This window comes from Triplophysa dalaica, chromosome 7 (genome assembly GCF_015846415.1).
Source record: "Triplophysa dalaica isolate WHDGS20190420 chromosome 7, ASM1584641v1, whole genome shotgun sequence".
Taxonomy (NCBI): Eukaryota; Metazoa; Chordata; class Actinopteri; order Cypriniformes; family Nemacheilidae; genus Triplophysa; species Triplophysa dalaica.
This window is the reverse complement of record NC_079548.1, coordinates 17,928,014-17,998,348: the sequence shown is the minus strand read 5'-3', so window position 1 is coordinate 17,998,348 and position 70,335 is coordinate 17,928,014. Positions and strand designations below refer to the sequence as shown.

General features: G+C 40.9%; 1 protein-coding gene and 1 non-coding gene across 8 annotated transcripts; one reads left to right on the top strand and one right to left on the bottom strand.

The window, feature by feature from the left end:
* Nucleotides 1–3,936: 3,936 nt before the first annotated feature.
* Nucleotides 3,937–4,008, bottom strand: trnat-cgu (transfer RNA threonine (anticodon CGU)). Its single transcript has one exon. It is a non-coding gene; the product is annotated as a tRNA-Thr (tRNA).
* Nucleotides 4,009–10,977: 6,969 nt separating this feature from the next.
* Nucleotides 10,978–46,502, top strand: axin1 (axin 1). Of its 7 annotated transcripts, none has more exons than XM_056752692.1 (12): nt 10,978–11,191; nt 17,633–17,830; nt 21,720–22,694; nt 32,875–33,015; nt 34,545–34,641; nt 36,746–36,883; nt 39,838–40,382; nt 40,469–40,639; nt 40,715–40,963; nt 41,194–41,301; nt 42,557–42,706; nt 44,355–46,502. In XM_056752692.1, the coding sequence occupies exons 3-12, from the start codon at nt 21,799–21,801 to the stop codon at nt 44,479–44,481; spliced, it is 2,622 nt and encodes an 873-aa protein (XP_056608670.1). In that variant the 5' UTR covers nt 10,978–11,191; nt 17,633–17,830; nt 21,720–21,798; the 3' UTR covers nt 44,482–46,502. The 7 variants fall into 7 exon arrangements, with proteins under 7 accessions (XP_056608670.1, XP_056608672.1, XP_056608674.1 ...); XM_056752694.1 differs by lacking the exon at nt 10,978–11,191 and adding an exon at nt 14,660–14,797; XM_056752693.1 differs by lacking the exons at nt 10,978–11,191; nt 17,633–17,830 and adding exons at nt 21,138–21,427; nt 21,491–21,509.
* Nucleotides 46,503–70,335: the final 23,833 nt, after the last annotated feature.

Below are 70,335 nucleotides of genomic sequence, written 5' to 3'. Positions count from 1 at the left end.
ATTTTTAACCTGCATTCTTCATTAAGAGATAAAGTAAATGAAAATTTTGCTTTACAGCAGAATTTCTTTTGGTGCATGTCTGGCCCTCAAGGCCAGTGACAGGGGCCCATGTTTCGGCAGGAATGTGTATTAAAACTGTGTATTAAAATGGAGTTTGAATATTAGACAGTTTTGTTACCACCATAAGCTAAATAAAAAAAGCAGATCCTTTAGGCATTGAGTAACCTGCCTTCTGTACGACAGGACAATGCACAAGCGCAACATATCTGTGCACAAATAGCACAAATGTGATATTTCTAGTGGTGGGCATAGATTAATTTTTTTAATCTAGATTAATCTAGATTAATTCCAAGATTAATCTAGATTAATCTAGATTAAAATGGCTCATTTGAATTCTGCCGAAGGCATTCAGAATGTGTGCTACCCAAATAATGACTAAAAGTAAGTCTTTGAGAACGGGTGTCTAAAGCCAGGTGCCGCATTAGACCAGGGGCTCATCTCCTGTTTCCAAAATGCATCACAAACTGCTTGAGAAAGCTGTTCTACTATGATAATTGGTGATGAAAATTAAATTATGTTCAATAAAATGAACTTGTGACTCCTGAGATAGGCGCAGGCTCCCCGTGACCCGAGGTAGTTCGGATAAGCGGTAGAAAATGGATGGATGGAAAATGAACTTGTGTTTACTTCCGCATTAGCTAAGGGATTCTTTGCGTTTAGGTGGTACTTGAGACTGGAAAAGCTCCTACAGTACATTTACATTTAGTCATTTAGCAGACGCTTTTATCCAAAGCGACTTACAAAGAGTGAGGGAGCAACAAGCGATATGTCATACAGGAGCCATAATACATTAGATCTCAATACAAAGTTACTGATTTTAACTAAAGCTAGACCACTACCTGTTGAGAGAAAGTGTTTTTTCTAAACCAATTCCGCATTGCACAAGGTGCAAACAACCTTAGTCTTGTCGATGTTTCCATTGGGAAGCTTCTTAAAAATTAATATTCCCTGAAGCAAACCCGGCGGCTTCATAGCTGCATCCATGTTAGCACGTCACGTTTGATGCGGTAATTTCACAGTAACGTTATGTTGTGTTCAGACCAAACGCGAATGGCGCGTCAAGCGCGAGTGATTTATATGTTAATGCAAAGAGCCAATAGACCTACTTGCTGCGCGAATGAAGCCCTGGTTATGAGATGATGAGGCGGCTTCTGCTTCCGCTTCCGCGAATGACGCGAATCACGCGAGTTGAAAAATCTCGTTCTCGCTCCGTACAGTGCAGTTAAGCTGGTATACATCCGCGCTAAAATATCAAGGTGAAAGTCATCATAGCTTGCGTAGTATAGACCCAGCTCCCAACCCAACTTTGAGAATAGATTAACGGCGACAATTTTTTTAACGCGCGATAATAGTCTCACTGCGTTAACGCCGTTAACGGCCCACCACTAGATATTTCCAAAATATTTTTTACTCCAGTTAGACTTTGCATTGAAAGTCCTTCAGTTGTGGTGCCCTTAGCAACGTCTAATCATGTTTTATAGGAAGTGCATCTTTGTTCAAATCTGAACAAACAAATTCTGTCTGCATCAGATCTATAATGCTAATGGCTGTAAATAAAGAGCATTAACAGTCAATAGACACAACTGCACCAAACCAACGAGGTTTGTCTGTGAAAACAGCAGCCTACACGTTCACAACATTATCAAGTGGGAAAGAGCACGTTACCTTATGATCACTATGGTGATCAGTGCAAGAGCAATAAGGATTTTTAGGGGCATTATGATGGTGAAACTGAAACACAAGTGCCCCCAAAAGCCCCTCATTCTCCCTGCGGCGTAACATTTACATTTAATTGCGTGCCACTTCAGATCAGACACATTTGTGGGACAGGTTTACACTGAAAAACCTCCCTGACTGACATCAAGTAGAGGCGCGTGACATGGTCTAAATATACCCATTACATGTGGTTGATACAGATGCAGATATATGTACTTTTACTACTGTCATGCCGTGAGAGTGAATCCCAAAAGCGGGACTTTGCGGGCCAGTTGGACTGTGATCAACACTCATCTTGCCCCCAGAGTCCCGCCACTGAAATCACAATGATTGTTTGCAATACCAAAGCCTGCTTTCAGCATAAACCTAATAAACCTGCTTTCAGCATAAACCTAACTAATAATTTCCTATATTCGACATCCGACTCCTGAACATTTCTGTCCCATAGTTTTCTTAAAGAAATCACAAGATTGTTGATTTGATGTTTTTCAGCTTTGCTTCTCAGACATTTGCCGCACGGTCTCTTTGTTACTTTCTTCAGATCATAAATCATAGCAGGTGACCTTCTTCAGTCAAGGCTAACATGCATGCATATGGAATAATTACGGTGGCCACTTAAGCCATCACGCGAAGTTCAAACCTGCCGTCCAAGCGCGCGACCTGAAGAATCCATCAAATGCTTTTAAAAGCGAAGCCGCCCTAATAAACGCTTTTTTGATCAGCTGGGTCCCAGACAGTGTGTTCGGCTCCCCGGAGAGTTCAGGTACTCTCTCAGACACAATCAGTCTGCCTCTGTCGGGAAGCAACATTCGCGCAAAATATAACGTGGGGCATAACGCGCATTAAATATCAACGTTCCCTATAAAGACAAGTCACATAATTTCATTTAAATTACTATTTCATTTCCCACTCTAACGGGTAGATGTCTATTATGACATCATCAACAGAATTAATAAGTATTCTGCACGTTGGGCGAATTCTGATCACACCTGCCGACTGACTCGGATCAAGAAAACGCGCGAACGCATATCGATGTATCATCGCTTTAAACTTACCTCGACTGCGTTAAGCGCTGTGCGGTTATTAGAAACATCTGGTCGATTTGAATCAGACATCGCTTCTGTAAGTGCACGTTTTATATACGTGCTCCCGTTGGCGAGATCAGCAAGCGTCTGGAGGAGCAGACTGACTCAGTGCATTTTAAGATCTCTCTGCTCATGCATTGCTTCATGGTCACGCTACTGTGTAAGCGGGGGCCGTGCAGGGGGAGATCCCGTTTTCGGCAACGCACGCCAATTGCACGCTAAATTCCGCGCTGACGTTCTTGCGTCCATCAACGATCGTCGATGGGTGGCAATACGTCAAATCGCTCACGTCTGAATATGCTGGGGCGACGCTGACCAATGCTTCTCTTTTGCTTTAAAAGGGAGCAAAATTTAACACGTGGAACTGGATAGGGTAGCTGGCAGTTTCTGTTTTTTTCCTAGAAGTCATCTCCAAATATAGAAACTAGGAAGGGACGTTCTTAGAAACCCCGAGCTGAAATGACCGAGTTTATTTGGTCAGCTAAATATAACGGATCGTGTTGTAGCAGCCAAACATTTAGAATCAGTTCATCTGCCCAAATAATTTGACGTTGGTGTTATGTTGGTTTAAATGTAAAACTCTCATTTGTACGTATAAGAGCGAGTTTATTTGTTCGTAAATGTGACAGAGATGGTGTCAATCAAACGTATATAAATGCATTAAATTATGAAATATGAATCAAATCTGCAATCAAACCTGTAGCATTGCAGAACTGATTTGTTGCTCTTTGCCGCCCCCTGTTGGCGAGACTGCGGCAGTGCTTTTAAAACACTATTGTTTCTGGGGTGACAACGAATTTTGAGACATATAACATAACATGTAATACGTTCATGGTTTAATTGTGAAGTTTTGGGTGTCGTTTTACTGTATCGTCAATTATTACGGCAACATTCCACATCATTAATACATTTATATATAAGTCCAGCTATAGGGTACATGACTACGAGTGATATATGACCTCGACCAGTATAGATTGACTTTTTCTCAGTGTTCATTAAACTTGACTGCATACTTATATAAGTGGATGCTTTGGCGTTGTGTTTGGAGTGAACGTCATTGCGCAACGCTTTTAAAAGGCACGGACGGGGTTCGAACCCGCGATCTTCGGTTTACGAGACCGACGCCTTACCACTTGGCCACCGCGCCTGCGCTGTGGAATGCTTGATTTCAGTTTAAAAACATAGCTAGTAATGCGGTACTACGTGACGCGGTTCATTACAGGTACGTATTAGCAAACCGAGCTTGACGAAGTGTAAGTATCGAGTTATGACTATCCGTGGATGTTCACATTTGATGTAAATAATGGATCACTGGTTAGCACCGGATCAAACTGATTAACGTTACTTTTAGAGTAGGTTGTGTCTTCAGAGGTAATTTTAAGCTTGCTTTGCATATTTGGTCATTCGTATCATTATATTAAATACAAATATTACCCATCGCTTTAGATGAATATATAATCTAGCATCCCTTAGTCGCAATCTGTTTATTTTAAACAGACGATACTCTCACTGGGTCGGTGTGTCATATTCTTGTGAGCCACTAGAGGAGGCTGTCGACATCTGAAATTCTTGATCTTGTTGCGTTCTGTTCTTAAAGGGATTTCTCACAATTTACTCACCCTCGAGCCACCCAAGATGTATGATTATTTGTTGTGGTTATTAACCAAAAAATGTACTTAACCTTACAAATTATTCAAATGTCCCCCACAAAGATAGTAATACCAGTATTTTTTTTACCTTGGATCCCATGAAGAAAACTGCTTATTTTAAAACTAAATTTTGCTTATCTGAACACATAAAAATGCATTATTTGGTGAGGGTTGGATTGGGCATACCATAAAATATACCGTTTGTACAGTATAAAAATCATTATGTCTATGGAAAGTCCTCATAAAACTATCAAACCCAAAACAGGTTTGTGTTGACGCAGTGACCATTTAAAATCTCATTGGTTCTTGCGTGTCTTATCACATGACAACTAGTTCCTTAAGAAAGAAAAACACATCAGTCTGAGATGACATAAGAGTGAGAAGCTTATGAGAGAATTGTTATTTTTTGGTGAATTATGTCTTTAATTGTCTGACTTTAGGTCTGCAACTTATTGGAGAGCGTTATTAACCCTGAATAGCAATTCTAGGAAAACTATCAGTTAAAGGTTTGATTTGACTCAAAACCATTTCTCAGAATGTCTTCATTTGTGTTCCACAGAAGGAAGAGTCATGTTTTGAAAAACATGAATGTAAAGAAATGATGACGATTTATTATTTTTGGGTGAACTATCCCTTTAACAACTATGTGTTGTTCATCCGTTCCAATGGATTATATCGATGCTCAAAAACTACTTAAAGAGAGAGGTGACCTCTAACAATAAAGAATTTACCTTAATATTCATTATATTTTTGTGTATTATGATCCATATTCAATAATGTTGCCTCTTCCTATATTGTTTCCTATGCTGTGGTTCCTACACCTCTGCATTTTAGTGTAGGGTAAAAAATGGTTTTGAGTAGCACAGATGGTTTGGTCAGATGCACACCTTATATCTCTGTGTCCTTTAATCTTCCCTTGTTTTGTGTGCACTCTTTCATGGCAGGCCCGGGCTCCAATCTTACAGCCTGAGGGGAGGAATAAACAAGAGTCTCTGGGAGAGACAGCTAGAGGTGGGAGGGGGGAGAAGTACAAAGATGGGGGTGGGAGCGAGAAGAGCTCATTTTTGTTGCTGAAACCTGAGCAGGCCGAGCTCTTGACTGAGATTTGGGAAGTGAACAGGAAAGGCACTGTAGAGGCAGGGAGCATACTTTGAATAATGCTCTGTAGGTGATATTTTTTCAAAGCACACTGTCATATCTACTTTTATAGATATGTGTGGGTTACCTTAGCCCAGGCTTTTTAAAAGCGAAGAGAAAGTTTCATGTTAAAGTGGGAAATGTAAGATTTTAGGGATAATGGTTAAATATGGTAATGACACAAACCTGGGAATATTAAATATGTAACTTTTATGGCGGGATAAATAGTTTCATATTACAATAATGCATTAGCTATAAATCAGCATTGTGAGCACTTTATATGCATGACAAACGCAAATGTGAAAATTCAGAACAATGTATATGCAAACCAGAATCGTGCACGCTTAACAGAATATTTCTTTCTGATTCTTAGGACGCGTGAGGTGAATTTAGATTTTTAGTGTTTTTACAATCAACCTACAATGTTTTAGCTGTCTTCTCAATGCCAGAAGTCAGTTTGTGTCACTGGGGGGATGGAGAAAGCTTTGAGGTGTTGAGTTTTATTGTTATGCAGAATTGATTCGGTGTTCTGAACACCTTTGGTCTCCATTGATCCTAAATCAATGCAGCACCACAATCTCATGACCATCCCTGGGTCTCAACGCGCTCCTAATGAAGCGTTTTTATTCATGCAATAGTCGACTTAAAACGTCTGTTCGAACCCTCTTTGTGAGAACAGGGAATTCTGAGAATGTCTTCCAGCTGTGTATTATGGTAGGTGAAGCGGTTCGCTGTTTGAGGTGAGAAAAGTCTTTCTCGGTATAGCTCGTGTAAAAGCAACTCTGATAGATGATCCTGAGGATAAAATGACAGGCCGTCTGCATTACAAAGAAAAACTGATTTCATCTTGAGACATACGCTCCTCACTGCGGATAACAGAAGACCCAGAACTGATGATTCTGTCGATTTATCATGAACCGTCGTCCTTTTTGAGTGGAATTTAGGGGCTTGCTTTGTGGAAGCTGTTCAGTCGATCTAGCTATGATTTTGTTTAATGTAGTGCCAATGTGGGTATGATAAGGTTGGCTCTCTATTCTAGAGCTGTAACATTAAAGTCATATGAATTGCAAGGCGCCCTTTTTTTCAACAGCAAGAAACTGGATACTCTTTTGACACACCTTCAAACCCTGGGGATATTTCTCTCTGTTTTTGCTGAACGTTTCAAGCCCCTCCTCTTGACATTTCCAGTCAGTTTCAGTTTTTGAAATTGACACCTCAGTATACATTTACACCTTTGCATGCTTTTATCTATTTAATCAGTTACATAGTTGACTAAAATGTGAACTGGCAACAATTGTTTGAATAACTACGACTATACTGAACGCAAACATTTTGTCAAAGTTTTTCAAAGTTCAGTTTTCAATGTGCAATATTAATTCAATATTAAAATGATTAAAACTATTTCTAGTTAAGATGCAAGGGCCATTGGAGTACCTCAAGAGTGGAGGCGATGCCCATTTACCATATAATCAAGTCAGTGGAATTGATGCATTTAAAAATCGAGTAACTTATGCCGGGGCCTCACCCCAAGATAATCGGGACGATTTCTCCCCGACAATCCCAGGTACAGTCCCGATGATGTTAAACTGCTCTATAGATAAATTGATCAGATTTTCCTGTGGTGTGGTGTGTGTTAAGAGTGAATGAATCTGATCGGAAGAACATCGGAGCCGCCCCCGATAGCGAATCGAATATATTCAACATGTTGATCAGAAATCCTGATGTATGGGGGGAAACCCTGAGGACAAACGCACAAGAACTCTGTTGAAGTCTGAAAGCCGGCTGACAGTAGCATAACAATTCATCATTTTAAATTCAGGCTATGTGCAAGTGACGCGAGTGGTAGGAGTCCGATTCTGCTGATAGGTAGAACAGAAAACATAGGTCCAGTGGAGCCAGTAAACTCTTTCAGGGGAATGTCAGCAGCTATTTTTTTTACAAATAAATATTAATGTTATTTCTTATTTACTGTAAAGACATACAGTAAATACAACAATATTTGAAGTGCAATAAAATTATATCTAAATGCTTTAAGCCGAGCTGACACTATGGGACTGTGAGACTACTTGAATTGCTATCGCACAACAAGGTTTCTTGTTATCCTTTATCTTCTTTTTGTAGCAGCACGCAAGTACACAACACAATGCAGACAAAGTGCGCTAACAATAAGACTTTGGTCAAGGACCAACAGCGAAAACACCTCACACACGTTGTGAACACTTCTCCATCTACTCTCATAAGTGTTTTCTATATTTCATTATACAGACTTGTTGCTTTAGGATAGTTTAAAATAGCTTTATGTTTTTTATACTAGACATTTAACACCCTATGTATTGTTAATGAATACATGCCAGTAGTTCTTAATTCCTCAACGCAATAATTTGACGCAAACCTTCTGCGCTATGATTGGCTGGATTAGTTCCACAGTGTAACACACAACGAGATCACTTGGCGATTATATCAAACAGGTTTGAAAATGTCGTAGCGTCTGGGATAGCTCGAGACAGCTCCAGATCACGCTGCAAACCTCCTTATACTTGACAAACTTCGGCGATCGAACCTAGTACCGATTTGGTCGCTACCGCACAATCCAGCCAAAAATCACGTAGTGTGAGCTTGCCGTGACGCGCCCAGGGTAACGGTGGGTTTTTGCAGGGTGCACACAACGCATTTATTATTTGGGAGTTGAGTAGGCTATAGAGGAACGTCACGTGTATTAAATATACGTCACAATGTCCATCCAAACGCGCGCTGGCTTTCAATGCTGAGAACGGCAAATTCGTTTTTTTTTTTTTGCAAGTTCGGAAAGTCAAAAGATTTATTGCACTTTACACTCAGACAAGTTTAAATTAGCTTTAATTTAGAAAACGACATCTCGATCGCCACTTCCATTGTTAAAAAAGGTTCAGAGCATATAGTCACATCTGTGACACTTGAACACCGCTTTGGAGATATATTATTATACTTATTTAGCAATGAATGCAAAGAGTATTGCGTTTCAGGACATTTTAAGCTATTCTCGATCACTTTTGGATAACAACAACGACGACGATAAAGGATATTGTGAGCACGAAACAGCGGTAGGAAAAATGAGTTCTATTTATTCACGTCAAAAATACGATTTTGGGGCTGGCAAAGGCCACTAAGCCACGTGTAGGATGATTCCCCTGAAAACATTGCTGTGTTTATTGGAGTAACCCACCATATATTCACAGTCGCATTTGCTCAAGCACTGATGTGAGTTTGGGACATGACTTGTTTGTCCCACCAATGAGAGAGATGGGGAGTCTCCAGGAAACCTTTTTGGAAATGGTCGCAGTCTTTGCAATTACACATTTCAGCATTAATCAAATAGATTACACTCATTGTCACAATCAACATGATTTCGAGATCATATATTGGTGGCAGTGAAATGGTTGAATCTACTGTATTATTCAGAGGAGAATTCTCTATGAATAATACATCAGGCTGCTGTATAATGACCTATACATATGACCTTTGCAACAGTATGGAAGGTTTATCTTGTTTATGAGCTAAACAAAAGTATATTGAATTTCCTCTGGCATCTTGGCTTCTGAGCCACGTTCAGCAGAATTGCTCTGTAGGTGGTGCAGTGCTTCAATAATATTCTCGTTGTTTTTTCACACAAGACTAAAGAAAAAACAGCTATGTAATCTTTAATCATTTATGCCCAAACACAGAGGATGCCTACCCGACGAACCAGCGAAACCTCTGACCTCCTTTCCTCTATTCATATTCTTGACTGCTTCCCCCTGCGTAAGGTGTTGGAAATGTCCTATTTGTCCTATATATGAAATTGTGGGATTATAATAACTAGTCCTATAAAGCAAATCTTATCATTGATATTATGTCCGACTGCAACTATATCTATACTGCAGTGAAAATATTTGGTGTATTGATTTAATAATTCTACACATGTAGCCTATTTCAAGTGGGTATGGACATAACAAATGTTGTCTAATGTTGCTGCTTATTTGACTGAAATTCAGTCCAGTGAAAGGACTATACAGTGGGCAATATTTTGATGTCCAAAATAATTTTACTAAACAAAATCAAATTTAGTCAATGTACTAGATTCAATTACATAGTATTGCATTACTGTCTTAGTGTTACATTGTTTGCAAATTGTACCCCAAAACATCCTAAGGTAAGATAAAGATTGTAAGAATAACATAAGTTTGGATGTTAAAATATTAAAATAAACGGTAAGTAAGGACCTGAGATTCATTCACAACTATTCATATACACTTATATTTTGATGCACTTTTATTTTTTTATTTATATCTTTCTTTCTTTTTTACCTTTTGAAAGTTGCAAAAAATATTTATAATAAAAAGTATTTAACCATAAATTGCATCATAAACCAATCGGAAAGATAAATGTATTAAATGTTTTTAAATGCAACATAACGCAGGATTCCCTCCCTCGGTCAAGACCCCCCCACCCGAGTCCCCCCAACATATGAGTCTGTGCACTGTGCTCAGGGGCCACTGAGACTAATAGCCAGCTGCTATTTTGTTGTGACTTTCTTTTCTCAGTAGTCACATAGCTGTTCTTGAAGGCGCAGTATGCGGAATCAGAACTGTCTTTTCAATAACAGTCTGCTGCCGCCCGACGCGACCCCAAAGCCAGCACGATAGGAAGTCCTGAAAACAAGTCGAAGTGCGTGTGGTGAATTTGTTTGAGAGTGGCGGCGCCAATGCAAATGCAAGTGGCAGGCAATACCGAGGATCCTCGCCAGGATGATTTGAATGGAAAATCGGTCATTGTGGAAAGGGTTTGCTGGGTCTGACCCTGGCTGCTACTAGACAAGCAAGTGTGAAATCCAAATGAAAGGTAAGCAGCTGATAACATTACCCAACAAAGGCAATATCATCTTTCCCTGTCTTAACGTTTTCCTTTCCGCCACTCATCTGCCTACATCGTTTTTGTTTCTCATCTCGCTGTGTTTATTTCAGAGAAAAATTGATATTGCTTTTTTAACGTTGTTTTTTTTGTCATGAATTACATACATACAAAGATAATCCATCATGCACATTAAACACTGAAACTGTGTATAGCTGTTTGAAAGGGACGGCTACTCTATGGTCTTTGTGCTTCCCCTTTCATCCTGCTTCGAACGGGCAGCGTGTCGGACAGTGCTGAGCTTTGTTTTTGCCTTTTGAGCTTATAGTTTTTGTATTCGTCAACCCCAGGTTCGTCATGCTTTGTGATAATATTCAGTTCCATTACTCCTGTTTACTTTGCAATTAGGAGCAAATCACTCATGCCTGTGGGGTCTGTTGCCATAGCTACAATAGGGTTCCGAGGTCTATCATCTGGTCCTTGCGTCCACCAATCAGGTTGCAGAGCTGAAGCTGCAACATAAAGTAAAGATGCACATCTTTCAGCAACACAGTAGTAAGAAACAGAAAGAGATTCATGAGTATAAGAAAGTACTCTGGGTTGGCAAGCAGGCGACTGCGCCCAGTCATGGCGGACAGCAGAAATCACAGCGGAGGAGACACCCAGCAGGAGAGGCAGGTGAGAGCATCAACCATTTTGAGACTTCACTCACATTATTGTTCTTGTAGACTACTCCGTGAAATGTGTCGGAGATGGTGGTCAAGAAGATTACTGCGCCTAACGCGTAACAGTAAAAATAAACGCTGATAATTTTGGAGCCTGCTAAATCCAGGATGCTAGTCCAGGGCGTCGGGAAAATAAAAGCGAGAAAAAACAGCACGGCCGTTGTTTTCAATATCATTGTCGATGCCGCTTCAGATCAATTTTTCCAAACCGCGATCAAAGAACTCCAGCTGGGCTCTTGTTCAGTTTTCGTACGTTTTTCTGTTAATTTGAAAATGGGAGGAATTGGTCCGCAAAGTTCCTTCGATTGCTCCGAGTATGCATATGTCCGCATCTTTTGTGTTTGCATGTGTGTCTGTATGAAACTGGCCTAGATTAATCATAGCACTCTAAATCTCATTACTTGGAACATCTGAGGGAACGCTGTCTTTAAAGGGCTCTTTGGAGGGGGCTTTCAAATCGGGCCTTCATCAGATCAAAGGCCTCAGATCTGGGATGAATATTTGTCCTCGGCGGATATATTTTGAGCCAATCAAGTATGGTCAGAGAATCCACGATTTGGTGAAGCACAGCAGCACGGGCTCCACGTCCACGGCGAATCCCTACCAAGCGGTCCGTGAGCCTGTCGATATCACAGCATATGATGTCCAAAGAAGACCCCTGGTAACAGAGAGGGGGCTGGGTGGAAAGCGCGTGGATAAAGAAAGATCGACGGAGGACCATCGTCAACTAAACTCAATTGTACTTAAAGATGGCGGCCGGGCATGCCGCAGACTGCGTAACGCAAGACCCTATCCGTTGAGAGACGATCAGGATAGCCTGCATTTAGGAACAACTAAAAAGTTGTTCTTTCGCACGCTGAGGTAACCTTACGAGATGTGTGGCATAGAATGTTTAGCATCATTTGTGTTGCCAGTGGTTTCGTCTTCCTCCTCGTTGCATTGTTTGTCGGTGTCTTTATTGTTCGCGTCTCGTAGTCTCGCCTCCCTTACGGCCCTCTCGCTTTCAAAGACGGTGCATCAATTGTTACGACCGCTTGCTGTGCATTTCCAGCTCATAGTATTGGTGATAATAACAAGGTTTTAAGCTTCTCTGACTGTGCATTTGTTAGAGTTCGATCGTCGACAGACTACGGCTATGGCTAGTTGTAACCCCGTCATTAGCGCAACAATGTTTGCTGACTAAACAAGTAGCTAAATTTCACATTTTGTGCGTGTTTGCGAATGGAAACTTTAATCAGTAGTTCAACCCAAGCAACAAACTATTTAATCCTCTGTGCCTAATCCACTCTTGGCCTTGTTAGTCTCGATTTATTCAGCTATGACAAAAGCTATCAGCAGGACTCCAGAGTGCATTCTGACAGTCTTTAGATAACACCTTTCTCCCAAGACTTCCAAGCGCTAAAAAGAGCAGCTTATCAATACACCAAAGGCACTTTCTCTTTATGACGTCCCAATCATTCAAACATAAATCTGCTTTTCTTCAGCAGACCCTCGTTCTCTTTGTTTCATGGTGCTCCCAGCCCGACCGTTTCGGGCATGTGCTTCTTTGTCTATTGTGGGTTGTATCTTCAAAATCTCACTTTCCCTCATAACTCAAAGCCTTATTATTCCACTTTTTACAGAAGCGCTAAAAGGAACCTTGAAGTAACTTATTTGAAGGAATAATTATCTTTTGTAGAAATGAGAAGAGCAGCACTCAGCTTTAACATCTAAATGGGCTATTGTCAACTGATCAGGCCCCTCAAAGATAAGCCTATTTCAAGCACAGCCTACAAGGAGGGTAAATGTGCATTGGCAGCTGTAGCAAAAACCAACACAGAGGAATGCTCAGCAGAAATGTGTTTTCTTACTCCTGTCAAGATGACTTATATCATGACATCAGAATAAACCCTACATTTTTGGTCGTAATGGTGTGGCGGTTTGCTTTCTTGTTCAAAGGAACGGTTTACATCAACCAAACATTTGTGTGATGATATCTAGAATAATCCATTTTAAATATATATACCATATATATTTATTTGTATTTGTTAACAAAATATACATTTCACTTAAATCAAAGAAACAAACATCTCCCTCTAAACTGATAAGCAGCTAAAGGAACACCTGCTGGAGCAACTCGTTTTCTTCGAATTCTCATTCACCTAATATGGCTGTCATCGCCTTTTTATTGAAAGCTTGAGTTGCATATTAGTCTGTCACAGCCTCTGAAATGGTTAGACCACAGCGGTGCATACAAGAATTGGTGACATGCAGCTGAGAGATCGGAATGTTTTTGTGTCGTTTGGAGGCTTGTTGTTTTGTTATAGTCTTCAGGGACACTGCGGCCAATCGCAGATGCAATGAAGTTAGTGCCTATTGTTTTTAAAAGAAATAGCTATAATGGGAAGCAATGCAGAGCTATGATATCTATCTTACATCAATGAAAGAGTGTTTCTTCAACTCCGTATTTTTCCCTGTGGAGTTTAAGAAAAGCATGGATGTACTGTACATGCGTCACCAGCTGGGATATTTTGTTTCTAAAATACACAATTTAATAATAGGTTTACACTATTCGAAATAATTACAACTTGATTGAACGTAATATATAAAAATAAGCCATAATTACTTGAATTTACTTCATTTTCTTTTACATGTCTCATATTTCATCAAGTTTACTGTCATTTAATTGTATTTATTCTATTTTACACATTAAAGATTTGACTTTTAAAACAACTGTTGCAAAAATTGTCAATGGTAAGAACATTTTCTGACATTTCACTTTTGCTGAAAAGTAATTTAAAATGTGCCCACAGTTGAAGAAACACCTTTAAATATCCATAATATGTTTGACATTTTGTTACATTGTAATGAAAGATAGTTTACCCAACAATAAAAAAACTTCTCTCAACATTTTCTCAACCTCTTGTCATTTAAATTTTGTATGACTTTCATTCTTCCACAGAACACAAAATAAGATATTTTGAAGAAAGTTGGTAGCGAACAGCGCCAACACCCATTTACTTCCATTAAATGGACACAAAACCAATGCAAGTCAATGGGTGCCGGTTACCAACACTATTCAAAATATATTCTTTTGTCTTCTGTGGAAGACAGACAGTCATAAAACTTTGAAATGACAAGAGGACCAGTAATTGTTGGCATTATATATTTTTTTGAGTGAACTATCACTTTATCAAAGAGTCAAATGACTGTGAAAATTACATTCAGATGCCACCGAAAAGATGATGAAAATGTAGTCAACAAGCGTAATAATTAATTTCTTGACAACTTGAGCAAATTAAAACTGTGTATTCTGAGACGCATCTCATTTTTTGGTTGAAGAGGGGTATTGATTTGGTTCTTCTAATGAAACATTCCTTCTGTGATGTTACAGCAGGGGTCCCTGTGGAAGCCCACTCATCTGCTCCTGCGCTTGATACTTGCGAATCTGAGCAGATGGGCCGTCACAAACAATAGGTCTCACGAAAGACTGCCGTGGGCTTGACTTAGCTTATCCCGCTTAGCTCACCAGATGTGAGATTCAGCAAACGGATGGGTGCCGCTGCATGTTTAGTCAGAGGTGATTACAAAATGAAAATAAATGTACCTCAGGCCAAGAATTTATCTGTTTCCTACCATATTTAAAGCATGTTTCATTTTCGCATTCTGTACACCTGCCGGCTTAATGAGAATTTCATACATTTGGGTCCATGTTGCATGTTGTTTTGTTTCTTGCTACACATCATGGTCTGTGCTGTTCATCGTGAGAAGTTTGAATTAATGCAATATGTGTTTCAAGACAGTCAAAATGAGAGCCTTGCATCTTAGTCTTTTTAGAATACTGAGTATTGCATATTTCTTTTTTAATAAGTTTAAATAATTTTAATCAGTAACATGAAAGCAAAGCAGTTTGCTGTATTTAGTTATCTTTGATCAAATATGATTCATCAGACTACACTAGGTCACAGTTACGCTTGAACACAAAGTTTGTGATGACATTGCAAATGAGTAAAAAAAATAGGCACTTTTATGGGCCCGCTATCATGCCATGTGTCACGTACCACAAAGCTCTCATTTGCGTTTATGGTGCGGGATGTCCTTGAAGCTGGAAATTACTCTTGCTGATATAGACAAAGTATAGTGATCCCATGGCAATCCCATTAGTCAGACCTGAAAACCTTTGGAATTTAAAATTATGAGCTGTAAGCATCTGACTAAATATCCCGTATGATTGGTTCATTCAGTCCTTGTTCAATATGATTCAATCCCATGATTCAAACTGCAGTTTCCACGAATGCAATGTCACACTGTATAATATTCAAAAAATATAAGCAAGGGTATTTTGTTATTGCTAGTAGAGAGAATCAGGGAATATTGTAAATGATTAGCCTAAAGCTTTGATATTCTTCGACCTTTGCCAATAACATTTGTATCTTAAAAGAGTCAATTATATTTGAAATTGCATAAACACTGATCTAACTTTCATAAAATTCTGTAAAAGTGTAACAGGAGGTTGAAATTCCATATAAGACGTTTTCAACAGCAACAACATAAACTTTGTGTGGCCCAAACTTAACTTATATAATATTTTTTTTATAAATAAAATCAATAACTGTTGAGTAGTTTAATGTGATTTAAAACAATTAATATACAATTAAAAATGAATATAAATGAATTTTTATATAAATTAAATATAAAAACCAAACACAGACCGTATATGAAACCTTCTATAATGTGATCATAATGTAGGCATTGTGAAAGAAGCATTTTTAAAAAAATATATAAAAGCATATAAAAAATATGACATGTACAGTGACTGCACAGTGAACCCTTTACTGCCTTTAAACTTTAACAGTTGAAACAAATACATGTGGTTTACAGTGTATTTCTCATATGGAGCTTGGGTAACAGCTGCATCGGATCCACAGAGAAAGCCTGTATATTGCTAAAGACAGGAACCTGAAAACACTGAGACATTTATAACTATTAAAAGATAATGTAACTTATAACTGTAAAATGATGCAATTTGATTTATCATAAAAAATGTAAACCCCAAAACCAGGAAGACAATGAGGAAGACAAGCTCACATCATTAGATCAGTAGATTGAGGACTAAATTGTGCATTTACATTAAATTCCATCCATTCAAGCTCATCCTCTCCAGGATCACTGACGGCTGAAACCTATTCCAGCATCTTGAGCCACAGACAGGGTACACTCTGGATAGTATATTATTAAATGTTACATTGTATGTTACAAATTTTACCTTGTCAGCCATAATTTTGTCATACATCTAATTTGACCACATTGCATATCAAATAATACATTAAAACACATGCCGCAGTTGAAAAAAATGCTAAGAATCTGTTCTTGCAGCTGTAAGTGACTCCTGGGTCTTCATTTGAGCCCTCTTTAAAATATAATTTCTTTATCGGACAGCTATTGACAAACTGTTATTTATGCTGGCGAGGAAAGCACTGGACACCATGAGCAAACTTAGTATAAATCAGAGAAGACCTGCTGTCTATTTCTTCATCCTACCAGCTGCTTTGTATAGGAGCAGGTACTTAAGCCGAAAGTGCACCTGTCATGTCATTTGTCTAAGAGTTCCAAGGCCACTCAACAGGTAGCAGAATGGCAGCTACAGCTGCCTGTCACAACGTACATCAAACTTCACGCAGCAGGCCTGCCGAACACAGCTGTCAAATGATTCCAATAGTTTCCTCTGGGACTGTGACTTTCACTTGTATGTAAAAGAACAATTATAGAACAATCTGACACTCATCCATACGACATTAACCTCTGGTTGCAGTTTTCCTAATGGCTTTCTGCTCGCCTCCTCGGTCCTCTCGTGAATGTCTTTGAGCAATTACTAAATGCACTCCCAATCCGTACAATCTCTCCAAACCGTTTCCAAACACCTCTATTTCATGCTATTTACCCCTTGATTGTTTCCAAGTGGTTGCTCAGAGGTTGTGCACTGAGCTGGTATGCACCCATGGCCATGTGTTGGCTCGTGGTGGGGGGCCCAGTAATCAAAGCCAGGTCTCAGGAAGGGCAAGGATAGATCTGAGTTTGCAGCTGCTGATGCCATCTGATTTGAACACTGGCCCAGCAGTCCTTATGCTATTCACTAGCCCATACACGGAGGAATATACATAGTCATTTGACTGTAAAACTTTATTTAAAATACAAATCCTCCCTGTATACCAACAAATACAAGGGAACCAACCATTGATTGAAATGGTGAGGGAATCAATGTCACTATGAAGTAATGTAGCCAAAACCTGTATCGGTATGTTTCGTAAACAAGGAATGTTTAAAACGTGCATTTCTTAAACAAATAAGAAACCTCTGTATTGTTAAACGATAATATTCAAGAGTGATGTTATAGATTTTCCAACCTGTGTTTCAGATTCGGATGGACGCAGTAAGTAACCTGGAATGGACAGATTTGTTGAGGACACCCAGCTTGGTTTCTGTGAAAAAACAGAGGATGCAGTTTTTACTGGAACTTGATTTATTTAATGATACTGAAATGGAATCTTCTGTCGATGGATGGAGAGTTGGGGGATGCCAGAAAACGCAAGACAGAAAAATACGATTTCGCCAGGTAATGCATTTTACTTTTCATTCTTAAAGACTTAATTAAATTGGGTAATATACCTTTGAGTGATGTTACTAAAAGTGTTCTTGTTCGTGAATAGATGTGCATGTACGTTACTAACCGAAGCAGATTACGCATTGTAATGTAAAATTATATGAGAAAATTGTGTTATTTCATGTAATTGTCGATATTGTTGCCTTTTAAATGTCCAGTGTGCTATTTTTTGGAGGATCTTTTGAAAGAAATGCAATATAACATACATAACTATGTCTTCAGAGGTCTATAAAGACCTTACATAATGAAGCGTTATGTTTTTATTACCTTAGAATGAGTTATTTCTATCTACATTCACCGAGGGTTTCCTTACATGGAAATCACCATGTTGTTTCTACAGTAGCCCTAAACGGACAAACTGCTCTACAGAGGGTGTTTTGTAAATACGTTATCTTCTTGGCAAAGAAGCGAAAAGGTGACGACATTTTAGTACTGTGTCAGCCTCCGTAGTGCTTCATAAAGGAGGTGTGAGTGATGGAGAGAGAAGTAGGTTCGGAACCTCACCACTAGATGCCGCTAAATTTCACACACTGGACCTTTAAAGACAGAAATGTCTTTTTGTTGTATTATAGCAAAGATATAGTTTTGAGAGCCTTCCAAGCATTTATTTAGCCCATAAATATGACAGCTCGGACATGTAAATAATTTGAAATTCTCTTTTGCTGTACCCAAAAACATACAGCACATACACTCGCCACGTCACCAAGCTTTTTGGTGTGTCAGGTTTTAAGATGAAGTCATTTGGACAAGGCCCCATCTTGATCTTGAACAATTTGTTATATGCCATAAAATTCACGGTTCCACACAAACGGCTCTTTCATTTTCAGATGAGCTAATCAAATCAAGTCATAAAAAGGAGGAACGGGACTGTACATTCCAAAGGCCTTTGATCTTTTCACAATGAATCCACGAGATTACATGCCTGATTATATCCAGGTGTTGAGTCATAACTTCAGAGGATTGGAGCATACAAAGTAATATTCGTCTTTAAGGCCTGCTAATTTTTTCAAAGCAAGCTCCTTTTAACACTATATGACCTGCAGTCATAAGACACGATTGCCCTCGTTGAACTTTCCCATAAATCTGGAACTACCTTCGACATATCATCTGCATAGGCTTTTGATACTCTCGCACAACAATTCAGACATATCTCTTAACTCAATACTCTATTCTTAACTTTCCTTTCTAAACTCAACTTCAGTCTTTGTTCCTGCGGGGTGAACAAGGGGCTAAAAAAGGAAGCGGGAACAAAAACCTTTTTTTCTTGTGAGACTTGTGGGGTTTGACTGTAGAAACTTGTGTGTATAAAAGGATTATAATGATGCATACCTACCGCCGCATGCTTTTTCGTGACTGAAAGAAACGGAGTTTAAATCTCCTGCATTCTTTTTCATTTCAGCTTACTTTCATGTTTTGGCAGATGGAGAGATACAGTCCAAAATGTGCCCGTGATTGTAATCTCATCCCACATTGACTTGTGGAGGCTGTTTCGTAGTCATGTTTTAGTGTATGCTGAGATCAGAAGCATTACATGAAATCGCATTTCTTTACGGTTAAGTAAAATGTAAGACTGTTAAAGATGTTGAGATGAGATGTTGGCAGACTTTATTTACACCAAGCACATTCTGAAACAAAAAACGTTGCTAGTAAATGATGAAAGTTGGATATGGTAATAAGGTGGTCACATGATGGCTGTGTAATGTGCGTCATTGCTACAGACAGAAGAATCATTTCTTCATAGAACACTGGCTAAGCCGGGGCGCAGTTGTCTCTTCTTATTCAAACTAGGTGACGAAATGTCATACATAATGTATATTATATAACGTTTTTACAGCAAACTATAGAAGTGGATAGGTTTCCTCGCCTTTATCTTTTCTGGCGGCAGTACGCTCTCTGTCCGCGCGCGGCGCTGCACATCTCTGTTCCTCTCTCTCTCTCTCTCTCTCTCTCTCTCACTCGCACACGGGCACAGGAGTGTGAGAGACAGCCATGGAGAGGTGGAGAAGCGACTGTTTTCTTTGTTATTTTTAAACTCCGAGATCCGCATCGATGACACGATTCGCATCTACTCGCGTACAACGCTGTTCCCGATGCGCTCGGAAACGGAAAGCAGGTTCTCACAGGTAGAGTACGGGCCACTTTTTTCTCCTCCGGGCTCGGGTGTAATGGGGGTTTGCGGTAGCGGAGAGAGAGAGAGAGAGATGAAACGTGCCGTTTTCGCTGCTCGCCTTTGAATCACGCGCTCGGTTACAAACCTCTCGCGCTGGGTTTTCGATGTCGGATTATCGGCTCGCGACGCAAGCGAGGGCGGGTGCGCCAGCGTTGATCGGGATGCGCGTGTTGGAGTGTGAAAATCAGTGTTGCAAAGTTGCATACTATTCGCTGGGCTGCGGAAGGGCCTGGCTATGTGTGTGTGTGTATGGAGTTTGTTTCTTACTTCCCCCTCCCCCATCCGCTCCTGCTGCTGAGGCCGAGACATGAATGCGATGAATGTGGGGCTCACTTCAAAGCAAATCGGGAGGGCAGCGAAAGGGGTGTTGTAATGTCGTTAGGGGAGGAAAAAACGCACCGAGAGTGGAAGCGATCTGCTTTTAGGTTCCCGATTTTCACGATGTACCGGCGCATACGTGAGATGAACGTAGATCGGTGTTGATAATGATTAAAGATAGTGTGCTTTAACAACGTGTTCTCGCACTAGTTGAGTCGGATCGCTTTAGTTGCAGCGGAGCTAGCTAGCTAGCAATGTCGGCTAACGCGCTCGAAGATGGTGAAAGTGTTTTTGGCCGTCTGTGTTCACTTCTTTGGGAAGGTCTCGCGCCGCACGTACTTCCTCTCCTCGCTCGTTGTGTTTATTTCTGATGTTTTTGCTTTTCATCGCATTTGTTTTAGTCACTTACGTTACAGGAGGTTGTTTTGCACGTAGCTGCTAGCGTCGGAATCGCTGCTTCGCTTTACTATCGCAGTGGTAAACGGGGATCTGTTTTTCGAAAGCTCCGCTTTTCTCCGCGATGGTTTTATTGTGGTGGGGTGATCATTTCGTTTCGCGCGTGTGTTTATTTTTGATGCTGGATTCGCCAGCTAACGGATCGTGATTGTAGCTTCCTTAAAGTTGGTGCCGTTAAAGTTATTGTTAGGCTTGGACGAGGATAGCTCAAGGCTTCTTTTCTCCAGATCAGATCTGTTTGGCAGGTTTTAAGGTCGAATCTTGAAATTGTTGGATTTATGGCCTGTCACGGGTGAGTTAAAGAGTGTTTGTGTTATGATGGTTTGCCTTTTTTGCTATCTTTGATTCAATATAGATGCACAGGGCCTCTGTTGATGGTGCTTTGCAGGGTTAATTAAACCTAAATAGCAGTGAAAACGGATACGTTCACCGTAACGTCGTCCTATATAACGTTAACTATGTGATGTGACGTGAGTGCTTCAAACTTGGATTGAAACTATATAGACTTTTAATCATTTTCTGCTATCCACAAGTCGTATTTTCTGTAGTGGTATAAAATAGTTCCTACCTTTTATTAGTTGATGCGGGGCAGATTGTGAGAGACACGTTATCACGTGACCTGATGTGCGTCAACGAGCAGTTTTGTGCAGTTTTTTTAAAGTCAAATTTCATCTTATAATAAATAAGGTATAGAATAATAGCAATATCGATTATATCAAATCCATTGTGTTATTTTTGTCATGTGCGCTCTTTTGTGTGGGTGTACTGGTCGATATATTCTCACTCTGAATTTAATGTAAAATAAAGATAAGCTTATTTTTCTATTATCGGCATTCGGTTGTGTTACAGGAGGGCTCAATGTGTCACCCCTTTAATGCGTCTTTTTCTTTCCTACAGGAGGAATTCTTTTGCAGTGGTATTAAAAGAAGTCTGGATATAAACTTTCTGGCTCGTGTGCTGTACTGGGACGGGGTGCATGGACACTGTGAGAATGAGCGTAAACAAGAAGGGCTGTTATCTGGCAGACCCGGGTGGCAGCTTCACTGAGGAATCCCCCAGACCCCCGGTGCCCGGGGAGGAGGGCGATCTGGTGTCCAGCGATGGGCGGCCGTACAGCCACAGTTTTTACTCCTCCAAGAGCGAGAGCCTCAAGAACGAGGCCTCCATAGCTACGCCCAGAAGGCCCGACCTGGATCTGGGCTATGAGCCCGAGGGCAGCGCCTCGCCGACGCCCCCCTACCTGAAGTGGGCTGAGTCGCTGCACTCTCTCCTGGATGATCAAGACGGCATCCACTTGTTTAGGACTTTCCTCAAACAGGAGGAATGCGCCGACATGCTGGACTTCTGGTTCGCCTGCAGCGGCTTCCGGAAGCAGGAGACGAAGGAGGGCAATGAGGAGAAGATGCTGAAGCTAGCGAAAGCCATTTACAAAAAGTACATATTGGATAACAACGGCATCGTCTCGAGACAGATCAAACCGGCCACCAAAAGCTTCATCAAGGACTGTGTGATGAAGCTTCACATCGATCCCGCCATGTTCGACCAGGCTCAGACTGAGATTCAGACTATGATAGAGGAAAACACCTACCCTTTGTTTTTGAAGTCTGACATATATTTGGAATACACCAGGACGGGTGGGGAAAGTCCTAAGCTGTTCAGTGACCAGAGCTCGGTGTCGGGGAATGGCAAAGTCTTGCCGGGCTGCTTGCCGACTCTGCACGAAGACATGGAATGGCGGTGCGACCAGGGCCAGGAAGAGGACCTGGATAGTGACCCCAACCCGAGCAACAGGCTGACCCAGAAGCTGCTTATGGAAACCGTGCCTCAGCGGGTGGCCAGCAGTAAGAGATATCAGGACAACCTTGAGTACAGGTAAACCCCAGCATCTTTGAAAAGCCTCTCTCTCTCTCCTTCCTGTCTGCTTCTTTCCTCTCCCTTTTCCTGGTGCAGGCACAGTTAGAAGCAAAAGATAAAAGGAGAATCTGAGTTAAGCGCAGCCCTCCACAGGAGATGAGAGGAATGCAGTATAGGCAGAAACCTCTAAGTAACTGTGACTGTGGTTGCGAGACAGATACCGGGACGCAGCGGTGTCTTTACCTACTGCGAGTTGGTGCAAGTGGGTTCTCTTTGTGTTCTCCATGCAGGTGTCTCTTGAATGGCAGCCTTTTGAGGAAGAATAAAGGTTTCTTTAGGAGAACCGCAACATGAATTCTCTTTAGAATGTGCACAAAGGCGAAACCGGATTGAATATTAGCAAAAAAGTAAAAAATGCATACAGTCTGAAGAAAGGTTTAGGTGTACCGAGGGCTCCAGGTATTTTTCGTTTGTCTGACTTAATGCCCACAGCTTTATGTTTAGATCGCTGCTTCCCTTTGTCCGTACCGCCCCGTTCAACCCGCAGAATGTGAATATCGAAATGTTTGTTTCAGGGATTGTGTTTGGTAATGAAGTTTCGTGCTCAGACATTCCTAAGGCATTCCTCGCCACCGGTTGTGATGGCCCATTGTGCACTTTAGCGCTAGGAATTCTGGTTCGTATCGTGCATCGCGCAGACATCGTTTAATCTGCAGAGGCTGGTTTTTAAGCCGTGCTGTGAAATTTACAGCGAATCACTTGATGCATCAGAGCCTCGAGTCCCTCCATACGAGCGAAATGGGATTTGAGATGTGACTGCTAAATACTTTAATCCTTGTCCTGCTGGAATAGAAAGCTGTGCATGTGGGCCTTTGAACAGTCACTGAAGAAGATTACAAAGCTTTCGGTGATTTAAAGCAAATATCGACAGGTGCTTTCAAGTTGATGTTTTCTAAAATGCGTTACAGTGATTTTACCACACTTATGCGAGTGTCTGAACCCCTTGATCGTGCTACAATCACTCTGAGCACTGTTTCGTGTGGTGTGTCATGTAAAATGGCAGCAGTAGCTGTGTAAGTTGCGAGACGTCTCAAAGTTTTTCAAGATGACTGGTTGACAGAATGGTATCTTTTCTTTTGCATCATGTATGCAAATGAATAAAAAAAATTTGTTTGTTGAAAGTAATTTCATATCGTTCTAAAATCTAATTAAACAAACTGCTTAGAAGATTGGCAAATATATTTAAAGGGATGGTTCTGTAAATTTGATTCTCACCCTCTTGTCATTTCCATCATGTATGACTTTCTTGTTCTGTTACCAACATTCTTCGAAACATCCTCTCTTGTGTTCTGCAGAAGACATACAGGATTAAAATGACTGGAGGATGAGTAAATGATGAGAGAATTTTCATTGTCAGGTGAACTATCCCTTTAACAGCAGAATTCTGTGATTGATCAAAATCAAGTATTCAAGAGCTGTTGAATAAAAAAAGTGTCAATGTAAAATAATTATGAAGTTGTGATAGTAATCATTCATACATATTTGGAAGGTAACGATTTGTAAGTTCATCGTTTGTGGTTGCCAAGCAACGGAGCGATTTGAACAATGTGCTGTCAATGCCGTGTGTTTATTGGCATTTTACAATGCCTTCGAGTCCACCTCATTCTATCCGAATATAGACTAAAGACTATCAGTTTGATATTACGAATTTCGGAGTGCAGTGTCTTTTTTCTTTTATCAAAGCTAAAGCTTAAATTCTAAGCAGGCATGAAGGAGCGAGCGGAGGATTTACACAGCCTGATTTAGCCTGTGTAAAATGCTCAGGCATACATTGTGTTCCTCTGCTCTGATGTGCTGAACTGCTCTGTGTTCTCCGCTGGCACTCCTCCCGCAGAAGAGATTGAAAATTGTGGAAATCGAGCCCTAGAAGTTGACCCAGTTTTCTCTCAACTGTCTGAGACGAGCCTTGACATCTGGTGATGATGCAGTAACCCTGTTCTGTCCAAAATCTCAGCTTTTAGACGTGCAGGTGAGCTGTAAGCACGGGACACATCCCCATGAGTTTTGCAAAAGGATGAGCGTCTCTTCTCGAGATTGTTTTCCTGTGGCTTTTTACTTTTTTGACTTGCGTCTTCTACCAGTAGTGCACGTTTAGCATTAGGAGGGCTCCGTTTGGCATTTTAATTTTTTGAAAACTGTTAAAGCGTACCTTTTAACAAGCCATAACATGACTAAATGAAAGGCTGATATTCATAAACCACAGAAACACGCTCCACCCAGCTGAACGTATGTTCCATCGCCTCTGGACCTGATGTGTTTTTAATTAGCGGGAGCATTGGATATGCGAAGTTGTTCTCGAATGATTTTTTCATTAGGCCTACATGAAGTTTTTGGCTAGGATTACAGAAAGACGCAACGTTTATTTTTTAAATAGCCTTTTAGGTCATCGCTTTAGGGTTTTATGCATTTAAATGTTGCAGGAGTCATATGTCTTTTATTTGTTAGCAAATGAGAGTAAGAGAGGGAATTCAGAAGTTTAGGATGAGAGCATACTCCTAGTTAGTTTTGTGTTACTGATCATCTGTGATCTGTAATGTTCACCAAGTGTTTGACTGAAAGTTAAACCATGTGGACTTTACAGAGAGCTGAGCTTAAAAGTCTCTGGCCCGGTTTTCAAGCGGCGTTCTGTGCTTGAGCAACAAACAAGAAACACATTTATTTTTTTCTAAACTAACGTATTAAAGAAAGGAAATGAAATGTCTAATTTGCCATTGAAAACAAAACTAAACTATTTTAATTGCTGCAACAGAATATAGGGGCTCCTTAACCCTTTAAAACCGGATGCCTCGTCGCCGACGCTTTTAACCAAGCGGTAGTCATTTAACCGTAACTCTTCAACCATTTAAGCTATTCCAAAACAATTGAATCGCTTCTAAAAGTAGACAAATTGAACTTTGTGAACATGTATATATTACGGTTATCACTTGCGTTAAGGGCTGTCACGATAAAATTTATGCACAGCTTTTGAGTGAAATATGGGAAAATGCTGCTACATCCGATGGCCAGAGGGCGCTCTCGAGCAGAAACTCCAAATACGCACTGTTGCAGAAGAAGACCATAACACCTTATAGAATGTTGGAAATGCCTAATGACATTGTTTTATCACTGTTACTCAAGCCTCATCAGGTATTTTTATGATAATAAAGTATATTTATAATGATCATGTTTGACGGGTGTTGCTTTTTCAAATGAACATTATAAGCGATTTAAACTCGCACTGGTTTTAGGTCGAGCAGCATTTCTTACTGATCCCAGAGCCTTTCTTCACGGACAAGCTATGCATAAAAAAAAAATAGACACATTGCATTTCGCATGCAGCCCTACTTGCGTTTCATAAGGCATTTGCTGCAGTTTTCGTGGAGAGCGGTAGAGGGCAGATATGAACAGGGAGTGGCTGGATGCGACAGATTAGAGAGTCTTTGAGCAAGTAAAATCAAATCAAAATAGGCAACCCAAAAATGGCGCAGAGGAAATATACAACGATATGCATTTTGATCATGAAACTGATGGTGTTCGAGACTCTTCTGACCCGGAGTCTGCATATTCAGAATATGCTGTGGGTGTCGATCCAGACGTGGATTGGCAAGTAAATGTTGTCTCATGAGAAATATCTGTAAAATGGGCTTGGATTTGTATTGATGCGTGTAAGCTCGTATGTGCGCACAAGTAACGTTATGCATGGACATACGCAGTGCATGTGTATATCTGAGTTTGTGCATGCATGCATTTGTGCATGCATGCATTTATGCATGCATATGTCAAGGCATGTGTATGTGTTTTTGTATGCATTCATTTGACACTAAAAATACTTTTTTGCCTGTACTAGAGTATATTCTTCATGTCTGATGTGCTAGATTATTTCGTTCTTTAGTTTTTTTGACAATGTCTAAATAATAATCAGTAAAATTCATTCCTGTTGCTCAGTGGTAAGATCATTGCGCTAACAACGCAAGGTCGTGGGTTCAATCCTAGGGGATTGCACATACTTGGAAACAAAAATGTATAGGATAATGCAATGTAAGTCTCTTAGGATAAAAGCATCTGCCAAATGCATAAATGTAAAAAATTATTTCCGTTGTTTTATTTTTGTCTATATAAATTCTATTAACAAACTCACAACACACAATAATGGTTTAAACCCTTATGTTATCGAAAGACAGTTGTTTTACAAAAAAAAAACCTTATACGTTGCACATGGTGATAGGACAGTGTGTTAGAATTTGACAGTCAAAAGAACAAAATCTGTGAAAACAACATATTTTCCCTCAAGGCTCTGAAGGGTTAATCTGCACTCCAGTGCACTTGACAATCAAACTATGCTAGCACCTGAACCACAAACAAAATTCCTCAAATATTTTTCTAAATTAACTTAATACAGACATTAAACAAAATATAATTCGCCATTATAACAATTTTAATGTGATGCACGGCACTTCCGGCTCGCGGCTTTAATGTTCTCCATTAAAAGTTTATAAATTCTGAACATGTCGATTGTCCATATTGCACCAAACTGCAATACTTCACTCCCTTGGGTCTGCAGCAACACATCAGCTATGCGTGAAGTCGATTGGATGAACGGTTCTCCACATAATAAAAATGCAAACCGACGGAAAGACACAGAGATTCCTGCCTTTATTGGAGACAAGAAAATGGTCAGCCCCCTCCCTCCAAAGCACTGTATAGCATGCACAAAATTGATAAACTAAGCTTCTTGGTCATCTTTGATTATACTTAGGGGGCTGTTGAATGGCTCATTGTGATTGGCTAGCGAACATTCCTAGGGTGTTTTTCAGGAAGCGCATGCCTATAAAGTAGTTCCAGATCTGTTAACCATGTAGTTTCATTACACTGCGGCAAATTTAACTAAATGATGTTATTATACAGTAGCCTACTGACCACCACAGAATGCAGACAAACCGAAACACGCAGGAAATCATTAGAATATATAAAAAATACCCAATTAATTTTTTATTTGAGATTTACAAGCGATGAAATCAAATTGCACATTAGTCTCGTGTGAACTTGTGTCTTGGTTACAACCAGATCTCAAACTGCAACAAAAGAGGGAGATCTGACGCAGCACTTAAATAAATTCTTTCTGTAATCATTTTTTTTTTCAAAATCGAGGGCGGTTCGTCCATTGCCTACTCCGTTTTTGGACTTCAGCTCTCACAGTTTGTGGTTCCCAAACTATCAATTGAGGAAAGTCACTTGTAGGGTTGTTCCGATTGACGATACTATCATGTATCGACGATAGTCAGACATTTTGCCGATTTCTGCACATGCGAGAGCTTGTAATGTGCGCTACTTTGGCTTTTTATCGCACCAGACAGAGATTGTAATGTGCAGGGTCTAAGTTTTCTGCACTTGTTAGAGCTTGTAATGCGTTTTTGCAACGTTAGCTTTAGTTTTTTGTCCACAAATCCATCTTGTCATAAATAACTGTTTAAATTTGCCCCGTCCCTTGATACGATCACGTATCAGCGATTCACAGGCTGGCGATAGAACGATCTAACTAAAGAGAATATTGGCCAACACTAGTAACTTGGCGGTTGCGATGCATTACACCAACAGTTTTTTCCTATGACTAAAAATGTCACTTGTTCAGTGGTTTACGCGTTTTTGTGCTGGACAATGTATGCACAAGTAAGCACCACGAGCTAGGATGATGCACGCATCTGCAGTCGTGGCTCTCTGTCTTCCGCAAATACGACTTGTGTGAGCAACGGGACATGATGATAAAGTGGCGCATTCTGCATTTTCCATAAATTTCAAATGTTAATGGTACTTAAACAATACACAACCTCCGCAAGCATTTTTTAATTTCTTCCAAAAGTGATGGGGACATGTCCCACCCGTAAATTATGCATATTTAACCAAACATTTATTTCTTAGCACCAAAAGCAACATAAAATAATTAAAGAAAGGGTGTTGGGCTCCGCTGTCGTACGGCAAGCAATCGCTCAAAGAAACAGCACAATTTTTGTTCCCTGCGTCCGACAATTAAATGTCAGTTATGCTAGACACACCCCCCCCCAAACTACACCAGATGAAACACTCGTACAACCGCAGACTAAAGCCGGAAGTATGGTTCTCGCCGTCCACATGATGCAATTGTCGTCATCTGCGGTCGTCCGCACACCCCGGCCACGTGCAGCACATTTTATGAGACAGTGTTTGCATGCCGCGTACAACAGCGCATGCGCAAAACAGTGCACTAGTCCACTAGGGGTCAATACACACACAGAAAGTGTGCAGTGTGCGGTTGTCGAAGAAGAATGACACAAAACCAATACGCTGAAACCAAGAACACTAAGCTTAGAAGGGTATCTTTTGTTGTTCTTGTTGATTGCAATGGCGAAAACACTTCCTCAATCATTAATTTTCAATATGTCTATAAATGACGCGACTCTGACAGTCTGGTAGACACACATACTCATTTGTATTGCGCATGTGTTGAACTCGGACGTCCGCCTTTAACTCGTGATGAGTATGCGCAGGAAGCTGTGTTATTAGTTATAGTTATTGGCATAGTTCTTGTTTTAATAGCCCCTTGTTTTAAATGTTAAATTAGTTGATGTCCAGGTGTCCAGCTTGGAACCTCAACGGAGTTGGTACTAAAAAAGTACTGTACCTAGTGGAAAAAGTACAATGCAGTGGAAAAGTGTCATTTGATTTGTCGAATGCATGACTGCATTAAAGGTAATGTACAGTGTAACATAAAAGCCGGTCTCTCTTACCTGTGCTCTTAAACACAGAGCGTCCTTTGAGGGTTTGATCTGTATGAGACTGGAGTCAACTGTGATCACATGCAAAATGGGATGAAAAAGAGCTCATAAATCTTCTGAGTGTGGGAGGTGCACAAATCTCACGAGCAGCAATGCGGACTGTATCTAGGTAATGGTTCCTTTCAGATGCGCATCGTGCTTTTGTCCCAGCAGACTTGCTTTAGATGCAGGGTTTTTAGTGGTAATGGGCTGCGAGGAAAGGCAGTTAAATCCTAATGTGCCTATGTAATGGTTAGTTGCTTTCTTGTTGGTGAGAGATGTCACAGTTATTAATGTGTCGGCGCTCTTGGAATCAGGCAAAGTATGTTATTGGGGGGAAGAAGGCAATCGATTGGTTTTGAATCACAGTAATGATTCAGAGATTCCAGACGCCCCCTGTCTGTTTTAAAGCCTTTGTTTCGTGAAGAATCAAATGGAATGGGGAATGCCGGGCATGTGGAGAAGGCTGCTGAAGGCCGGGATCGTCTCTGAAGGCTTCTGGCTTTTGTCTTATACTGTGAATATTGACATGACTGCTGCTTGAATCATTAGAAGACAGTGGATGGGTTGAGACTGAGGAATAACCGCTGGAGACTGCAGAGAGCCTGGGTCTCTCTCCCCTCGCTTTCCCTTTTTCTACATTTCTATCTATTCGCTTCTGTCGGTTTCTTTCTGTTCTCTGTTTAGACTGGCAATAAAGAGATGTTTCAGCCTCGCTTACGAAGGGTTCAAACAGTGCCTTGTCGTTCCTAAGCACCACACAATAAATAAGCTTTGTTTGCAATGTACTATCATTCTTTTAAACGGAGAGAAATACCACAGCAAAGACCCAGTGCTGTTAAAATAGTAAATGCCTCCTTCTTTAAACTGGAAACTTGGTGCAATTTATCAGATTAGGCGTTTGTTTTACACACAATTCAAACACCTATGTTTTTTTTTGTATTCTGCCACATCTCACAGCTGGGTGTTTAAAGACGGAGACGCGGAGTAAAGTTCAATCTGTATTGTATGGTAGACTATCTTTTCTTCGTTGCTTCTTGTTTTCATCATCTCTGTCATGCTCAAATTGGCCATCCGGGTAATATGCCTCGGTTGTGTCCGCAGGGTGAAAACAACTAAATTGAAAACAACAAACATTTTGTAAATGTTTGGGATGTGCAGACTAGAAGACTAGTTGTTTAAACACTACAGCTCCTACTAGTCTACACAGAAAACAAGAGGCGATTACACGAAAAAAATACACAAAATGCTATAATATAAATTACCTTTACTTAAATGTTTTGTTTAAAAACATTATAAATAACATACTTAAGCAATATGTTTGAAAAAAACGAAATGTTTTAATTTAAGGTCAGATCTAGCAGGCGTTTCCTATGCGACAATTGCAGCATGCTCAGAAATGACCACTTGAAAGACGAGATGTGGTGTTGTTTTGAAGGGAGAAAACTGGTAGGTTTTAGGCAAACTATGCCATATCAAAATGGCATAGTAATAATTTCACTGGAGCCATGTGTTACCATACTGTATTGTGTTCTTACTGCCGCAATGCGAACGGAAGCGCAGAATGCAGGCATAAAACTAAAAAGTAGATAATGATCTAAAGCTACATAAAGTTATGTTAACAGTTACTTAATAGTAAATATTTACATTTTTTAATATTTCAAATTCATGAAAGACTGATTGAGGTTATTTGATGGCAGAATGAGTTGCGGTGGATGCATCTTGAGCACACTCACTAAAATGGAGATGAGAATGTCTCGGCTTCTATATTCTCAAAACTTAGAAATTTTGCGCAGAGTTTGGGTAAAGTATTGTTCACAAACATTGAGCCGACTATCATCATTGCTTAATGCTTGCATTTCCTCAACAAGAACATATAACAATAATATTAACATCATAATCACATGTGGCCTCGATTGTTAAGCCTACGTATGTTCTATAAATTAGCTAATATGGGCTTTATTAACAGCTTTTTCAATCGCTCTGTGCGAGATCAAATGCATTCTGTAGCTTCTTCTGCATTTTGTCCGTTGCTTTGTATTTGCTTTTTTCGTTTACACAAATTGCTTTGCTTTATACATAGTAAAAACATATTTTAAGCCCAGGCTCAGACCAGCCAAAGCAAACAAATGCTCATTGCGTGACTTCTTGCAGTCGCTAAAACGATCCAGTCAGGGTTGGCGCATCAGCAAATGCAGAAATAGTATTGATCAAAATGTAAGGAAAGTGGAACATGACTGTTTTAGCTACATTACATATTGGAATTAAGCCTACATATAGTTTTTGGACTACCATTCTTATTTTTTAGACAAGTCGACTACACGGTTACAAAACTTTAGTTTAAACGACTTCCAAATTAGGCATAGTGCACATCCCTAGTAAATGTAGATACGGTCGAAGCGTTAAAGCGCATTTAGGCAGGAAGGTGCTTTGTAAACATGCAAGTATTAATGCCTTCTGTGCGCTCGGACGTGAAGAATAGATGAGATGCAATCTGTTTGATGTCCTTGAACGCCACAAGACGGTGTCTGGAAGCAGATAATTCAGATTGCTGTTTGTTAGCCAAAGCGATCAGACGGGATTTTTGTTTAGATATTTTCATGTATTTGATACCTGGTTTGATTTTAGAGTGTTGTGAGTCGAAAGGAAAATTCTATCATCGTTTACTCATCATTTAGTTGTTCCAAACACCTGTATAATTACTTTGTTTTGTTAAAAACAGCGAAAGATATTTGGAAGAATGTCTGCAACTAACAATTCGGTGGCACCATTGACTGCCATAGTAGGAACATTTTTATTGTAACTACTTTGTTCTCTTGAACACAAAATAAGTTATTTTGAATAATGTAGGAAAGCTCACAGTTCTGAGGCTCCTTTGACTATCATTTATCTGTGTTCTATCAAACAAAGAAATGTATACAGGTTTGAAATAACTACAGGGCGCTTAATGCATGACAGAAATTTCATTTTTGGGTGAACTATCACTTTAATAAAGCAGTCCTCGCATGAGTAGATGGTGATATAACTGTGTGGTATGTCGTTCTTAGTCTACATTAACTAAATGCAAGATAATTGGTTTTCAGAGAATTGTTTTCATGTTGCCTACGCCCAGACTAAAGTGCATTTTGTAAATGCTTAAGGTTAATAAGATGATTTAGGTTTTGGGTTATTACTACGTTTGTGGTTATTTATTTAAGGAAGAAAAGTAGCAGGTAGGGCACAGAACAATGAGTCACGTGACCGATACGACATATTAGATACATTGGTCATGCATCATGTCAGTGCATAGAAATGAAATGTTTCACCAAAATGACTGCGATTGTTTTCATAATGAAGTCTGACAGGAATCTTCTCTCGTTTTTCATCAACAGGCATTCGTCATGGAGAGAGCCCGTCAATCCATACTACGTGAACACCGGCTACGCCATGGCTCCCGCCACCAGCGCCAACGACAGCGAGCAACAGAGCATGTCCAGCGATGCAGACACTCTCTCCCTGACCGACAGCAGCATGTACGTACACATCTATGCACATAAAGCATACGTTGATCCGTGCACACATAAATCCATCCTCATTCCATTTTACAGCCATTCAATTTTACTGCCGTCAACGAGTCAAATTGGCAGGATTTTCCCCCTCCAAAAAACTCTGCAGAGGCTTAGATATTTCAGCGACGAAGCTTAATATTACTTGTCAGTGGAGTGTCTTAAGCCGATGCTTGCAGCCATCAGCAATGGCTGGTCTCAGAACAGTGTCTCTCGGATGCAGAATTAGTGGCGTTTCCCCCAGCCCTGCTCTGGGAACAGAAACAAATCTGCTCTCCTCTGAGGAGGACCATCTGCTCATTATCCACACCAATGAAAGCTTCTAAATGTCATTACTTATGCTAATTATAGAGCTTCAAATTGGGAGGTATGAGGCGCTGCAAGCTGTAATTTGAAGGCATTGACTTGTTTCCCTTTAAATTAACTTTCCCCGAAAACAAAGGAAATGGCCTTCACGTTGCGCAGGTTATTGAAAGAACAGGAAATGAATTATTGAAAACAAACAAGTTTGGAAAATAAGAGCTTATAATAGAATAAACAGCTTTTTGCCCTTAGGTATAATCAAATTTGTCCGCTTATTTCACAGCTACGAAAGTATTTCGGCCCTATGCTATTATTTTAAATGATTGCTTCGAAATAACACTGAGGATGCGGTCCGCCGGAGAAAATATTTCGACGTTAAATGATATTCTTTTAGGTAACCATTTACGCAAGTAAAGGTGTATTTTTAAACCAGCCAGCTCTAGTTCGCTGTCGGACTGTTCTTTAGCAGAAGAGTACATCTTCCTCCACAGGAAACGAGTTGCTTTTTAAAAAGTGGTTTGATGGGATTTGCTCGAGTGAAGAACAGCAGGAAGAATTTGAGGTGGCGAAGCGGCAACGGGGAGCACGCCGCGTTCAGAGATGGCACGAGTGATCCGCGTTAGGAAAAAACACATTAAAGGCGCAAACATGTGTCTGAAGTGGGCTAGATTAGAGGCCATTATCAGCTGTTCGCCAGGCAGAGATGCAGGGGGGTCCGCAGCAGGACCCTGGGGGATTAAAAGCTCCCTGTGATGGTGTCAACAGAGAGACCTCGAGCGAGATCTGCTCTGAAGTCGTCGCCGCCAGTGCCCTGGGGATTCAGTCGGATAGGCTGAAATCTTGCTTCCGCTTTCGGTTCGCGTGCACTACTCCAATTTCTCTTTTCAGTGTTGAGTACAATAGTCATGTTTTTTCACAAAAGTTGTGTTGTCTGCTCATAATCATTCATATATTTATTGGTATGAGGCAAAAGGAGCATTTTGTTCCCTGTAGATCCGACATTGCTTTATAAGCAGCGGAGGCTAGCCAGATAACAACTAGCAAACTCTGTTAAACCCTTTGTGTTGGTTCACATGGTTTACTATTTTATGTTTGAGCTGAAAACGTGAAGATATTTAAACGTCTATGTTTACTGGAGATATGTTTATCTAGAAATGTAATCTTGAAATCTTTTTTTATGTTCTCCTCAACAGAGACGGAGTCCCACCGTACAGATACCGCAAACCACACCGACGCGAGATACACGAAAGTGCCAAAGTTAACGGGCGAGTGCCACTACCTCATATTCCTGTAAGTATGCTTTGGATTTCCAGAACACCTTGTTGACTCTACAACACATTTTCTGGCTTTACCTTTTCCTTTCCACCCCCACCACTCATTTTAGTCTATTCTCTGCGTCTCCGTCCATCATCTTACGGTCTTTCCTCGGCGTTCTCGCTCGCTCGCTTTTCTTCCCTCTGCCTTGTCTCTCCCATCGGCCCTAAAATGAATGTGCATTCTTAAGATGCACAGCGGTGGCTGGGGAGCTTTGATCATGTGCCGGCGAATAGCTGATGGAGAGTGAGCGAGCGCGAGGGTGCTGTCTAAAGCGTTCCTGATGCTCTCGTCAGCTCTGCCTGCTCTGCCCCAGCAGATGTGAAGCCTCCCTTCTGATGCTTCGGCTTTCCCAGTGCACCAGCTCCCGCATAATTGGAGCCTCTGAGAAAGAGCCCAATTTAACAGAGCAAACATGCACTTCCCCTCACCGGGGCCTTTCACTCAACCTATAGAGACCGAAAACTGGATGGTAGGAATCGAGCGTGTGACGCACCGGAGCCGTTGCGGCGTTTTCTTTTTTTGAATGCGTACCTGAGCGGCAGAAGTACAAACTTTTCCAACTAATATAGCCTTTACTGAATAGTGATTTCCGCCTGTATTATTCTGTACTTACTATTTACTTACCCACATGTCACTCTAAATATTTTTCTCTCATATTTTTGACACACAAAATGGATATTTTTATAGTTTATGCCACATCAGGGAAGTTTATATTATGTCCAGAAGCAAAGTTCAGTTTAGGATTTCATGGTTGTAAAAGAAAGTTGCCCTATGTTGTATTGATGTTTCGGCAACAACAACATAAACAAATGATTAAAAGTTTGTGTTTACATCATATATGTTTGTGTACTTACATAATCATTTTGTATTTATAAACACAAAAACAAACATGTATGGAGGAAATATTTAGACTTAGATTTAACAATAATGAATATTATTATAGAAACTTTTAATTATTATTTTATAATTTTTCTTAAATTGATGTGTATGTATTTATAAACACAAACTTAATATGCACATATATTACTTAAACGTAAACTTTAATTCTGCATGCGAAAAATATTTTAACAATAGTTTATTTGGCTCAAACTTAACTTCTGGTAGACCTGCAAAGAATCAATAACTGTTATGTAGTTTTAATTTAATACAATTAATATACATCAAAATAAAATTATAAATTAATATTAATTTAAATCAAACAAAAAGTAAATTATAACCAAAAGAGTTAACTTCAAGCCAGCTAGTGTGTCCGATGAATACGCCTATAAAACAACCAAAGGGGTTAAAGTGAAATTAGATTTATCCACGTTAACAATCCCACCTCAAACACCCTGCTGCGCTCAAGACGTCTTGACTTGAAAATCGAAGTACACCTGAGCCTCAACCCCCTCTTGCTTGCGCCTTTTCATTGGTTGCTTTCCCCCCTCTGTCGTCTTAAGTTTAAAGAGGCTCTCTTATATTCCGTGAGCGTGGTCTGCAGCGAGAAGGCAGCGTTAGCAACCAAAACGCCTTGTCAAGTCTTGACAGATTCTCCAGTTCCACTGGGCATGTAACCGTGTGGGCTGTGGAGGAGACTGATGAATCTTAAGCAAACAGAAGGGCAGAACAAAGAGAGCTGAAACAGACTTTAGATCAGATTTGGCCCTGTAATCAAATTTTTAACGGCTCCTGTAAGGTTTCATTGGACCTTATCCAGGCGCTGCCTGCAACTGTATTTCTTCATGAGTCTTTTCCTCCTCTGTCTTTCTTTTTTCTCAGTCCAGACTTCTGGAATAACACATTCCCTGGACTTCTGTTGTTTGAAGTCTCTTTGGTTTTATCGCAGAAAATTGCGAAATAAAGCGTCTATATTGAGCTTCTGGTTATCAGTTGTGTGTTCCAGTGTTAATTCTCAGTGGCTACAAAGGTTTCTCAAACTGGCCTGTAATAATGATTTTGATCATTTCAAACGCATTATGGTATGTTCCATCTTCACATATATGTGTAATAGACAACTATGGGTGGTTTTTAAAGAGCGCTGAATTAAATGAGAATGTGACCTTGAGTACTGACTGGTGATTTTCTTCGTATCTATCAGCGCACAAACCGGATGCCAAAGGATATTCACGTGGACCCGGAGAAGTTTGCAGCGGAGCTGATCAGCAGGCTGGAGGGGGTGCTGAAAGAACGCGAAGCGCAGGAGAAACTGGAGGAGAGACTCAAGAGGGTTAGACTGGTGAGTGCATTTCAGCTACCAGGCCTAACTCACGATTGTCAGATGAATGTGCAGCATGAATTTTACAATATGCAGCGTTTCAAAATGTTCAAAACTGTTCCAGTTCTAAAAGTAAATGTTGAATTCTATCTATTGTGAAAGTGCGATTATGAGATTGCGACGGTTTTGGTTATGTATTTATGAGCAGCTTGTCTGGGAAGCACGGCTCTTTGATCAATTGTAAGTGCTGCACCATCTGAAATCACTGTGAGTTTGAGGCGCTTATTAGATGCATTTGAAACAGCAACACCGGTCAAATATCATAATTATAAACAAACTTTATTATCATGAAAATATCTGAGAAGGCTCGATAAACTGTCCGTTTCTCAATTGCAAGAACGGTCTTGTGTTCTCGTGGAGAACTTGGACGGACACGCCACGGCAACTTCAGGTGGGTTCCGTTCGCGCACAAGGCTGCGTTTGATGCATCTTATATCGAGAACACACCCGGGGACTTTCATGCATTCTCTGTTCATGTGTTCTTGAGAATTGGATCTGAACTTTGAGGGTTATTGATGACGTAGAGCGAGGACACAAGACCGATGAAGAACACATTGAGTAACGGATGGAGGGAAAGAAGCATTTCCTGGAACTACGAGTGGTGTTGTACTTCTACTGTGGTGCTTATTTGGAGTTTCTGTGCAGGAGCGCCCTCTGGCTTCAGATTCAGCAACATTGAACCGTACTTCGTAACAAATCGCTCCTTGTCTAATTGGCTTTGTAACTCTGTCTCCTCTCCACAAATAAGCTTTTGTGTGGTGGGCGTTCTGGTGCAATATGGCTGCCGACGCATCATCCAGGTGGATGCTGCAAGTTGGTGGGGGTTGAGAAGATCCCCCTTCCACGTAAAGCGCTTTGATTGTCCAGAAAAGCACTATATAAATGTAACAAATTATTACTATTATTGCGTAATCACTTGCGTTTTTTTAAGGATTCGTCATGCAGCCCTATTCTGAACCATGACAGAACCCCCGTTGAAGAAACTTGAATCAGCCCATTAGTCAGTTCAGATAACCCAGAAAACTCATAATGTAGTATTCTAAAGTAGAAATATGTCGTTTTTCTGTTTCGCTTGTGCAAAAATCGCAAAGCTTTGTTATTCTGGCTCTTTATGAGCGGGGTGGCCGGATGCCTTCTTAAGATTTCCTGGCTCATCAGTGCGACTCTTCTGTCTCTCTTTCTTCAGTGTCAGGTGAATCACTTGTCAAGATCCACCTACTTGCCAGTCTGCCTGGGTGTAATGACTTTGTTTGAAGTCAGTCGGGGCGTGAAGAAATGCTTACACACACCGCAAATGGGAATCTTTTTCTCCACACATAGCCAGGTGTTAAGTCCCAACGAAGGTTATTTATGTAGTCTGGTCTCCTGTAAGAGGAACTTCTGTCACGGAACAGCGACTTTCTGTTATTAAGACACCGAAAGAGGAATGTCAGTGTCTTTTTAATTGATACTCTCAGCGGTCCTTCACATGTGGAGATTAGCTCTCTGTTCTGTGAAGGTATTGAAGTTTACTTTAGCACATCAGATATATCCAGGATTACTAAGGACTAAGCAGGGACAGACTTGATTCGAACATATATGTATTTTGGTTGGGCAATTTTAGACATTCTCTCCGAGATATAAGATATTTATTATTGCTGGATAATTAACAACAGACTGTGATAAGCATCGAAGCGTCCAGTTTAGAGGTCGAATCACCCACAGAGGGCAATCATAAATTGGCTGGTTTGCGCATTGCGGCTGTGTTCTGTTTATCACCTCCTCCACTGTTTTTGGCACGATCTGTCAAAGATCTGTGTCTGGAGAGCTGACCTCCACAGCTGTTTAGTACGAATAAAAATATGCATGAGCCAAATCCTCAAATCTTGTCGGGCTTTGCTACCTGGAGAGAAATTCAAAGCATTGCAAACAGATTTCCTGCTGTGTCCTGAGGGTTGATGGTTTTTCCATAAAGGAGAGTAATATATAAAACTGCACATTTGATATGAATATTGGTGCAAAACTACAGTAAATGTTGGATTCAGTATGCTCAAAAAACAGAGACATTAACATGCAGGGAACAGTGAGGAGTTTTTAGGGGGTCATGAAAGGTGTTCAATTATATTGAACACTGTGAACTTCTTTAGATTTCAAACAAGAAGCTGTTTTCATTAACAAAGCACTTCAGTTCTCATTGTCTCAATCTATCAATGTAGAATGAATAAAATGCAAGACTCTGACTTAAATGTAGTCCAGATTTGTTCATATTAATACAGTTTATTTGTGATTTGATGAAAACATCTGATGTCTTCGCTTAAAATAAGATACATTTTTAAGTTGAGGAAATTCCAAAAGGAAATGCTGCTGTTGATGTGTTTCAGGTCATTGTCTGAATGTGAATGTGAGTAACAAAGGCATTTCAATAGAAGTGTCATCTTGTCTTTCTTATGGAAGGAGGACATCTGCTGGTTTAAACCGGTTATTGCATTATTATTTTCATTGTTCTCTGCTGCTTTCTGTCAGATATCCTAAAGTTCCCATCATATTTTCTTATCAATTAATTGTTTTTAAGTTTAACTTGGTGATGGTTCACCCAATAATGAAAATTCTGTCATTGTTTACTCACGCTCTTGTCATTTCGGACCTTTATGACGTTCTTTCTTCCACAGAACACAAAAGATATTTTGAAGAAAGTTGGTAACCAAACACCATTGGCCCCATTTACTTCTATTGTACACAAAAGCAGTCTAAAAAAAGTCAATGGGTGCCAGTTAACAACATTCTTCAAAACATCTTCTTTTGTGTTGTGCAGAAAGACATATAGGTTTAAAATGACAAAAGCCAGTAAATGATGACAGAATTTAAAAATGTTTAACTTAGAAAAATCTCATCCAAAATCATACACTTAACATTTTGTATTTTCATCTCTTCTGTAGGAAGAGGAAGGCGATGATGCTGACATCTCCACAGCTCCCTCTCTGGCCAATCACAGGATTCCTCCCGTCCACGTGCAGCATTACGGTGGTCGCTACTCTGAAATGAGCTACAACGGGCTGCAGCTGCGAGACGCGCACGAGGAGAACCCCGAGAGCATCCTGGATGAGCATGTGCAGCGCGTCATGAAAACGCCCGGGTGTCAGTCTCCTGGCACCGGCCGCCACTCTCCCAAGTCCCGCTCCCCAGATGGGCTGCCGGCGGGCAAAATGTCAGGTGTGATAATGCCGACATCTGGTGGTCAAGGCAAACACCAGGCTCGACTGGGGCCTAAGGGTGAGGCGGCCCACATGCACCATCACAAACATGTTCACCACACGCACTATGTTGCCGGAGGAAAACCCAAAGAGCAGGCCGAGGCGGAAGCCATGAGGATCAACGGTGGCTTCGCTTGGAACATGGAGCAGCACCACAACGGATCCAAGTCGCGGAACTATGCGGACGGGATGAGCGTCGGCCCGAACGCCACTGACCCAATGGGTTACGGGTATGTTCCTTGATGCTTTCGTGTCTTGTATCAGTGGAAACGGTTTCAAACAACAGCGTTAGTTATTTCGATATTTCTCATTACAGCAGTAAAGGCAGCACGCTATCCAAGCGAACCGTCAGGAAAGGAGATGACGGACGGAACTTTGAGATGCGAGATCCCTTCCAACCCGAGGACAAGGAGAGGAACCAGAAGATTCTACAGTGGATGATGGAAGGAGAAAAAGAAGCTGGACGATACAAAAGAAGCCCTTACGGGTGAGTCCACATCTCTATGAGATGAAGATTTTTTTGGGATTATATTTTAATCTTTTTTTTTTTCTCACGCTTCAGGAGCATCTCGGGCTCCAAGAAGGTCCAAAGTCACGAGGTGTCGAGGCCCAGCTCTGTGGAGCGCCCAGGAGCAGTTCACCCCTGGGTCACCGCTCAGCTCCGCAACAACGTGCAGCCTTCGCATCCCTTCATCCAGGATCCGACCATGCCCCCCAACCCCGCCCCCAACCCCCTCACGCAGCTGGAGGAGGCGCGTAGGAGGCTCGAGGAGGAGAAGAAGAAATCTGGTACTTTGCAGGCCAAGCAGAGGTGAGCGTTGCATCCACTGGTGCTAGAGATTCTCAAATGTTTTCAGCGTGAGCGTGATATTGGTAAACTTAATTTTTAGCATGTTGTGAAAATCACAGGCTGTTTGCCACAACAATACAACAACTCAGGCTTGCTCGCACGCATTACATTCTTCTCGGGTACATGCACATATCGAGACGTTCCAAGCCTGCAATAGCAGCTGGCGTGTCTAATTCAGGGTTGTTCCTCAGGTATGTGATGGAAGTGATCCAGAGGGGTCGCGCCGCTGTCAGGCCCGCTCTGATTCCCCTGCTCAGTTTGGTGCCAGCCGTCTCCGACACGGAGCTCTTTGAGACAGAGTATGTGTCCGTTGTTTTAGCGTTCCGTCCACCTCATGCTTCCCCATAGAGCACGTCATCTCACGCCACCAGTACATGCACATGCATGTATACACCGGAGCTGTTGCATGTCTGCCCTCATGTAGTTCACTAACCTTGTTTGTATGTGTATAGCGACCCCCTTGTCTTCATACTTCAAGTAGCGTAGTTGGAATCAAGTATGGATTTCAATGTTGTAGCGCATAGTTCTGTCGGTTTTAAGGGTCCAGTGTATGAAATATAGCCGCATCTAGTGGCAAAATTACGAATTGCAACCAACAGCTCACCCCTACTTACCCCTTTCGAAGAATTACGGTGGCTCCCACAAAACTAAGATGTCGCCATGTTTTCACGCTGAAGGAGATAACGTATTTATGAATAGCTCTGTAGAGCAGTTTGTCTCTTTAGGGCTACTGTAGAAACAACAAGGTGAATTTCATGTAAGGGGACCCGCAGTGTGTGTAAATAGAAATAGCTCATTCTAAGGTCATAAAAAGATAACACTTCATTATGTAAGGTCTTTATACACCTCTGAAGACATAGTTATGTACATTATATTGCATTGTCAATAGAGACTCCAACAAATGACACACTGGACCTTTAAAAGATTAAACATTGAATCAAATTGATGATGTTTATGTCACATCAGTATTGTTGCGATTCTAGTATCTTGTTGTGTCATGTGAATCACAAAAGGAAGTAAACAGTTAATCTAGGGTGATTGTTCTTTACAGGAGGGTCACGCGCACAACAAGCAACTACTGGCGGGTGTGATTATGTTTAGACTCTTCACTCGAATCGTTGCGGCTCCATGCTGATGGGCGGAAGAGAGCGAGTCGCCACTGACGTGTGCCGTCTACCTGCTCCTCATGCAGATATGCAGTTTAGTCACATCAAAGCTTTAGCGTGGGGGAGATGAAAGCAGCCCTACACAACAGTGCCAAGCTTTTTTCTTTCGAGTAGGGGAGCATTTGTCAGGCAGAATCTAGAGCAACAGCTCCGTTTTAGTAGGCAGGACTCGAACAGGCCTTCGGTCGGGTTAAATTGGGAACGAGTGGGTAGTAGGCGTTTTCAAAAAATAAGGCTTGGGTCCAGATATCCTTCGGGGACATTGTTTTTTATTTTGCCTCTGAGATCGCAAGCCCCATCATTTTGTCCAGTGTTGTGTGTTAATAGTCTGTGATAAGGAAAGAACGCTTGCATTTGCTGTTTTTAAGTAGAGTGTGGTTTGTTGCAGACACAAGAATATGAAGAAGCAGCCCTGTGAGAACATCACTGTGGCGTATTACTTCTGCGGAGAGCCCATCCCGTACAGAACGTCCGTTAAAGGGAGGATTGTCACCCTGGGACAGTTCAAGGAGCTGCTGACCAAGAAGGGGAGCTACAGGTAAAGCCCCACTTTATTTTTTCTTGTCGTTTGTAGACGAATGAGACCATCCATATTATTCAGTTTAAATGCTTTAAGTGTTCAGTCCTCAAATAGCTGAATATAATGTTATATTATGATAATATAATTGTGTAGAAAGTCTACATTTCAGGGTTCAACAGTAAGGATTACATGGGTCTGGTGTTACATGAGTTTTTGGCCAGTTTACAAAAGAGTAGTCACTAGTTGTGTAACGATACTTCGTAGTATGATGCAAAAACAATGCGCATCCACGAGAGATGTGGATATTTCACGATGTTCTTTTAATTTTGTTTGTGAATGGGCAACAATGCATATCCAGTAATACTTTATCTTTTCAGAAAAATTAAGGTAATGAACTGGTTTAATTTAACTCTAATGTAAAGTAAATTGTCAAAACAATTAAATTGTTGTATGGAAAATTTAATTACACCAATTAAATTACTTAAAACAGTTAGATTTTAGTAGACTAAACATAATGTAGATTGTATCGACTAAAACTAGACTGAAACTAAAATGATGTGCAAATCTGCAGTACAGAAGGTTCAGTTAAGCCTTAAAATGTTGTATGTGCAACTTACTGAAATAGTTAATATTTTGAAAATCAATGTTATTTGAATTTCAGATTGATTTTTAAATTTTGTTCAAAATGTTGTGATGTATCGTACCCCGAACCCAGCATCAAGATATGTACCGAATCGTTACATGTATTGTTACACCCCTAGTAGCCCCTCTATCATGCAGTATTTTCACCATCTTTCATATTTTTTATGCTTTTGTATGTTATGATAGGTTAAACATTCAGTTGCAATGTTAACATTCTAAAAAGTGCTGGGTTGTTTTTGACCCATGCTGGCTAAATATTGGACAGAACACACTGCTGTTAAAATGCTTTAATCCAATTGCTGGGTTGTGTTTACCCAACCATTAGAGGAAACAGCCCAGTAGTTTTGTTGAAATAAGCCTGCATTGGGTCATTTTTAACCCAGCAGTGTGTTCTGTCCAATATTTACCCAGTATGGGTTAAAAAACAAACCAGGGTTTTTTTGAGTTTATAAATTCAGGTTTTATCCTGATTTAATATCCAACTGGTTAACATACCACAATAACCTTAAATGTCTCTTGATGTCCCATTGGAAGCAATGTTTTGAATATAAACATCAAATGAGGTTTTACAAGCAAAAGTATATATAAAAAAGTAAATCTATATATTATCAAACAAAACTAAATAGTTTTCATTTGTTTCAGCAAATTGAAACCTTTTTTTGGTATAGACAACATTTAATAAAACAATGAGTGAATGTTTACGTTTATTTCCGTCTGAGAAATATTATAAATATTTTTGGCCCATTTAAGATTTTGTTATTCTTTATTATTATTTGTTATTTCTTTTAATCGCTTTGGATTAGAGCGTCAGCTAAATGCCTAAATGTATTATAAATGTAATTTACGCAGCCAGTGAATTGCTGACAGAGCAAAGAAAACGTCTGAACTTCTTGGAGAAAAGTCTATTGTTGATCCCTGTTCATATCTTTGAGACAAGATAACAGATTTACCGTATTTACTTTTAATCCCATCTGAGATCTCACAAGTACAATTCACCTTCACTCTCTGTCCCTCACCACCACAGGTATTATTTCAAGAAAGTAAGCGACGAGTTTGACTGCGGAGTGGTGTTCGAGGAGGTGCGTGAGGATGAAGCCATTCTGCCCATCTTTGAGGAGAAGATCATCGGAAAAGTCGAGAAGATTGACTGAAACAAGGCGGAAACTGAAAGGAGAGAAGAGAGGGAGAAAGGAGGTGCTCTGGAGTTGTGGAGTTACGGGAGGGAGCGGTGTGGAGGTGCTGAGAGGGTGTATGGACGTGCAGGAGAGAGTGGAAAGTACACTATTTACTCTAAGGCTTCAACCTCTGCACAACAGCTGCTCAGCTTAACATCACTGCATTGTGCCGAGAGCCTTTGGACTCACAGAGGGGGAAAAGCGAGACGGTGTTCTCTCACCTTTGGTATATTTCTAACTCTGAAATGTAATGTAATGTAGCAATGTAAAGTTAGACTAGAAAAAAGTACTATGAATATGTTTACTAAAGCTGCATATTTTTGATATGACGTATCAGAAGGAACATATCCTTTCTAATTTAACAACTCTTGTAATTTTATATGTACTGGTACCAGATGTGTACAGACTGTCTGTTTAAAAGCAAAAAGAGAAAGTTTTATATCTATTTAAATATTTAAAAAAAGGACAAAAAAAACACCTGTATCAAAGCTGCGGGCATCAGCCCGAGAAGTTTTTTTTACGAGACTCGAGGAGGCAGTTTGAGACCAGAATGGCAGAAACCATAGCTCACGCTTTACCAAGTGCTTTTAACTCATACAACCGGTTTTTAATAAGTTAGGCACGTAATCGAGACGCGCCGCTGCGTTGTGCATTGATGTCAAACGAGAGAGAGAGATTAGCTTTGAGCGCAGGTCCTGTTCGCCGATGCACGGCCCCTCTGTGGCTTTGAACTTGTTGCTCGGTCACATCGTTATCTGTGTGATGTCACAACTTGCATAATACTCCCTCACCTCTTCACACGTGAAAGGGATGAAATTACCCGTGCAGGTGAACGAACAGAGCATACCAATGTTACTAAAAGATATATAGGCATGTAGTTTGTATCCATAACACGTGAGGATGAATTGAGTCATTTTGGATCAGCTTAGAGGGGACATGGTAGGACGAGTGAATGTGTACGTGGTTGGGGTTGTATGAGCGCACGTGCGTGTGTTCCCGGGGTCCATATAGAGTGCCATTGGATGACATAACAATCATGTTTACACTTACCTTAATGTATTTCAGTAAAAGATACAAATAGAGAATTGTAGCATTTTAGCTTAACATGGCTAATTCTGGTGCCTGGCGAATATGAATGGTTTCGTGGTCAATTTAGCCGAACATGGTCTGCATTGAGATCATGAAACACCAAAGAGAACAAAATATCTTAGGAGTTGAATAAAATCCATTTGCGGATAACGTAAATGAAGCTCCACGATTACAACGCAACGCTTTCAGGTTGTGTGTTGTAACGTACGCCGGTGCTGATCTGCGATGTGTACTGACCGCTAGGAACGGGCTGGCGACGACCAGACGTGGTGCTGTTATAATGTTAGAACGCTTCTTGTTGTACTGGCATCCCATCTTCCTGTGTTAGCAGATATTTTAAAATAAATCCCCATTTTAAGTTGTTGTGTCATTTTATTTTTTTTATCTCGTTTTTCCCTCGTTCAGTTTGAACCATGTCAGTCCTCCATCCACTTGAACAATATGGGTACTCACTGCAGAATGTCAAACATTTCTCATGTTCCTTCGAATCGTCTTGATTTTCCCGTAACTGTCACAGTGCTTTTCAGCGGGGATGTAAAGTCTGAACTACTGTGAATAGCCTGGACGTGAGCTCGTTTCACCGAACGATGGATTTCCTGTATATAGACATCACAGAGTGCCTTTCTGACCACGCTCATCTCCGATTCACTGTCTGCTCTCCTCACCCCACGCGTCTAGTACCATGGACATGCATTATGTTTTTAAGAACTTTTTTTGTTTGTTTCCTATGCGGCGAGCATCGCCACACTTCAAGTCTTTTTGTAAATATGTACATTTTTCTCTGTGTCTTCAACTACAACCAGCAACCACATTTGGATATTTAGTGCCCTGGTTCTGCTTCAGTTCGCAGAGTTGTACAGTTATCAGTTTATGGTACTTTGGACAATAAAGACATGTAATAAAATATATGCATTGTTCCTTTGTGTCTTATTAATTTGTGTAGGGGTTCTAAGCTTTTTGACAAGGCCCCCCATTTTATTCAACAATAAGGCTCCTACTCACAAAAACTATATAAAATGACATAAAATATTTTAGAGCTTGTCGTTAAGTGAATATGTGTTTCCTCATTATAAAAATGGCCAAATAATAAGAAAAATGTCGTTTTTAAAAATGTATTTCAAAGCTTATTTGAAGTGATTCTCAAAAGGGGGTGCCATATTATTTAACAGACTGAACCAATGATGGCTTATTTTGTCTAATTCTATCCCCCTTAAAAGTCAGTTGGGGTCTCCCTTTTGAGAATCACTGTTTTAGGGAGTTTTAGATGCATTTTTAATAATTAGATTTGTTGGCTTAATGAAATGAAAGTTTATGTGGCTTGCCATATTATTAAACAGACTAAACCGATGATGGCGCTGTTGTTCTCCAACATTTTCAACAGCTTTGCCGGGATCTAGACCCAACGAGGCTCCACAATCATGCAACAGTTTCTGCAACTTACCCCGACTTCAGTTAACCTTAATCCTCTGATTTTATTTTGTGTAATGTAAATATGAAAACACAAGCAGGTCTGTGTGTCTGTCCAGAAGGTCTGTATTGATTCTGATCTGATAGCTCTGCGTGTTTCCTCTGAACAGCATTGGAGGGCCTCTTTTGTAGATGGCACTTCTTAGAGATCCTCCGAGAAATGCAGCCCCATTATTTTGTCATCTCGCAGCTGAATGGAGAAGGATGACTGCATTGTAGATCGGTCGCTACTTCAGACAAATAAGAAAAAATGTAAATTTACGTTTAGTTTTGAAAGCTTAGCCCACGGTAACGTATGTTCGGTTCTTGTTTTGTTTTCTTCGAGGTCTTTTGTGTGCCGGTTCGTTTAATTGTTTCTTCAGGTTCTTGAAAGTACCTTCAGGATCCTGGCTGATTAAACTCTGTCTGTCATATTGGATTCGTAATTAATTCTGGAACACTGTGTTAGACACGAACTTAAAAAGACACAAAGCTGCTTAATTGAAAGGGAAAGATCATTAGGGTGTTCTGCTGCAGTATCTAAAACAAGCCAGGAGAACTAAATAAAAACAGAAAGACTTTAATTAGCAGACTGCACATCTCCGGCGTATCATTCGTGGTGTTTTTCTCAACTTTGGCACCGGTGATCAAAGCTGGCAGGTGAACGTTTGAAGGTCCTCACTCATCACATCCTGATCCGCGGCTGTGGTTCACACCTCTGATTAAAGATGACTGCAGTCCGCTGTGGCTGTGATAATGTGCTTTCGGCCAAGTCCTCTTGATCCCCGCGGCTGTGTCAACGTGATTGTGTTGTGCTATACAAGTTGTGTCCATTTTGCGAGAACCTTGACCAACGGATATTGAGTTTTCCTATTGAGCTCACAAAACAAAGATGTGGAAGTTAAACAGTGATGTAGCGACAAAAAAGTTATATTTGAAAGCCATTGAATGTGACAGTTTATTAGTGCTTGGGGGGGTGGGCTTTGAAGGGGTGCTGCAACGATGTGTCATGCATTCTGACTTCTTTACAATGTTAAACGTGCTGTCTTCTCATGCTTAACATGGTCGAAACGTGTCGTGCGTATTACGTAGTATTTCTGTTCTCAATACACTCCCCCGGCAATCGTACAGGTTTCGGAAAGTTTTTTTCCAACATATAAAACTGTTTTGTAATCATTTTTCCTAGTCCCTTATTGGACAATTCTCCCGGAAAGTACGCACGTTCACGCGGCAGCATGGAGAGAAGCATGCGCAGACGCCACTTTCACTTTGAGTGCAGGAAAGAGAGCATACGCTCACGAAGTTCAGGTGTTTGTTTGTTCACTTCATTTGGGTGATGAATGTTATATAAACTGTGGATAAAACGCTGGATTTGGAGATCATTTGAAACTGATATATGGAGCCGTCCCAGCGCTAAAAGATGCCGGACATGAACTGCATGCGGTGAGTGAAACTGATGTCTGTGTTTTGTTCACAGGCTTTGGTTCAGCCTACCCCTCCCCCCCCCCGCACGCGCCGAAAGTTTTCGGAAACAATCATAAAGCTGTATCTTTCTTTTATAAACGTGATCAAACTAATTACTGTCCGAAGAGTACGACCTACTCTATAGGCACTCAAGATTAATATGAGAATGGCAGCAACTCCGTGTGTTATGGCCCCTTTGAAATGTGATTTCTTTTAGTGAGAAGTCCCAAACGGAATATTTTTGTTTACATTTTTTTTCATACAATGAGTACAATTCAGCTAACAATAAGCAGGGCCTTTCATGAATGTGAAGTGATATCAAGAACTGTTGATTTGCAGTTTTAATATGGAAATAAAAGAATATTAACATTTGTCATGGAAGAGGAAATCACACATGCTTTTAAACATCTCTTTGTCTAAAACGAACTTAATGAAACTTTGAGTAAAAAGCATATAGGTTGTATTATAACTATGACATAGAATAACATTGATTGTTTATGGCATTAACATAAACGAAAGAGGCAATTGGTCTATAGTATATCAATAAACATGTCTGTAGAACCAAAGGTCTAATTTAGAGAAATAGACCACATTTGATATATTTTTATATTAAAAAATATATTATCATTATTAATATGTGTACTTTGATTGGACTGATATTACAGCCATAAAACATGTTGCCAGCCTTTGCAGTGGACCAAATGTAAAAAGTAAGTGAACAAAATGAATATGTGTCGCTATCATAAAAAGTCTCTCATGAGTATATTCTTGACACATAAAGCTCCCTCTCGAAGTACTATGCTGAAGCTGGATTGAGTGTACATCAGTGGACTCTGCAGTCTCCATGGCTACCGCGGCTCAAAGATGCACCTAGGTTTCAAACAGCTTAAATGATGTGAAAGTGAATATTTTGGAGAAATCCCTCGAAAAACTTTCTCAGTTAACACTTACTTTTTACATGATTACTTGGAAACGTGTTAAAATGGGTCTGCATGGTTTAGTGGTGCAAAGATTTAAAGCTTTTACACTATCTTGACCACTGATGTTTTGGGGGCAGTTTCCCAGACAGGGATTATCTTAAACCAGGAATATGCCTTAAATTAGGATATTCAAGTTATTTTTTAAAACATACTTTACAAAATAACATTATCGTGTGCATCTTGAGACAAAACAATCATACTGATGTATTTTAAGATCTGTCTGAATGACTTGACTCCTGTCACACTCATTGATTATCCAAAACCAAATTTTCAAATATACACGTGTCACGCACAGCACATGATCATCTTTGCAAACTGAGGAAAACATTTTCTGGTACATCAAGTGAAAGTTTTTTTAATGCATGGCTTTAGAACTTTCAAGTCTTGTATGCAACACTCAAAGCAATACGTATTCTTCATAAGAGAGCTTTGAAATGGGATTTAGGGACTTACAAAATATGGAGGACACAGTGTTTCATGTACTGCTTAATAATCTTGCCTGTCTGAACATTTTTATGATTAAACTCCATACAAGTTTCATGAAATTTTAGTGATCTCACCACGCATGCGCACAATATATGTTTTTTACTACAAGTTGTTTATTTGTTCTACACTCATCTTGCACTCTGAGACTTGTACTCACCGGTGTATTATCTGCAATAGTCAGATATTACTCTGTGCTCTATTATCTGTTTCCATAGCAAAATGACTCATTGCTTGTAAATCAGAATTAAATAATGCAGCACAAGTATTAAAGAATTCATACACACTGAGGCATCCCTGGTCTTTCTATTTGAATGTAATGTCTTAAATGTGTGCAAAAAAGGTGTAAATAGACACACCATTCATTTAGTATTAGTTACAGTGTAAATTATGAAAAGAGACCATTTCAAAATTATTTTCTGTTTTTCCGAATTTACTGTGTTTAGGGAAAATTATCGTTTTTGTTTCACTTTGTGAACTACTAACAATATTTCATCCCAAATTTCAAATAGGAAAAATGTTTCTATTTGCATTTACTGGCAGAAAATTAATTACTGGAGAAACAAGTGAAAATATCAGAAAAGATGCTCTGTATTTTTTCAGACTTTAAATAGCCTACTGCAAAGAAAACTAAGGTTTGCAGTACAAAAGCGGTGACAAAAATAATTTACAAAAATAGTCAGATATCAACAGCATTGTTGTGACAAGGTTAACGTCAGTTTGCTTGTCTGTTTTCTAGCTTCAGTTTCACAGGTGTTGTAAATCAGTTCTTAACATGTATTGCTCATTCAGAATCAAGGTCATCTCTTTACTGTACTAATGCGGTAGGAATGAACAGGGCAGATGTGTGTTTCTAGGCAGACAAGATCTTTTTTCTGTCCAACCTTTAAAGCAGTGTGTTCTCTTAAGAAACACTAATAACAAATAATTTAATTGAAACAAGAAGTGCTTTAATATTCAATCATGATGTTATACATCACTGGCTGCAGCTTGAAACCCATTCATAAGACTTATTTCTAGTTTGTGGTTTCTAGAAAGCCAATAAAATGCTTCTCCTAAGCTCACATTTTCAGATGAATTTTGATTTTGAAATTGTAGTGGGTGTCGTGACCCTTCACTGACCTCCTCTGACCTGTATCATTTCTCCTGAGATATACAGATATGTTAAAAGTGACATAAATTTCCACTCAATACCCGCTGAGAATAAAGAGAACACTTAATACCATCGGGTATTAACATTGTTGAAACCTTCAATGTAATTTAATTCTCTTTTACACTTTCTTGACCTTGAGGAACAGCAGAGTGCTGCAAAGATAGCTTTTAATTCGGCCTGATATTTTGTTAACTCCATTTGTAAAAATTTGCAAAAAAATGTGCTTTCTGCATAATAGCTGTCTTACTGCAAGTACAAAATACAGTATATCATACATTAAGTCATTTGTATACGTAATGTGCATAAGTGTATCCAAGGGATCCCAACATCCCCTGGAGGGCCCACAGACAGGAACACACTCAGCAAGGCCACAGACAATAGAAGGCCAGAAGACACCAAACAGAGACCAGAAGGCCCGCGCCCAGGAAAATCCCCTGTGGGGCCCTACAGACAGGAATATACACTTGGGGGCCGCAAACAGGAGCACACTCGGGAGGTTTTGTAGACAGGAATAGACACCAGAAGGCCCGTGCCCAGGAACATCCCCTGGGGGGCCCGCAGACAAGAACAGACACTGGTGGCCCAGAGACAGGAACAGACGTAGGGAGGGCCACAGAGAGGGTCAGAGTGATCAGGATCCTGGGGGATCGACCCTGAAGGGGATCCCATTAACATCAACCCCTGGGGGAACCCAGTGGCATCGAACCTTGTTGGGGACCCCGACGGCCCTGACCCTTGAGAGGGACCGTGAGGAGATCAACCCTGGAGGGGACCCCGGGGAGATCCACACTAGAGAGGTGCCCAGTGAGCTGAATGCTGGGTTCTTCTTTGGCTGGATTGTTCTGTCAGGAGACTAACATGAAACAGAACCCAAGTGCCGACAGCTCTCAACAGAAGACATTTTATTGACAGGACAAAACATAACTCAAAAATCTTTGAGGGGGAAAACAAGAACAAAATACTTTACCTTAACTTAACTTAACTTAACTTAACTTAACTTAACTTAACTTAACCAGGGGCAGAAGGAAAATACAGAGATAAAGACAAACGATACAGCACAGGAAGGTGAACAAAAGGGCATTAAATAGGAGAGGAACAAAAGAGGCATAACGAGGGCAACAGGTGAAGGGAGTGAACTGATAATGGGATAAGGAATAAGGAACAAGGGGGCGGGGCTAAGACACAGGACGGGAAGCACAAGGCACAATCAATGGCCATGTGCTTTCAAAGCAAACCAAGAAATGAGGCTGTCATGATCCTGTCGGCCAGAACAAGATACAGCTGCTAGGAAGGTGAGATCATGACACATTTGAACATAAAAATAATAATGTTTATAGAATAATGTAGTCACTTGAACATTACATATATAAATATAATTGTAAAAAAAAATTCCATTCCATTCCATTCCATACTGCTTATCCGAACTACCGCTTATCCGAACTACCGCGGGTCACGGGGAGCCTGTGCCATCTCAGGAGTCATCGGGCATCAAGGCAGGATACACCCTGGATGGAGTGCCAACCCATCGCAGGGCACACACACTCACTCATTCACTCACGCACTACGGACAATTTTTCCAGAGATGCCAATCAACCTACCATGCATGTCTTTGGACCAGGGGAGGAAACTGGAGTACCCGGAGGAAACCCCCGAGGCACGGGGAGAACATCGAACACCCAACCCTGGAGGTGTGAGGCGAACGTGCTAACCACTAAGCCACCGTGCCCCCCTAATTGTAAATTTAAAACAGAAAAAAAGTATCTTATCAGACAACATTTTATCAAGTCTTAAGTAAATACAATAAATACTTTGTATAAAATGACAGCTATTTCTCATACGTGTGCATGAAAAGGTTTAAATTTGATGCATAAACATAACATAAACACACTTAATAGTTCTGTGAATTACAGTCATATACAGACAAATATTTTAGAAGTAACACTAATTTACATCTTATGAAAATATTGCAATCATGATGTATTCTATACATAATTTTTCTGTTTTCTTATAATTCTTTTTTCTATTTCGAGTATTTTGTCTCCCCTGACTGCACTAAAAGGTATCTGACTGTAAAGTTTGTGTGTTTTGAATATTTTATTTTATTAATAAACACAGTGCTGTTGAAAATGTACCAAACTATTTATGTTTAATTTAAACTGTATGCCTCTGTAAACATTGTGTCTGCCATGTTGTCTTACACAATGAACTCATGACTACACACAACCCAAAATGTTCTTAGTGGATATATAATATACTAGCATCGAATCAGCCCTGCAACGGGGTGGGACCGGGATGTGTAAATGAGTTGTAGGGTATGTGATTGTGAATGCAAAAGTGTCACGTTAATGAGGTAAAACTTGATTTTCTTATGTTTTTTGGGTATATTGTGAGATCTTTGAAGAGTTTGTAGTATTTAACCGTGTTGTTCAGAGATTAAGGACATTGAGTCACTTGTGGTTATTTGGAAGTATAATGGGGCTGAAAGGCTAGAAGTAGAGATGCACCGATTGCAAATTTCTTTGCCGATTCTGATTTCCGATTTTATTATAAGTGAACCTGCTGATTCCGATTTTTGCCGATTCCGGTTTTATATCCACAAACTAGAATTGACAGTATATAAAAAAGCATTAACTTTTCTTCAATACACATTTTTTCATATTTTTTTTATTATCATTACATAAATTATTGAACATTACAATTTCCCTAAATACAGCTCTGCAACCAGTATTAAATTACAGAATCTTCTCTTGCCCAAATAACTCTTAAATTGAAGAACTCTGTGACTGAAAATAAGTATAAATAATAAAATATAACTAAACTTATTCATTTAATCACCTTTTTCATTTTTGCACTCGCACAAAAGTCTAAGATAACAATAAAATACTTCAACTTTATTCTATTCTATTTCTGTTTATGAAACTATTATTGCTTTATTTATTTTTTCTGAAATCTAAATAAAATGTTTTATTTCATTTACCTTGTAACACATGCACACATATAACAAAATTGTATTATTGTCTTAATCATACATACCTGACTTAATCTGTGAAGACAATAGATTTACTTGTTTACATATTCTGTTGTAATTGTGTGTTATTGTCCTGTTGAAAGTGTTTCAGAGAATGACCTCCGGTTTATGGTAAAGGGACAGTTTGGTAATTTAGGGGAAGCTAACTCATTTTAGTAGGTAGACAAAAAGGATCATAAAGGGAAAATCAACCTAGGCCCTTATCAGAAACTCTAGCCTGGTATAATCAGTCGGAGGATAAGGGGTTACAAATGATGCTAGTATTTACATTTATAATATAAAATAGCATAAGAGAGATATATCTACTAGGTGTTATAATCCCACAATTTCAGCACAGTTTAATTTGATAAATTTCCCACCCTTTATGCATGGGGAAGCAGTCAAGAATATGAATAGAGGAAAGGAGGTCTGAGTTTTCACTGGTTCGTCGGGTAGGTATCTCTGTGTTTGGGCATAAATTATTATAGAATTACATAGCATACTTTCTTTCCTTGCCCTTATCAGAGAGACATCTCTTGAGTTGATAATGCAAGCTCACTGCCCCTGGTCCCGTATGGCATAACAATTCAACACAACACCATTTTATTACGTGGTCACTTGGCAGCCCATATTGCATCCATCCGTTTCAACCACAGCCAGTTGCTGCTTCTCTCTGCAACAGTGGCAAGTTCTGACCACCTTCTTTTAGGCCTGTCCTATGATCCCCACTTTCTTAAGCAGCCTTGAAGTGAGAATGGGAAACAAAGCCCATGCAGCCCACTTACACCATGAACACTTTTGCTGTCCATCCCTGTTCTTTGGCCTCCAGTGCCAAATTGGCACACCAGTGATTCTTTCTTTCAAACGCTCAGTTAATGGCCTCTTCCCAAGGTATGTCAACTCAACTATGAGGACTGTCCTACTGGAGCTGGACCAAAGAACCATGTCCGGCCGCATGTTGGTCGCTGCGAAGGGGATTGTAAGTCTGTGGTTTAAATCAACTCGCATTTCTCAATCCCTGGCAATACTCGGCAGACCAGTATCTGGGGTTAAGAGCTTGGCCCAGGGTTTCTGCCCCTCACGAATAAAGAGTTGCCTATTTAGCGAGTCATTTTTTGTTGTTTTGGGGGATGGCATTTGCTGCCACTCTCTTGGTCTCTACTCGTGCAGTCAAGCACTTTTGTGCCATGTGTATCTCCCCTGTGTCGAGATAGTCTTACAACCCACAAGAATATGTTTGAGGTTTGCTGGAGCTGCAGGCTGGATCCTGTCCATACCAAACATGCAGATTTGTTGGTGAGGGCAGCACATCATATGTCGCTCTTATGATAAAACTTAACCTGTTAGTTTCCATACTCCACAACTCACTCCAAGTGATTTTGCACCGTTCAATGCCTCATCCAAAGGCCTTGCTGGGCTTGAGAGACCGCTCCAGCACATCTACTTCATCTTGACGCCTAATTTCCTCAATTACCAGGAGACGCTCTTCCTTCGGTGTCGCTTTTCGCCACGTGGGTGTGGTTGATGCCAAACTAAGTCCCCCTTTGCCATTGTACTGTCCCACTATGTCCTTATGTCTGAGGGCTGCCTTTGCATCTCCTATGGCTGTTGTTGGGTTCCATTGCCTTCCTGTCGCTACAGTTGGAGCAGCATCTCTTACACAGGGATCACAGGATTCTTTAAGCATCATCTCTAACCTTGTTTTGGCGCATTTATATTCCTCCACAAGGCTTGAGAGGGGAAGAGAGGGAGCTCCATTCCCGTACAACCCTATGTTGCTAAGGCATCATGGTAGCCCAAGCCATTTCCTAACTTGAGTACTCACCAATCTCTCCAGGTTATTGAGGGGAGACATCATTAGCTCATACATTGATATTGGCCACATCAGGCGTGGCAACAAGCCAAAGTGGAAGTACCAGAGTTTCAGCTTCCCAGGAAGAGCTGTATTATTGATTTGGTGGCTCTCCTCCAACCACCCAACGCGATGCCCGGATTATCATTTCCATTGCCATTGTGAAAGCCAGTGGTGTAATTGTGCAACCTGCCATTATGCCAACCTCCAGCTGTTGCCATGCGGTGGTACTATTCTGTGTGGTAATACAAAATTGGAGATCCTGAAAATATGCATTATGCCATATGTATTAACAAGTATACTAGAGTAAAATCATTGTCAAAAGATTTAATCAAGATGAGTGCTAATATGATCTCTAATGTTGATTTCTCGTCCTTAGGATGACCGTCCAGATGACCCTAAACTTCATCTTTTCAGATAACTCTTTAGACACGTATTTAACGGCAACCTGCAGAGCAAAAAACAATGACAAGGAACTTACAGACGTTTTCTCTGTTAGAGTGAAACCTTTGAGGGTGAAAACTGTACTGTTGCTTTTTGGTTCTGCTGACATAAATTCCAGAAAAATCCTATTAGCTGATCAAGAAAAAGGGGAGAGAACGATTTACCTACAATCCATCAGATATGTGGGTCCGTGCAAACACTGTGGCAATTTCCTCCTCTTGGGCATGTACAGTAGAATATGATGGCAGCCGCTCTGAACTGCAGTGTGACGCCAGGTCACCCCATAATTTGAAATCCTTTCTTGGCATGCGTCTTCTGGATGCGTGATTTTGGAACTTTCCCCACATCTCCCTTTCTTTCCAGAGTGTTGTGGTCTTTCTGCGAGGTTCTGCAGAACCTGATAATGAGGGACAAATACAGGTTAGGGTGAAGTCAGGCAACTGGAGAAAAATCATCAAGGACATTGGGAAGAGATGCGACGAAGCTGCTCGGATGTTAATGCTGAGTTTATTTTTTTTCCAAGGGATTATCATCATTCTGACTCTATAATATGATATGACTCTCTCTCTCATCCTGAAGAAGACCATCCAGATAATTCTACATAGATAATTGAAAACAACTGTTTTAAGAATATAGAAAACAAGACTTAAGAGTATTCTGTGCTTACAAAAATAATAATAATAACATATAGATAAAACTCTTGAGTACTTTAAAACAAATCAAAGTTAAGTATCCAAGATGATATATGCAAATAATTGTATAGGTTACCTGTTCACTGAAACCAGGGATGATGCTCAATCTCCTCCAAACTGGGCAGATTATCAGATTTTTTATCAAGACACCATTGGAGCAGGTGTCAACATTCTGTTAAACAAAACATATAGTCCTTCTCTTCAACAATACAGAAAAGCAAATCACTCCCTTGTTAAGTCTCTTGCCTTTAGAGTGGAAATCCGGGAAAGAAACGGGAAAGAACCGGACAGACTTTAAAACAGTGTTATGCCTACATGGTACCTCCTGAAGTGAAACAACTCGGGTGGAGCATAGATGATAGTTCCTGAGAGATCAAAATGGAAGAAAGTAAAAAAAAGTCCTAGACCAAAAAACCTGGAGGTATCAAACTTTTACTTAAAAACGCTGCGGTATTTTCTTAAGGACTACGCCGACAACAACCTGCAAAGTTTTTGTAGTTGCTCATTAGAAAATCTCCAAATCTCCAGCCGAAATCTAGCAGCTTGACTTCACACATGTCCGTCTGGACGAGGATGTTTTCAGGTTTGACATCTCTGTGCCGGACTCCTCTGATCTTGCAGTGTTTCAGAGCATTAGACAGCTGCAGGATAATGCCCATGGCCATCTCCTCGTCTGTATCGCTGCAATTGGAGAACTCTACAAGATCTTCGCGCAGAACAGGATGCTCCAGGCTCAGAGCATAATGTTTTGGCTGCTCGAACCAATCCAAAAGGAGACGATGTTGGGACAGGCCGAAGTTGCACTCAAATATAGTAATAATCCCTCCTCCAATGGTATTGAACCCTGCGATAAAGAAAGATGTTCCTAGTTCCAAGATTTTGATTAAGCTTTCTTTAAAGGCTGAATTCAGATGTACAGTGACCCCAAAAATGTGGAAAGATCTAAATAGATTTGACACATACAAACAATATTATTTGTACAGTGGACATGTTGTACAATGAAAAATTGTCCAAATTCTTTCTTTCTTCATTTTAAACACAACACTGTACTAATATTATAGAACAATTTTTTTTTTACATTTCGTTTAATGTGTTTTGTGTGCTTTTGATAAGGGACGCACCGATACCATTTTCTAAAGGCAGAGTATGAGTACCGATATATTTTTTCTGATACTCGCCGAAACTGATATCTATAACCGATGCCTGTATAATGTACATTGATGTTATTAAACCAGTGTCTTACTGGTTCATCTTTTTTTCTTTTGTTTTTGGGTATACTTAAATTTAAGTACTATTTTTAAATGAAGTTAAAAAAAAATATGATAAGAAGCACAATTTTACTAGCACATTTACTTCAGTTTGCTTAAGTAAACAATATACTCTGTGGTGGAATTATAAAAAATTCAAGGGGGTTGGTGTGGTAAAATGTGAGTGTATTATAACTTGTACAGGTCAACCGGACCTTTGTATTGACGGGACGCCACAAAGAGCGTTTGTTTGTTAAACGGCCTTTATTTTGACAGATCACTGAAAATGTTGTTTGTTTATGTATTTGTGTCCTCGTGCATTGAAACACTGGCTCTGAAAGCTTCACAAGCACAATGCGTTCAGGTTCAGTACACACAACCGCACCACTCTTTCACACACAGTCACACAAAATAAGCAGAATACATATTTAAACAGTATCTGAATATTTCGTTAGCTGTTACGTTAGGTCTTAGCGGTTCAGCGCTAATTTCTTGTTAGGAAATAATACATTTGCCAGATTCAGTGCCATTCCGTGATGTATAGCAAATTCAGTTTTTATGCCTGGATTCCTCAATACAGTCCACGTTTTCCGCATTGCGGAAATAATAGGGCTCTATGTATGTCACGTGATGTATCAGCCATTGGCATCGATGTGTCATTACGAGTTTGATATTTGATAACGAGTACGGGTTTGATATTCATTTTTTTGGTAGTATTGTTTAATACAAAGAAATTAAAGGAGGCTTGAATTAAATTTCATGTAAGTGTCAGAACTGAAAACGCCCTGGTACACCAGGCCATGCGAATGGCAGGTTCTGGAAAATGCACCTATCTATGATGACATTGATAGGTTGAACACCACCTTCACAGAAAGAATATCAACCACTACTTCTCTAGCCACGCCCACTGGTTCGCGCATGACCATTCTGAAGTAACACAAGTGGCGCGGAACCAGATGGCCGAGCAATAAACAAACATGCCGTTAAAGATAGCTAAATATTGTGCCATCCTGGTTTTGGAAGAATACAATTACTGCATTACCTTCCTTCGGATGCGTGGTAAAAGTTAATTTTTAAAGACAATACAGCTCATGTGGAGAAAACATGGAGCGTTTGTTTGTTTAATTTCTCTGAGGATTCCTTTGTGAACAAGGCACTGGATTTGTGGCGAGACTAAAATTATAAAGCAGTGCTGTGCCATCAATATTGTATCCGATAGGAATGGCGGAGCAATGTTATGTGTGTAAAAAAAATGTGTACTATGCACCACTATTGCTTTGTTGGAGATCGCTTGATGTGCCCGGAGGACTATTCGCACGAGATTAGTATTACCTGGGGACCTCTAGTGACTTGTATTAATTGCTGGGATGCCAACTTGTCACCTTTCGGCAAATTCACATTTTGGGATCCAAAATTGGTCATTGTTCTGATTTGTGTAGATCCAATGAGTTATTTAACATGGGGGGTGAGGAGGGGTCTGTGAGTCTTGGGATGGGGTCGCAGTGAATGAAATTATGAGAATCACCTGCAAATCAAGTTTGCAGGTTATATTTTGAATGCTGTGCAGAACTCACGAATCAATATTAGATGTAGTCAAATTATGAAGAATCTCTACTGCGCATTTCTGACGTACTTCAACACAACGTCACTAAGCAACAGGTAAAGGCGTGCTGGTTGGTTTGCCTTAAAAGGAATGATGCCCCTTGAAAAAGCCGTGATGTGTAAAAGGGATCGAACTGGACAACTAGTTGTGTGTCACTTCACCTGTCACTCCCCTAACGTTAAATGTGCTAATTAAAGCATGGAGCTGAAGTCGAACTGCCTTGTAATGTTTTGCACAGCCGATCTATCTACAGCTGCGCTACAGTATAATGTGATAGTCTAAAAGCGTTCATAGACGCCACAACGCAACTCCAGATTTTTTGTTCAACATACTGTACGCATGTAAGTGTTACGTTTGGTTTTAAGAACAACATTGCTGACAGTATCACACCTAACGTTGTTGTAACAATGCAACCTCTTGTGTAGAAATATAAATGTGTGCAAATAGCATCACGTTATGAGTTTGACAGTTCATTCATGTGTAGACTTAATTTGCGTAAACAGAACTTTGTTTTGTTACTTTTCATTTACTATGTTTTTTTATTGTGCATTCCAAGTAAGATCATTAAACAGTTGGATTGTTTTGATTAAGTTAAAATCACGCAGCCTGTCCCTCAGGAAAGGGGTTAGAAGCAAAAATACCATCTTTTTCGCAGGCAGTGAGGAAATCCCATTGCTGGCAAATCAACCGGTCTGTAGCCTGGGTTGTGCCTACACAGCAGACCTCTCTGATAGGCAGATGGGGGAAACCGTGAAGAAACAGCTCGCAGACGGCCTGGCCAGGATCAATCAGAGCCACCTCCCTGGCAAGTATAAAGTATAGATATCCCAATTCATACTGTATCCAAGGGTGATGTGGCCTCTGAAGATGAGCGAAGTGCCCTCCTCGGTGGGAGACAAGATGGATGGGCTGGCAAACTCATTCATCAGGAAATGGCTGGGTCCGCCTATCAGACGAAGGCCTCTTCGGCAGGAACAGGGTACAGCTGCCACTGCGATCCATTGGCCTGGGATACAAGCAGAAGAAGGCTCAGATGGTAATGGAACTGAGGGAATCCACTGACCAACTGATGAGAGCAACTGACCCTAACCTACGAACAGGGAGGAAGTGCAAAGCCCAGGAAGAGGTCGACAGGGCAATTTGCGGGCTGAGAAAACATCAACCACCCTCACCAGAGAACAACATCTAGAGTCCTCTCATCTGGCAGCGAGTGGAGCATGAGGGTCGACCTGGGGAGGCAGCTCAAATTCCCCAGGGAGATTGTAGAAACTTTGCTCCGGCCAGACCTGATTATGTGGTCTGAGCCATGCAAGACCATCTTGTTGGTGGAGCTGACTGTCCCACGGGAGGAGGGCATGGAGGCTGCCAATGAGCTGGAGCGTGCCAAGTATGCAGACCTGGCAGAAGACTGCAGAGAGGCTGGCTGGAAAGCCACCACATGTCCCGCCGAGGTCCCAATGAAGACACATGGTGGCTTTCCAGGTTCCCCTGCTACGCGACATCGGATGTACAGGAGCAGGGTGTCGAAAATCCATTTAAGAACCGGCAGAGGAGGCAGAGGAGGGTAGTTTTTTGGCTGTGGCTGAGGAGGAAGCATAGGGTGTGGGGTTCGAATAACACCTAGGGCATCAGAAGGGGGTGGCAGGGAGTGATCCCTGCCCTCGCTCCGCCACCAGGAGATGTAATGGGGTTAAAGGAGCGAAACATCCATGACTTCAGTCAAAGTGTTATCAAAACATTTTCCCTGATAGGCAAAGTGTTACTGCGTGAATGCATGCCCAGCCACGTTTTTAAAGATTTGTCCCAGATAGCCTTGTGTGGCATTTAGCAGCGGCCATTTTTATGACAGGGTAAAGCTTTAAAAAACCTTTAAAGTTTTAAAATATTTAGATTTTTTGACAAACACAGACCTGGTTTGTTTTCAGGCATTTAACCAAAAACCCATTAAACAAACCGTTGGGGTAATGGAACCGGAAGTGCCAAACTCAAAAAAACGACACAACCTAAAAAACTGTATTAACAATAATAAAAAATATTTGCAATATCTCACAGTTTTTGTCTTAGTGTTCTTAACACCCTCCAATGCTTCAAGATACTAATAAAATTCATATTTAAAATTTAAAAAATGTGGTACTTTTTGGGACCGGACCATCGACATAAAAAAATAATTTTAAATATAAGAACAATAAAGATAAGACTGCAAAAAATCAAAAGGTTTGTCACAAAAAAAATAATAATATCAGTTTCACACCTCTTTCTGAAAAAGATCTTAAAATCAAACCAAAACAATTTACTACAGAGATAAAAAAAAGACATGGAATAGTTTTTTTATTCAAATGACAAAAGTTAATTTAATATCTTTAAAAATATATTTTAACAACCTGATTTACTAGTTTAATACAATTCATATTTTTGAAACCGATTTCTGGAATCTTATCAGTGACATCATTCAGATATCATAAAAGCATCCACCCATTTAATGCAAATTCCAAAAACGTTTAAACCTATAGTATATTCCCTGACTTCTCTAAGAAAGCTATTGTTACACTTTTTCATCCTACCTTTCTTATACTAGAAAGGTAATTTCTATCTCAATTGTTAAATAATTCCTCCTCATTACTTCATTTGGGAAATTGTGTGATAATTATGCCTTTAGGGAGCACCAAACCAAGAACCGGCCCTTATTCATAACCGTGTGCTAATGTCTGACTCACTGATTGATTATCAACACGAACAATTGAACTATAATAATACTGTAATACTATCTGTTCCATGCTTTCAAGGATCTGCTGTTTTTCATACGATAGGTTTGAAATCAATCACATTCCCCTTGTTTAGCAGAGGATTAACAGCAGCCATGTGAAATGATTATATTGTGTTGAGTGTCAGGAGAAATACATTTATTTTCTGGTCCCTGCTACGTATCAGCGACATTGATGCAGGTCTCATTACAGAGTCAGGAAAGGTTTCTGACTGACACAAGGCAGGTCACTCAGTATGAAGCGATCAATGAATGCTCGTGCTTTCAGCTGCTAGGAAACCACACGAGGCAAAGAATGAGAAATAAGACACCTATTATATATAGTGTACGCTTGAATCTGATGCATTGGTAAACTGTCCGTGTGTGATCTGATGTTTGAGCTTGTGCAACGAATTGGAATTAATTATGGAAAAGCAAGTGTCTGGATCAATGATTGAAGTTACAGCCGGAGCGTATTTCCCATGGGTGCTATTAGAGCACTTCAATCTTTTTGAAAGACTGATTACTGTAAAAATACACACGTTCCTTTAGGAGACACACAGCATCGTCACGCAACAGAAAGGCTGTGTGATAATTGCGATGTGTTTTTCTGTGCTAATGCAGACAGCACATCAGGGAGAGTGGCTGTGGAGCTGCAGTACATAATGTGGAGCAATTATTATGTTGTAACATGTTAAAATCATACATGACATGCTGAGAGATAAACATCTTTAATGTGGCAGCTATAACATAGGAAGCCATCGTGTGTGCAGCAGAATGTTGATGAAATGACCAATTTTGCTGGTGTTTATTTATTAAATGGAATCATTTAATTGTATCCTAGGTTACTTGATATATGCTGTATCTTAAAGTCTCTCCTTAACTGATTTCTCTTTAGCTAATTACATTTGAGAACGCTGCATGGGAAAGAAGTGAATGTAAAAGAGTAACCGAATTTGGACACTAATGTCATGCAAAGTTCATAGAATACTGTCATTGCCATTTTTTGTCATAAACATTATGCTAACCTTATAAAAACATCTGTGTGCCCTTTTGGATTTTATTAGAATACAGCAAAATGGAATTTATTGTAAAACGGGGAAGTTCATTGTCTCACTGGTTGTTTGTCATGTTTGTTGTATTTGTGGAATATAAAAAACAAAAACAATTGTGTGTCATGTTAATTTACTATTGTTTGTTGTGTTTAAATTTAGTTTTTAGGGAGAAAATAACCGTCAACACAAACAAACAAATTATGCAGACAACATTATCGATGGAAAATATACTTTTAAAACTGTAATGTGTTTATCTTAAAACAGATTCCGGACAATTGTATGTCAGATAAGTTGGTGCATTGTGGGTATAGACATTGTATTTGGACGCACACGCTTGGTCCAAAGTTAACTTCCGATCTGTGTTTGGTTATAATATAACAATTTACAGTATATATATATATATATATATATACAGTGGGTACAGAAAATATTCAGACCCCCTTAAATTTTTCACTCTTTGTTATATTGCAGCCATTTGCTTAAATCATTTAAGATCATTTTTTTTCATTAATGTACACACAGCACCCCATATTGACAGAAAAACAGAATTGTTGACAATTTTGCATATTTATTCAAAAAGAAAACTGAAATACCACATGGTCCTTAGCATTCAGACCCTTTGCTCAGTATTAAGTAGAAACACCCTTTTTGAATTAAAACAGCCATGAGTCTTTTTGGGAAAGATGGAACACGTTTTTCACACCTGGATTTGTGGATCCTCTGCCATTCCTCCTTTCAGACCCTCTCCAGTTCTGTCAGGTTGGATGGTAAACGTTGGTTTAGGTCTCTCCAGAGATGCTCAATTGTGTTTAAGTAAGGGCTCTGGCTGGGCCATTCAAGAACAGTCACGGAGTTGTTGTGAAGCCACTCCGTTATTTTAGCTCTGTGCTTAGGGTCATTGTCTTGTTGGAAGATAAACCTTCAGCCAAGTCTGAGGTCCTGAGCACTCTGGAGAAGGTTTTCGTCCAGGATATCCCTGTACTTGGGCGCATTCATCTTTCCCTCGATTGCAACCAGTCGTCCTGTACCTGAAAAACGTCTTCCATTTAAGGATTATGGAGGCCACTGTGCTCTTAGGAACCTTAAGTGCAGCAGAAATTGTTTTGTAACCTTGGCCAGATATGTGCCTTGCCACAATGCTGTCTCTGAGCTCTTCAGGCAGTTCCTTTGACCACATGATTCTCCTTTGCTCTAACATGCACTGTGAGCTGTAAGGTCTTATATAGACAGGTCTGTGGCTTTTCAAGTCCAATCAGTATAATCAAACACAGCTGGACTCAAATGAAGGTGTAGAACCATCTCAAGGATGATCCGAAGAAATGGACAGCACCTGAGTTAAATATATGAGCGTCACAGCTTATATATGTGTATGTGTGTGAACAAACTAATGAACAAATGTGACCAATTTCAGAAATATTTGGGAAAAAAGGAAGCAGTGTAAGTAATGTAATATTCCTTAACCTCTCCAAGGCAGAACTCCTGGGTATTCCGGCCCAATTAAACCTTACCATTCAGCTTGGATCCTCAACTATAATACCTACCAAGTCTGCGAGGAACTTAGTGGTGATGTTCGACGACCAGCTGAAATTCGCCAAGCTCTGGTCATATCAAGACTGGACTACTACAATTCTCTACTGGCCTTCCAACCAATGCAGTGAAGCCCTTGCAAATGATCCAGAATGCAGCTGCACGTCTAGTTTTCAATCAGACCAAAAGAACCCATGTAACACCCCTTCTGATTTCACTGCACTGGCTGCCAGATGCTGCCCACATCAAGTTCAATTCTCTGACACTGGCCTTCAGATCGATAACGGCAAATTCGCCCATCTACCTTAACTCAGTGCTCCAGGTCTACTTCCTGTCCCGTCATCTTCTATCTGAAAATGAGCGATGCCTGGTTGTTCCATCACAGCGAGGCACCAAATCGCTTGCAAAAACCTTTACCCATTCGCTTCCCCTTTGGTGGAATGAACTGCAAGCCTTAACCGGAACTGCATCATCCTTGAAAACATACCAGTTCCGCATTTATTTAACCAACCAATAACTGTCTATGTCTAAAAAGATCCTCCTATAGTATGGCCTTGTTAACTAAAGGTACTGTTTAGCGTGTTGACAAAATGTTTCATGCTCTCCTACATGTAAATCGCTTTGGATAAAAGCGTCTGCCAAATGAATAATTGCGTAATAAATGTGTTATATGTGGCTGCAATCTTCAAACTTGTGTTAGGTATTGTAATTGTACGTGACTTGTAACATAACGTGGTTGTGTGTTCATAAAAAGGGTATACTGTGTTAACCAAAGGTGCCAGCAGCTAGAAAGAAACTCACTGTGGATTCTCCATTCGTCTTGAGACTCCACTTGTCCAGCTTTATCTGTCACGGTTCTGCCTATCATGTTTGGCTAATTCTTGGTCTTGAGGCAGAACCAAAACAGAATTCCCTGTTTTATGTGGGGAGAGAAGTTTTCGGCCTTTTGGCCTTCCATACTCTCTCCCCGAGTCTCGTCTTTTCCCGCCCTTTCTGTCTCGTTAGCTTTCCCTTAGTGTTTCATCTGTGTCACCTGGCCCCTATTAATGATCCTGTTTGTCTCCCTATAAGACTTCCTCTTGTTTCATTGTCTTGTGCTGGTTCGTTGCATGTACTCCTGTGAGTTTCGTGTTGTGCTTCGTGTTCCACTAGCTAAGTATTACCCTGTGACTACCTTGTTTTCATTGTGTACATTGCTTCTTGTTTTAGTGTAGTTTTTGCCCCCTCGTGGGAAGTCTTTTGGTTTTTGTTATCTTGATATCGTGTCCTGTTTATTCCCCATCGTGGGTTTTTGTTTGTTTATTAAAATACCTTTGTTGTTCCCCGTACTGCTGCCTGCGCTTGGGTTCTTCAGTGCTTAATTCACAACAGAACGAACCAGCCAAAACAGAACCCAGCAGGCAACCGCGGACGGTTCCTTGCGGTCCCACCAGACCCGACTTCTGTTGGGTTTAAAACAGGGGGATCGGGGAATCAGGGAATTCGCCCGGGAATTCGTGGCTGCAGCTGGGGAGACTGTGTTCGATGAGGCGGAGCTCAAGATTATTTTTAACTGCTGCCTCTCAAGCGTTCGGAGATGAGGATGTTGAGCTCCCTGTGGATGGGCGACATGATCAGGTACGTGATCAACCGGGATGATCCCTGGCCGTTAGTGCCAGACTGGGTATCCACCCCCGTGGCTATCGTCCCGGAGGGCCACGTCCTGGACGCCCTTACCCTGGGGAGCTCTGCATCCTCATCCGCAGCACCCCCTGCAGTCACTCTACCGTCTGCCAGTTCCATCGGCAGGCGGGGGAGAAAGAAACTCCGGAGGGTGGCTCGAACTCAGGAGGGTCCTGGGGTCCCGAGTCCTGAGGTCCCATCCAGTCCGGAGCTACCCAGTCCGGAGCTACCCAGTCCGGAGCTACCCAGTCCGGAGCTACCCAGTCCGGAGCTACCCAGTCCGGAGCTACCCAGTCCGGAGCTACCCAGTCCGGAGCTACCCAGTCCGGAGCTACCCAGTCCGGAGCTACCCAGTCCGGAGCTACCCAGTCCGGTGCTATCCAGTCCGGTGCTATCCAGTCCGGTGCTATCCAGTCCGGTGCATTCCAGTCCGTTGCATTCCAGTCCGTTGCATTCCAGTCCGTTGCATTCCAGTCCGTTGCATTCCAGTCCGTTGCATTCCAGTCCGGTGCATTCCAGTCCGGTGCATTCCAGTCCGGTGCATTCCAGTCCGGTGCATTCCAGTCCGGTGCATTCCAGTCCGGTGCATTCCAGTCCGGTGCATTCCAGTCCGGTGCATTCCAGTCCGGTGCATTCCAGTCCGGTGCTATCCAGTCCGGTGCTATCCAGTCCGGTGCTATCCAGTCCGGTGCTATCCAGTCCGGTGCTATCCAGTCCTGAGCCCCCGAGGCCGGAGCTATCCAGCTCGGATGTCCCGAGTCCGGAGCTATCCAGTCCCAAATATTTTTTGGGGGGGCGCCGTGGGGAGGTGACGGTCCGAGCGGCCGTTTCCGGTCGCAGATTCGTTACAGGAGCCGGAACCAAGCCCGTTCCAGGAGCCGGAACCAAGCCCGTTCCAGGAGCCGGAACCAAGCCCGTTCCAGGAGCCGGAACCAGCCGCCAGCACCAAGTCCGTTCTTGCCGGAATCCAGTCCGGCGTCAAGCCCTGTCCAGCCGGCCCAGCAGTCGGCGTCAGGTCCGTTCCAGCCGGAATCCCGACCGGCGTCAAGCCCTGTCCAGCCGGCCTTCCGACCGGCGTCAAGCCCTGTCCAGCCGGCCTTCCGACCGGCGTCAAGCCCTGTCCAGCCGGCCTTCCTTCTGGCGTCAAGCCCTGTCCAGCCGGCCTTCCGACCGGCGTCAAGCCCTGTCCAGCAGGCCTTCCGACCGGCGTCAAGCCCTGTCCAGCCAGCCTTCCGACCGGCGTCAAGCCCTGTCAAGCCCCCTGGGGCTCCGCGCTCTGGCGCGTTCCCCAGGGCTAGGACTTCCCCTCCCAGCCCTGCCCCTTCTGGACTTCCCCCTGTTTATTCTTGTTTGCCCCCACCCCCGCTCTTATGTCTGTTATTTTTATTGTCCCACCCTAACCCGTTTATTGTTATTGCCTGTCTGCCCCTAGTCTTGTTCTCCATGTTTTGTTTAGTCTTGTCTATGTCCCAGTCTGTCTTGTCCTGTGGGTCTCCTTGAGGAGCGTCAGGATGTCGCTCCTTAAGGCGGGGGCTCTGTCACGGTTCTGCCTATCTTGGTTGATTAATTCCTGGTCTTGAGGCAGAACCAAAACAGAATCCTCTGTTTTATGTGGGGAGAGAAGTTTTTGGCCTTTTGGCTTTCCATACTCTCTCCCCGAGTCTCGTCTGTTCCCACCCTCTGTCTCGTCAGCTTTCCCCGAGTGCTTAATCCCCAGCACCTGTTTCTTGTGATTATCCTTTGTCTGTTTCCCCTTTATATACCTCTCATGTTTCATTGTCTTGTGCTGGTTCGTTGTATGTACTTGTGTACCTGTTCCTGTTTGGGCTGTGTATGCTGGTGTCTCTTGTCGGTCTCTTACCTGTTCTCCAAAGTTCCTGTTATCCATGCTGTGTTAGTAAGTCAAGTTTAGTTAGTGTGTTTATATCAAGTGTTTGTTTTTGTAGTTATAGTCAGTCAGTGTTCTTGTATTTGCTAATTTACCCTGTCCTGTTTTCCCCATCGTGGGTTTTTGTTTTTCCTGTTTTGTAGTGTTCAGTGTTTAATAAATCTGTTAACCCCTTAATTCCCCGCCTCTGCCTGCAATTGGGTTCTACCTCCTCATATCCATGACATTATCATTATCCAGTGGACTGTGTTAAATGGCTTCACTGGAAACCATTTTTCCAATTGAATAGGAGCCAAGGTTTCTATTGTGCATGTTTCAATGTGCCCACAACATATGTGCTATGAACTATTGTGCCATTTTTGCTAAAACTGTTTGTGATTCGGCCTTTGGAAGGACTATAGTCTCTAACTGTGTCCACTCCTTGCCTTCATCCAACCCTTAACTTTCCGGCAGCAAGTCAGAGATACTATTCTAAGGTTTTTTAAACAGTTACAGTCTTCTGGCAGAATTATTGAACATAATCATGTATATGTTGAAAGCACTCTACGTCACTTTGGATAAAAGCATTTTTCAAATGCACAAATTCCAGACTTGCACTGTATATTAGACATTTACCCATGTAAAAAAAGCTTTTAGTCCTGCACTTGTCCTTACATTTATATAACAACTGACGCCTGTAACCATATACAGCTGCAGAAAGAGAAAAACGTATGCATTGATTTCATATTAGGCTAATAAAAGAATTTGTTGAATTAGAAAAAAATCTGTGGACTCTCTGTATGTGCAACTTGTAGGACCTGTGAAATCACCATATGCTGAAAACACAGTTGATTTATGTTACTAATTGGGTAGACATGTAAAGGCATGACATCAGATGATTGTTAGAGAGGACATTTCACTAAAATAAAATGGGGTTTGGTGCGTGGGGGTGTGTGTGACATTTTAAGTTTACCATCCTGAAGTGAGCAGAAAGAGATAGGGACATGGCAGCCTCTCCATTCTGACCTGATGATCCACACTGCATGCTTTCAAATTAGGAATGTTCCCATGGCTAAGCGTGGTAGAAAGGTGGCTTACCTGGTTTCTCCAGAAAATGCAATGCAAATAAAGTATTCGGCTAAATTGATTTTACAAAGAGACGCACTTAACAGCAGTAGTATTGAAGTGCCATTGGGTTCATGTGAACCTCATCATCTTTTGCACTTTGCTGCAGGAAGGCAATCGAATGGATGGAGCAAAACTGCCGTGCTCATTTCTCATGACTCATGTTGAGACCGTGTGAAATGAGTGTCAGCTGAAGTTCTCTCCACCTTTCAATTTCTACCATCATTGTGCCTTCAACAAAATTCTGTTTGAACAGAAACACCAGTTGTAAGGACCACCTTGACCCTGATATTTACTGCAGTGCACCATCAAACTCTTGTTTTTCTCATTTATTCCACAGCAAAAGGTCAGATAGTGCTTCTTAAGGTATCTTTAAGATACTTGTCTCAGCTGA

What these genes read in the sequence shown, in the direction of transcription:
- axin1 (XM_056752692.1), top strand. Translation starts at nt 21,799, where the DNA reads ATGGACACTGTGAGAATGAGCGTAAACAAGAAGGGCTGTTATCTGGCA. An exon ending in GACTCAAGAGGGTTAGACTG is followed by an intron (nt 36,884 to 39,837) that starts GTGAGTGCATTT and finishes TCTCTTCTGTAG; the next exon opens with GAAGAGGAAGGCGATGATGC. An exon ending in ACCAAGAAGGGGAGCTACAG is followed by an intron (nt 42,707 to 44,354) that starts GTAAAGCCCCAC and finishes TCACCACCACAG; the next exon opens with GTATTATTTCAAGAAAGTAA.